We start from the raw sequence: 63,922 nt of genomic DNA on the forward strand, positions 1-63,922 counted from the left end.
CCAAATCTTTCTCACTCCAAAGACATGGCCTGTCAATGAATATATGTATGTTCGTGTATAACTGAAAAATTGTGCTGTACACTGGAATTTGACACAACTTTGGAAAATGACTATAATTCAATTAAAAAAATGCTTAAAAAAAAAAAAAAAAAGACATGGCCTGTCAAATACAATTTCTCTCCAATATCCCTGACCTGGATTTCTCCGCTCAAGTCTAAAGAATATGCTTTAACATTTACTTTCTCTCCTCCTCCATTCCAAGTGTCCTATGAGATAGAGCATTTCATCTCTAGTTCCGTGCTCGTACTTTACAGTCTCACATATTTCAAGTTTTTCTGTTTATAAATAAGAAACAGAGATGTAATACACAAAAAGATTTGAAAAGCCCTGCTGGCAAGTATCAGGACCACCATACACTTTAGCAGAAGATTTCTGACTCAGGCTGGGAAAGAAATCAGGATGTAAGATCAATTCTATTTTTAATTTCAACATTTGGAGTCAGTATTCGGCAAGATTTTCTAATTTTCAGGTTACTAATAGCATCATGATGATAATATCATCAGTGTCATTTTAATGTAAAAGAAAAAATAAACCAAGATTGCTCCCTGGAGGAGTTCTGGGCGGAAACAGGAAGGAGCGGGTGGGCAGCGGACACGGGTAGCCCTGTGTATGAATTAGGTTTGACCTACATTAGAGGAAAACTGCCCCCAAAATTTCCGGACCTATCAATTCTATGTGTTTGTCTTTAGAGGAGCTCGTTAACGGGCCTTTTAAGATATATATCTGGCCCAGAACTGAGCAAGAGGACCGGACTTAAACATCCCCCTGTGTATGGTAATAGGGACTCGAAGTTTTCAGGCGGCACCTCTCAGAGACTGGATGAGGACCCGGGACCTCAGAGCAGATGAGGGGGTTGGGGAAATGATCTTGGTGGAGGAAGGGTACCTGACCAAACCGGAGGCAGCAAGGCCTAAGGAAACATCAACCCACAAACGCTCTGCTGTGGTCCCTGTCCACGCATCCGTGTTCCCCAGTTTTCAGCAGCTTTGCTGTTCTGTGCTTTGGAGAACGAGAGGGACGAGGCTGCAGGTAACACTGTATGGATGGAGAGAGACGTTCCAGAGGCAAAGCCACAGACAGGGGTTGAGCGTTCACACGGAGCAGGGATTGGGGGCCACTCGTTCCCTCAGAGCAGGCATCACGTACCCCATTCTCCAGCGCCCCACCCCGGGCACCCTCAGGAACCTCACGAAAGGCACCAATCTTCCCACACAACAGTTCACGCAGATGTTACAGGAAAGTTGCTCCAGCAAAGTCAGAGGCTGAAAACATTAAGACTATAATAAAAGTGGGAGGCTGTGAAAAATACTGTATCATGGTTTATTTTTTAATTGAGGACTAAAGCTATAATTATCTTTAAGATTATAATGCCTACGATGAAAAACATTTGTTACTTTTTAAAAAAGAGAGACCAGTATTCATTTTCACGACTAGGAGTTACAGCTGGATGCCTCCAGAATACCACTGTGAAAAGCTAGAAACTGATCAATCAGGAAAGACAGGGTCTGAGCACCATGCAAGTTTCTGGGGTGAGGTGGCAGAAGAAGTGATACATATAGGATGCAATTCAGGGCAGTACATTATCTATATTTTACAGAATTTATTTTTATAGTGTTGACTACCATCATTATTAGCCTTGTCTCCTCCAAGGCCTGTGCTGTTTCTTTTCTGGTATTCATCCTTCCTCTTTTCTCCATTGCCAACTTCTCCCTTTTCTAAATAAGATACAATGACATTTTAGAAAGAAGCTGGTTTTGGAAACATTGTTTTTCCTGACTTGGGACTCAGTTAGCCTGGGGTTCAGACCTTGGGTTCACCACCTCCACATTGAATGACTTCTGGACAACTTTTTCCTCCTACTGAGAAAAGGGAACAGATGTGCCCAACTTCATGCGGCTGTTGTGAAACTTAGGAACAGGCTTCTGGCACAATGCTTGTTATATAAAATTGTGACAATATGTCTTTACCTTCAGTAAACCGTGGCGGTGGTAACAGCAGTTTTGTTATTTCCTTTTCTTTCATTCACTCCTCCAAAAACCCTTCCCTTTATACTTAGCTTCCCTGCAAGAACCACCCACCTCTCCTCCTGTTTTCACCAAGGCCCCAAACTGCAAGTATATTAATGCCCTCTCTCTCTCCAACTCTCAGATCCTAAGCAAGATCCCAAAGCATCTGGCTTGGGCTGTTGGAACCCAGATCCATGTTCCTCCTGCCACCTTCTTGGTGAATGTTGCTGCCCCACCCCTCTGAGCCCAAAGGTCCCCAACTCCTCCTGTAACACAGCCAAAACAGATGACCAATTTCAGAACTGCCCCTTCATCCCAATATTGAACAGGGAAAATATTTTTTTTAATGGAGATACTGGGGATTGAACCCAGGACCTCATGCATGGTAAGCATGCACTCTACCACTGAGCTATACCCTCCCCCGCTGGAAAAAAAATTTTTAAATTATTTCCAAATAAATTTTGAAGCTTGCCCACAGAATTCTCTATGGGCAACATTCATTCATGTGCCTTGGGCTGAATCATATTGTCAGTGAATTTAAGGCCATGTAGATCTCCTAAACCACATAGGTAGAGAGCTAAATAGCCATCTTACAACATGGAAGAAAGGCCTACTGTACGATTGAGTACCTAGGGCAGGTCAGTCAAATTATTAGAGGCTCTAATTATCACCCCCACAGCTGTTAAATTCTTTACCTGCAGCAGCGTAGAGCTCCAGGGGTGAGAAATTCTTTCCTGCCTTAGAAAATGCCCAGGGGAAAAAAAACCCAAAGGATTACCTTCTAATACGAACCTAAGAGATCAAATCTACACTGTACATGAAGACAAGACAGGCAGAGGGATGGGCACCAGCTAATACAGCAAATAACTAATGGTACGGTCAAAAGTCTAGTGCCGATTTCATTTAGAAATTACTTCCTGCTGTGAGACGGGTTCACACACTTGAGGGCTGTAGCTGTGAAGAGCAGCAAACAGTGAAAAGAAGAAAAAAAAAAAAAAGAGTAAAAAGAAATCAAGGACAGCCAGACCCTACAGTATTTTTCACTCATTCATGCTTAATTGAGCTGTAAAGAGGGGAAGCTAAGTTATCAATCAGACACATGGAGAAACATGATGAATGGAAGTGAGGAGACGGAACAGGAGGAAGTAAGATCCTGCAGAAGGGTTTCTGATTCAGAGAGAGAGACGTCTCCTTTGATGATTAGCATTACCTTTTAGGGAAGAAAGATTAAGGTGGACTCCGTAGAAAAGGAGCTTTCCCCACCTTTTCTGTGAATGACCCACCTTATCAAGCACTCCCCCCTCTCCTACCAAATTCATTGTTTGAAATTTCCATTAGCATCCATCTCATAGGAAGTATCAGCAACTTAACTAAGTCAAGAGACTGTAAGAATATGAAGATGAACATATGTATATATATGTATGGCTGAGACATTACGCTGTACACAAGAAACTGACACACTGTAACTGACCATTCTTCAATTAAAAAAAAAAAAAAAGAAAGACAGAAATTATAGAGTGTCGACAGCTCCCCCAGCTACCCAGAGAGCATCCATTCTCAACGAACATCACCTGTAGCCCCTTCAGAGGTGAAATCAGTTTTTAGTGGCAAGGGTCTGGCTTCTTTATCCTTTTGTTTTCTGTGCCCACTTTTTATGCCTGCACTAGACATTTAAAAGATGACTGATGTGTGAATCACCAAACTTGAAGGCAACTATTCGAAAGGTGTTGAAAGCCAAGTCTCTGAGCTCAAATCCCTAGACTTCTGAAATGTCATGGAAGGATTTCTCAAGAAACTTCAGCCTAGAGCTAAAGCATTAAAGGGGAAGGAGAAGAGGGGAAGGAGAAAGGAGAAGAGAATGGGGGAAAACCTGGACACACATTCATAAGGGTAAAAATTAGAGGGACATGGGGTTACATGATTCCAAGTGTGTATTAAGTAGTGAATGATTTTTAAACTCTGCAAAGGCTCCAGTAAGAGCCAAAGCCCCACCAACATTTGACAAATGACCTTTACTTTCTTTCCTACTGTGTTTGTATTTCCACGGGGAGTTCATTTTTTCTATCCTATGAGCATCTACAATATCTGGGTAGAAACCACAGAATAATATTGCAAAAGATTAAATATGAAATTGACACCCTAGAGGACTCTCTGTTGAGGAAGGTGACAATATCATACACTGTGGCAGCAGACTGTCCTTGGAGTCTACCTACCAGCACAATAGACGCAAAGGGACATCCCCACACCATTTGCCAAAGTCATCTGAGTCTGGGGAACACAAGTCAGGTCGTGCCAGTTTAACATCTGGATTTATAGTTAGGGTTATAGTTAGGTCATTTCTTCTAACTTTGCTGATTTTAGCAGGGGGAGGGGTCATTATATCTATTGATTTGCCACGTAATTAAATTCATCATAATGATCTAAGGTGTCCTCCATAATCATGTTCCAGGGCTTCAAATACATAAATGATGATAATTAACAGAAGCAACTGCATGTTCTTACTTCCATCTCTCAAAACTGAATGGAATGTAACAGAGTTCGTAATGCCAGATACAAGGTGCGACAGAGGCTTGTCTGGTGGCCCTTCTCTGTTAGGGACACTGACGGAAAAGCTGCAGCACACAGACCGGGGCACACGAGAGAGCTGGGACAGTTCACAGCGTGGACCTGGAAGCCACAGGGCTCGCGTCTGCCTTGTGCTCACTGTATGGACTTGGGGAAATTGCCAAATCTTTTCAAAGTTCAGTTTCTTTATTGACCAAAGTTAAGGAATGACATTTACCTTGTTTGGGTTTGGGAAATCATCAAATCATACATCTGAAAGTCGTGTGTCACCTGGGACGTGGTCTATGCTCGGTATTAGTCGTTATTACTGCTCAGTACTCATCATGGTCGTCATCGTCATCATCAGACTGTATCCAGGCTTCTGGCAAGAAACAGAGGGGCAATTTAAAAAGGGTCCACTAAAAAGACTTCTTACAAAGGCAGTAGGCCAGGTGTAGGGAAATCGTGAGGGGATAGTGCAGTGTCTCAGGGGTTGGAATGGCTACCCTTTTACACCTAAGCCTTAATGAAGCCTCAAGGAACCCCCAGAAGGAAGGCTGTGGGGAGGGACTGTCTCACGGGAGCTGCAGTTGCCCCCAGGGGCGGAGCTGGGGAATAAACACCCGGCCCCACTCTCCTCCTGCCCTCCAGCCCCCTGCCAGTGCATTTCATTGGCCAACACAAGGGATGATCAGAGGATGAAAAAGCCCTTCCACAGAGTCTATGTGATTCAGCCTCCCGGGGCTCAGTCCAGGACAGAGAAGGGTGGCAGAGCAAATTGAAGGTATGAGCACAAATTCAGTGTCTGTGAGGCTACAGTGTTACATGACCAAGTCATTTCCTGAGTGTCTAAGACAGGATCTAGCACTAGGCAGCTGCTCAAGAAATATTTTTAAATGGTTAAATAAATCACCCTGTGATATACATACCCTACCTTTTCCAGAATACATATGGCAGGCAAATCATTTGTCATTTATCCCATAGTTTCAAGTTAAGTTTAAGCTTGAGTCTGAAAATAAGGTCCATTCCAGAGGGTACCATAGGTCTGGAAGTAGGATAAGTGGAATTAGGAACCAAAGTATTGGGGTCCAGGGCTGTGCAGAGAGGTGGATGATGACTCCTCCAAACCACACACACACACACACACACACACACACACGCACGCTTGGCTGACAGTGTGAACAATGCCTGGGTTGTGTTTTCAGCCTCTCAAGCCATAACATGCGTGAATGAAGAGTCATCATGGTTGCGACATCTGAGCAAGCGACGGAAAATGCAAGCCCACTCAGCTCACATTTTCCTCTGCTAGAACAAGAAGAGGGGAATTTGCTGCTGACTTCGGAGTCAGTGTTGACAGATGATTTCACATGAAAAACAACACCCTTGTAACGCCATAGCTCGCGCTGGGGGTGATGGAGAGAAAACCTCACTCAGGAAGATAAGCAAGCAGGGCTCAGTGGGCTGCTCCGCACAGCCGGGGACCAGTCAGAAGCAGAGCCCTACACGAATGCTTACTTTGCAAAGTGTTTGAATCCTACGTGTACATGAATCCAAGATTTAAAATGTTTTAAAGTTGTTATGGAGAGTAAAACTTTGGGAAGCGGGAGGAGGTGGAGACGAATATGAACACAACAACTGATCTTCTAAGTGGACCACACTTCCTGGTAACATTTGTCACCCAGACCCTTGCAACTCAGGGGTGGAAAACTGTCCCTGTCACTCTAACCACTTCCTCACATCACCAGAACCATTCCCAAAGTCTTAAACTACAGTAAGAACTCTTTCTAAACTTTAGGGGGAGAAAAATTGGAAAAAAATACATAATTTTAGATCTTATTATAAATCAACTACCACAGTGTTCATCAATGTAATCTCTGCAAGCAAACAACTATTACAGGAGAAATCGTATCTTTGAATATCCCCAATCTCCATGCTTTAAAGATAAAATATAATACGACACATGCAAAAGAATGACACTGGATCATTAACTTACACCATACACAAAAATTAACTCAAAATGGATTAAAAGTTGGAACATAAGACCTGAAACCATAAAATTCATAGACGGAAACACAGGCAGCACCCTCTTTGACAAAGGTCTGGATGATTTGGGGGATTTGACACCAAAAGCCAAGACAACAAAAGCAAAAATACACAGGGGGCTCCATCAAAATAAAAAGCTTCTTCATGGCAAAGGAAATAATAAACAAAATGAAAAGACAATCTACCAAATGGAAAAAAATATTTTCAAGTCATATATCTGATAAGAGGTTAATATCCAAAATATATAAAGAACTCATACAACTTAATAGCAAAAACAAGCAAATAAATCAATTAAATATGGGCAGAATTGGGTTATGAATAGGTTTTTTTTTTCCCAAGGAAGAACAGATGGCCAACAGGCACCTGAAAAGTTTCTCAGCATCACTAACCATCAGGCAAATGCAAATCAAAACCACGATAGGATATCACCTCCCACCTGCTACAATGACTATTATCACAAAGACAAGAAATAACATATGTTGGTGAGGATGTGGGGAAAAAGCAAACCCTGTGCACTGTAGGTGGGAATGCAAATTGCTGCAGCCACTGTGGAAAACAGAATGGAGGCTCCTCAGAAAATTAAAAATAGACTTACTGTATGATCCAGCAAACCCACTTCTGGATATTTATCCATAGGAAATGAAAACACTAACTCAAGATGTTAGATGCATGTATGTTTATTGTAGCATTATTGACAATAGCTAAAACATGGAAGCAACCTAAGTGTCCACCAATGGAAGAATGGATAAAGAATATGTGAGCTACACACACACACACACACACACACACACACACACACACACACACACACACAGAGGAATATTATTCAGTCATAAAAAAGACAGAAATCTTGACATTTGTGACAACATGGATGGACCTTGAGGGCATAATGCTAAGTGAAATAAGTCAGACAGAGAAAAACAAAACAAACACTGCATGATCTCACTTATATGTGGAATCTAAAAAAAGAAAAAAAATAAAATATAAACCAAGCAAACAAACAGACAAAAACTGAACTCATAGATTCAGAGAACAGATTGCCAGACCAGTGAGTGGTGGTCTAGGGGTGGGGGTTAAGGGAGTGGGAAAAATGCACAAAGGGGGTCAAAATGTAAAAATGTCTGGTTATAAAATAAATTAGCCCTGGGGATGAAATGTGCAGCATGGTGACTATAGTTAGTAATACTGTATTGTATATTTGGAAGTTGCTAAGAGAGAAAAATCTTTAAAGTTCTCATCACAAGAAAAAACAAATCTGTAACTGGGTGTGGTGACATATGCTTGCTAGAATTATTGTGGTGATCGTTTCGCAATATAGGCAAATATTAAATCATTATGTTGTACATCTGAAACTGATATAATGTTATATGTCACTTTTATCTCAATTTTAAAAGATTAAAAATAACCAACATTAAGAGGTACAAACTACCATGTATAAAATAAATAAGTTACAAAGATATATTGTACAGCACAGGGGAAACAGCCAATATATTATAATAGCTTTAAATGGAGTATAATCTACAAAAATATTGAATCACTATGTCATATACCTGAAACTAATATCATATTGCCTATCAATTGTGCTTCAACTAAAAAAGGAAGTAAAAAGATTGTCAATATTGTGATTACAGCGCAAAACTTATCTGATGTGGATTTTAAAGGCTCTCTCTTGCTGTAGTCATTTTTAACCAGGTCCAACACTACCGCCCAGACCTCACGTGACTGCACGCTCTGAGAGGAGAGGGGCAAAACGAACCCTTTCACTACCTGAAACATTTCAGTATTTCAATTTCCCATTACTGGTCATATTCACATTCGTCTAAACTGCTTCCTCAGAAAATTCCTAAAGGAAAAAAATAAAGATTTTGCACTAATATTTCAGTAAAGCACAAGAATTTATTTTTTAAGTACACTTTCAATTTTAGAACAGCTTTAGATTCACAGAAAAGTTGCAGACAGCACAAAGGGTCCCCTTAGATCCTGTGCCCAGTTTCTCTGTTGTTAAGCTCTTTGAAACAATAAATTTATCATAACTAATGAACACATATTGATATATTATTACTAACTAAGGCGGTGCTTTATTTGGATTTTAATACATTTTTTAAAAGACTTACTGTGTTACAACTCTGGGGGAAAAATATTTCACACTAATATATATGGATTTTGACCTCAACTGTTCATTTTATCTGACGCACTTCACTGCTAACTCAGGCGATCTCAGAGACGGTGGACCAGGGGACAGAACACCTGTCCGGAGAAATGTGTTCGTGGAGAAATGTGTTCGTGAAGAAATGTTTTAGCCTTAACTTTGTTCTGCCTTAGAAAAATCATTCAGACTTTCTTTGAGCCTGAATTCTAGTTCTTACAAAATGAAGAAATTGAACTGGCTGACCTCTTAAAGCCCTTCGGCCTGAAAATCTGTTTCTGGGACACCTGAAAACATTGTAATGTTTCCTTGGCAAAGATTCAGAATTTAGGGCTGGAGGTTGTAACTCTGGCTTTGTCACCAATTTTTAAACTAGTTTTTTTAATTTCTCAATTTCTAAATTTGCCCCAAGGCTAATAGTACCAACAGGCATATTAAGAAGCATCAGGTACATAAAGGTCTTCACTTACAAAATGTAGCTAAAATTTATAAAAATTTACAAAGTCAGGAAATCAGCTGATAGCACAGAACACCAGAAACTCTAATTCAGTGTTGACTTGAATGTTGTCCCAGTCTCTTAGGGTCCTCTCCTGAAGGTTTTTCCTGCCACTTCATTTCTTGTCATAACTAACTCAGAAAGACCTAATTTTCTTTTTCTTTAAAATAGAAAAGTAGACTGTAAATTCTGGTAAACAGTCTAGTTAAAATTATTCAGCAGTGATGAAACAGCGTTAAAATATCACACCAGAATTTTACTTACAATATAAAAGCCAGCTTTTTAATGCCTGAATATGACATACAAAATATTGTCCAAACAAATATTGTCTTACTGATTCAAGAGTGAAGAACTATTATAAAGATAAGGCACATTCAGCAATTACAAGATTTTTTTCAAAAAGCGACCAGGTTACATTCCCAAACTAGAAAACTCAAAGGCAAAAAGAGGAGAAATAACATGTTCACTTATTTGAAGAAAAGATATATTCTGTTGTGGTAAAAACAATCAAATGAGCGTATTTATGGAAATAAGGGTTACAGAGGAAGAACATAATTTCACAGTCCAAGAAAAAGGAGTTTATGATAGTTGAAAGGAAAATCCCCAGCTCTTTCAAGGCCTTAAGAGGAATTACACATTTGCAATGTTCTAAGTGGCATTCACCGGCTCTGGAAATGAAAACACTTTTTCTTTAAGTGAGGTCTTGAAGCAGGCCCCTCCTCAAAAAACAGCAACAACAAAAATAGAGAGAGAGAGAGCTGATCCTTGAACAACACAGACAACACAAGTTTGAACTGCACAAGTCCTCTTATATACGGATTTTTTTCAATATATTCCTAAATACTACACAATCTGTGGTTGACTGAATCCGCAGGGCGAAGGTTGGCGCCCCAACTCCTGTTGTTCAAAGGTTAATTGTATATGTATATATGTAACCTTTGCTTGTGAAAACACTCAAACATATTCCTAATTTCATAGCACAGCCAAATCAGGGTGTACGACTTACTGTAGCCCCAACCGCAAAGGCAAATTCAATAAACAACACACAAATAACATTTTTAAGAGTCCAGGAATAACTACATGAAATGTTGAGAATGGGAGGGTTGAATTTTTAGTGGATTCATAGATATTTATTGTATTTTTCATGAATTAAAAACCAACATAAAATAATACTAAATCCTAACAAAATAATATTCATAAAAAAGGAAATTTTAGACAGTATCATTTACAAATATTATTACAAATCCTAAATAAAGTGCTATATTCTACATTCAAGAAAGCTTTATCTTAGGACTATAAAGATGGATGATTGTTGAGTAATCCACATAATTCAATAGAGAAAAAATTACTTCAATAATATGCCACAAAAGCATTTGATAAAGTTTGACATTCATCACTAATAAAAAGTTTTTTTTACATAATAACTCCCAACAAAACTGATTTATATACATATATAACATGTCTCAGAGGTTTAATTTTAAGATTGCAGAATTAAATTAGCATACTTATTTCGCTCCTTCCCGAAAGGTTTTTTGTTTTTGTTTTATTTTTTACATAAAACACTAAGATGGTGTCTAAGCCTGTGATCCTTGGAAAACAGAGTCCAAGGCAAAGCTTACTAGCACAGTAATGAGGGAGCTAATCCTTAAGTCACAAGAGAAGGAAGCAGAGAAGGTGGAAATAAATACAAGGTGGGGAGTGGCCAGACTGGTCACAGCTTCACAAGAAAGCACAACCATTTGCATCATCACATAGGACTTATTCAGAGAGGCCTGATGGTATCGTGGTTCTAGGAACAGCTCCTCTTTCCCATCTTATGTCTCTCACTGGGTCCAAGTCAGCCATGTAGAGCATTAATGTTCCCTTCCCCACCCACCCACATTTCTAGGCTATATTGCCCAGCCCTGCTAAAACAGCAGCTGACGAAGCAAGATCCTACACCCTACAGCTTTATGTCTCCTCTGAATTGGGGGGGGGGGGGACAAAATCATCTGTGGCTCAGTGGCAGCAGAGACAACAGTGATTGTGCCAAAGCCTGACCTTCATCCCAGAGCAGGCTTGGACAGTTGGCAGTGTTAGGAGACAAAGAGGCAGCAGCAGCCACCAGGGCTCCCCCTTGAGCAAATGGATGAAGCCCAGTGGGTAGGTGGAGACGAACAAATCTGAGGAGTTGCATACATTGGTACAATAGGAAGAATAAAAAAGACCAAAAGTAAGCTAGAATCTGGAAACCAAATAGATTAATGGTATCTCACTTAGCAGACTAAAGATAGCCAAACCCTAAATGGGCAGTGTGGAAAGCTGAAAAAACAAACCACTGGGACAAATTGATACCCTGGGACACCTAGGAGAGATGTAGCCAATGCTTGCCTCCTTTCCAGTATGATTTTCCTGGCCACCCCATCACCATCCTTGCTGTCATCAAGGGAGAAATCTTCTGAGAAACTATTTTATTTACAACACAGAATTCTCTAAAAGCCCAAGAACAAACATCACCCTTTCCTCTTGGAACGGAGCTGAAAGTTAATGATAGGACAGGGGGAGCAGCAAGGAGGACTGAGTGAAAATTCTTTGAAAAGCAATTAAATTCTCAAATCCCATCTTCCACTCCAAGCTGCTGGGTGACTGTCCTATCCCCTTCTTAGAAGAAATCTTGAGACTAAATCACTGAAGAGGGTAAAATAAAAGGTTTCTCAACTGGGGAGTACCATACTAAAAATAGAGAACTAAATTAAGTTAAGCTTATTGAATGCCAAATGCTGACACTGCTGGCCCCTACCCCAGTCCTAACATGGTTTTCAAAAGGCTTTCAGCCAGTCCTCTACCTCCCAAGCAGGAGATTAAAAGATTCCTCCCTGGCAAACCTGACCAGCCCAAGATAACATCCAAGTTCCTCTACAATGGCCTGACTGCCCTAATAGTGAAGTTCAAAGTCAATAAACCCCATCCATATGCTCAGAGGTTCCAGTTTTCTAATCTCTCACTCTTAACCATGAATAGACCAGTAACGATTATGAATATCTGACTTCTAACGTTGAATATAAAAACGAAGAGAAGAGAAAAATAACAACTTGGAAAATGGAGACTAAGTGTTTTTTTTTTTTAATCTTCAAAAAATCTAATAAATAAACCTGATTACCTATCAGGGAGGGTACAGCTTAGTGGTAGAGCGTGTGCTTAGCATGCATAAGATCCTGGGTTCAATCCCCAGTGCCTCCATTAAAATAAAAAATAATAAAAATTTTTTAAAAATCTATCATTATTACCCCCAGAGAGATAAATGCTTTTGCATCCATAATGAATGAACAGGGTAATCTTTTTAAAAAAAGAAAATTCAGAAGGAAAAGAAATAGAGAAATTAGAGGAGAGAAAAATAGCAATAAAATAATTAAAGAAAATTTCCCAGATGAGAAGTACATGAGTTTACAAATTAAATGAATTAAATGTCTAACAGAGTGGGCAAAATAGATCCACACTAAGGTACAGTATGGTAACATTTCCAAACACTGAGGACAAAAATTTTTTAAAGAAGCCAAAAAGAAAAAAAAAAAAAAAAAGACCACCTAGAAGGAATAAGGAATTAAAATTGCTTTGAATTCTTAACAACAACACTGATACCATACAGCAGAAATTTAGAATAAAGCTTCCAAAATTCTGAAGAAAAATAATTTTAGCCCCTACTTCTATACCCAGCCGAACTATCAACCTAATGGCAGCACGGAATGAAGAATATTCTCAGATGCAAAAATTCAAAGCATTTAATTTCTCATAAACTTTTTCAGAAAGGTCTTTGAAATTGTGTTCTATTAAAATTAGCAAAGAATAGAAATAACATGGGGGACAGATAACAGAAGAACCCACACTGGAAAGGCAAGGGAAAGCTCTAGAATGATGGTTGTGTACCAAGGACAGCAAACAACCAGGGCACATGAGAGGAGGCTGGAAAATACATAGCAAGGGAAGGGCACACATGTGGAGCTACTGTTACTGCCTGACTGAAAAAAACAAAAATAAAAAGAAAGTCGACAGCACCCACAATGACAACTACATGACTGAGACCAATGATAAAAAATAAAGAAATATGCCCTAAAAAAAGGATTACATGGAAATCTCGTCCTTTTCTTTTAACTGACATCTTGGTAAATGCCTTAGCCTCTCTATACACTGTAATTTAGAAGAAAGGACAGATCTGCTTCAATAAGAATTCTACTATATTTATATACATATTTATAAATGTCTGGTATCTCCCTGAGACAATAAGAAAACAGCTGTCTGTCTCTAACAATGGCTGCCTCTAAAAGGAGAACGAGATGGAGGAAGAAAAGAAGTATGAAAAAGAGTTACTTTTCACTATTTACCCTTTTGTTTTTCTGCACCTTGGGCATGTGTTAACTTTTCAAACAATGTTATAAGAAAAGTCCTTTACATATGTGTGTATACTTCAAACCAAGAGCCAGCATCATTCTTAAATAAGCATTTAGTATCAAGTGAAAAAAAAGTCTATCATCATTATTATTTAACATTTTTTACTAAGTATTAACCATTAAGAGGGAAGGGGGGAAGGGTGTAGCTCAGTGATGGAGTGTATGCTTAGCATGCACGAGGTCCTAGGTTCAATCCCCAGTAACTCCATTTAATAAATAAATAAACAAACAAACCTCATTACCTTCCCCCTCAAAAAAAGTAAAACAAAAAATAACATAAAAGATAAGAGGAATAAATTATCATTATTTGCAGTTGACATGACTCTAAATTCAAAAAAACCAAAAGAGGAACTTGAAATTTATGAGATAATTTAGTAAGAGAAATGTGCTAATTATAAAATTAATAAATTCTTAACTTTATTAATAAATGTGTTTATTTATCTACTTATTTTATATAATTCATTAACATATTCTTCTTTAAAAAGCGTTAAAACAAAACAAGAACATACCAGATAAAAATGTTTTCCGCCCTATTCCATTGACCCTCCCATAATCTTATAACCTAGATTCTAGTAAAACCCCCATTTTATAGCTAAGGATTTAAGTATAAATAATAAAACAATGAAAACATTAGACAAAAACATGACTGAATTGGTTTTCATCCTTTGAGTAGAATCAGCACATCACAAATTTCAGAAGCCATAAAGAAAAAGAGTGATAAATTTTACTGCCTAAAAATTAAAATTTCCCATGTAAAATACTATAAACATAATCAAAGTATAAATAAAAAACTAGGGAAAATATTTGTGACATTTATGACAAAGGATTAATAATTGTATCCTTTCTATAAAACAGCCTTTCTGAGTCAAAAAACAGACAGTAAACAATCTAGTAGAAAAACAGGCAAATAAGTTGGCCAGATAGTTCACTGAAGAAGAAACAAAAGGATCAACAAACACGCAACAAAAAATGTCCAACCGCAGTCACAACTACAGGATACAAATTAAATTAATGACTTGCTGCTTTTTATCCAACAGGTGGGCAAAGATGGAACATCTGATGATATCCAATGTTGGCAATAGTTTGGCAAAACCGACATTCTCTGTACACTACTGGTTAGATACAAATTGGTACAATGTTTTGGAGGGTGGTTTGGCAATATAAATAAAAACATTACTCACAGTCATTCTATGACCCAGCAATCCTACTTCTAGGAATTTACCTGAAGGCAACTATTGCACAAAGGTTTAAAAATGTACGTGCAGAGATGTTCATAGAGAAACTGGAAGAACAAAAACCCAAAATGGCATGAATGTTACTGGTTAAATACAGCGTGCTACACCCATAGAATAAAATATTTTATACTTTTTAGGATTTTAAGTAGATCTGTATATTGACGACTATGCAAAGATGTCCAAGTTGTATATTAACTGAATAAAACAAGTTACAGAACAATGTATGTGTAGTGCTGTCCATAGTGAGTGAATACATATGTAGCTATATAAATAACTATACAAACATACATTTATATATACTTCTATGTGCACAAAAAATTTCTGGAAGAGCACACCAAAAATATTAAGAATGACTAATACTGAAATAAGGAATTAGGAATCAAACGGGGGAAAGCAAGAGATTTATTTTTCGTTTCTCGCCCCTCTGTGCCTCTTGACTTTTCTACTGCTTATCTTTTGTGCACCTGATGTTAAACCTATGGAGAAAAGAGGAGGATTTTACATTTTTTGCAGAATCTAACTTTGCAGCAAAAGAACAACTGTATGTCCTTTGTATTCAAAATCATCATCATTTTCAGATACGTCTCAGCTTGAAGATAAATAATACTAAAAATTCCATTGAATAGGTTAACTTATTTAAGGGTGTAGTTTGCCACTAAATCATCTTGACATTCATTGAGATGCAAAAATTCCACAGGAACCATTTTAGGCTAATTTTTGAGAGAAGTAATGATAATGCCTGTAGTCACTATTTTTTTCACAAACATTTAATTTTCATTTCTTAACCGTCTGGTACTCTGGGGTCAATGAAGCACTTGTCCAAATGTAGATACACAGAGACTTTGTGATTTAAAAACAAAAACAACAAAAGCATTCTTGGCCTCCAATACCAGTGCACCTTGCAGAGGTTGAATGTTTCCAAACCTGGGCAAAAAATACAAGTCTGTAGAAAATCAAAACTCTGATATTTATAGCTAACTATAACTCTGTCACCTACATATCTGATTGTGAGCTGGCCTTGAGATGAGTTAAGGCAGTGGGACCCAAGGCCATGATCAGAACATGTATGTAGTATGCTACATGCATGTGTCAATTACATAAGATTTAGAACAAAGAAAATAGAAGTATACATGTGCTAGAGATATTCTGTAAGCCTAATGAACAAAGAAACTCAGATTGTGCATGTGCTGGCAGAGAACAGATAAACAGCAGGACAGGTGCAGCATAGGCGTGCACCTCCCTGTGGCAATAAAGTGTTGTTAACCCCATGGTGTCTCCGGCTGAAGTCTGTCCGGCAGTATGGCAACTCCTCGTGCATTTTTTCATTTGGGCTGCTCACCTCCTAGAACCCCACATCAGCCTCCCTCGGCTGACAGTGATATGTAAGCATATGTTGTATTTGTATCCATCATGAAGAATGTCTCCTTTTCGGCACTCCACAAATTCAATCTCTAATTTTTCATTGTCCATCCCCAGTCAGGAGCCTCTCTGAGATTATTTATTTTCTGGAGGATTAAAGGACATTCTAAACTCCATCCCTGAGCCATGTCCAATCACTAGACATTATCTTACCTAGACAGTATGGTCCCAGTTACTTCCAGAGCAAGGTAGATGCAGAGATGCACCACAAGACACTCCTTCAAGGAAGGTCTTGTTACCCAGTTGCTGGGAGTACTTATTAGTGGAGACTGCCTCCAGCTGTCAACTGTTGGAAGGAGTGCCTCGGCTCCAGACCAGCTCAATATCACATTCTTTCAGGAGTATCCCACAACCAGTGACTGACTGAAGCAGGGAGATACAAGTCCTGGGCATCCTTGACCAAACATTCCAACTCTAGCGCTCCCCGCAGGGTGTGACCGAGGCTGATCGGCCTGCATCACAGTTGGATTTGTCCCTCTGCCCAATCCTCCTTCCATCCCCTCCTGCCCACAGATGTTGATCTTGAGAACACACCCAATAAATAGTCCCAACATGATACGCCATCTTTAGAGCCAGCTTCCTTGAGAACTCACACTGTTTCAGCAGGAATCAATTCGGCGTCATCCCCTTAGTTTTCATCAATCTGCAGCATATGAAAGGGTCAAGAACGCTCATCAACTTCTGGAAGTCACAGATGAACCCATGGCAGTTTTCTCAAGGCAAGGCAAAACAGAGGCAAGGCAGAGGACAAGCTCCGGCCAGAGCGTTCCTCTAAAGAGACCTCGTACACATCACGGTTCAGGCAAATGGTCCGCATAAGGGGCCAAGAATAGAAAGATACGTAATAAGTGATACACCATAGTGATGACAAATACGGAGCAGAAATCCATGGGGGATGTCAGCCCAAAGGCACTAGGGTCCACCAGGAGTTAGCAATCTGGAGCTGCGCTGCAGGCTCAGAGTGAAAAAGAGCAAAGACAAGGCGGAGCCCAGTCTTAGGATACATCTGGACTTGGGAGAGTAGCTAAGGTACCAAAACAGGAACTCAGAAAGAAGGGGCAAGGCAGAAAGCCAGTTATAATGCTGAGATGGGGTTCAGACAGACCAATTCAGGTACTGAGTGAGGCCACCACACAGAAGCTGGGGCCTCAGAAGCTCCTTGCTCAGCACCAGGCACCACATCTTTGGTTGGAAACACAGAAGCATGATTCAACACCTGTCCGGCAGAGATGTTGTTAGGAGTAAAGTTCAGTGCCTGGACCATGGCAAACACTGAAAAAACACTGGTAGTTATCAGAGTGTGGTTTCAGATTATCCAGGTGTTCTCATTCTAAAACCCTTATTGCTCTATGAAGAGGGGCCCCTTTCTCAGTATCAATAAAAAAAAAAAAAACAAGCCTACAATTGAGCTCAATAGACCTGGCCCTCAGGACGGGCACAGGTGGAGGCAGCAGTTGAAAGGCAGGTGCTCACGATTTCTCTCTTGATACATAAGAGAGACTATTAGCTCTTATTTGGTATTGAGATACCATTGCCTTGTTACGTTTCCCTCTTTACTCAGTTGCCGGGAAACTTAAAACCAAGCCTAATATGCAAGAGACTGTCCCTTCTTCCCACCTAACTTCTTATTCTTCCTCTACCACCTTTTTAAGTATAGTCCACTTACAATGTTGTGTTAGTTTCTGGTGTACAGCACTGTGATTTAGTTATACATATATGTATATTTCTTTTCCTATTCTTTTTCATTATAAGCTCTCATAGTTCCCTGTGCTACACAGTAGGACCTTGTTTATCTATCTTATATATAGTAGTTAGTATCTGCAAATCCTAAACTCCCAGTTTATCCCTTCCCACCCCTTTAAGCTCTGGTAACCATAAGGTTGTTTCCTATGTCTGTAGTCTGTTTCTGTTTTGTAAATAAGCTAGTTTGTCTTTTGTTTTAGATTCCACTTAAAAGTGATTTCATATAGTATTTTTCTTTCTTTTTCTGGCTTACTTCACTTAGTATGACAATCTCCACATCCATTCATGTTGCTTCATATGGCATTATTTCATTCTTTTTTATGACTGAGTAATATTCATATGTGTGTGTGTGTGTGTGTGTGTGTGTGTGTGTGTGTATACACACATCTCCACAAGTACTTTATTCAATCATTTGTCGAACATTTAGGTTGTTTCCATGTCTTGGCCATTTTTTACTACCATTTTAATTGCTTGACTTTTATTCCTTTATCATTCTTTTAATTGTGACTTATGTCAAATCCTTTTGAAAAATAGAAATAGGAAGATAAATGAGTAAATCCAAATAAAATTTTACTTGTAGAGAAAAGTGTATCTCTTTCATGGAGAAATCTCCCATTTTAGGACATCGTTGTTAAAGATTTTTATAACATGTTTTCCATAACTATAGTCATAAGCTAGCTTTTAAAATTCATTCTTCATTCATTTATTCATGTATGCATTCAAAAAATATTATTGACCTATCAAAATTCCAATGATTTTTTGGAAGAAATGTAAAAGTCCACTCTAAAATTCATATGGAATCTCAAGGGGACCCCAAATAGCCAAAACAATTTTGAAAAAGAACAAAGTTAGAGGTCTCACAGTTCCTGATTTTAAAACTTACTGCAAAAATATAGTAATCAAAACAGTATGGTACTGGCCTGCAACTAAATCTATAGACCAATGGAATAGAATAGAGAGCTCAAAAATTAACCCTCATATATACAGTCAAGTGATTTTTGACAAGGGTACAGAGACTGTTCAATGGGGAAATACAGTCTTTTCAACAAATTGTACTGGGAAAACTGGATTTCCACATGGAAGAGAGAGGGAACCAAGACAGAGTGTCTTGTGCACATTTTGTTTTACAGAACTAGCTGTGACCTGAATATATTCAATAATTCATTAAAAAAAAAAACTTACTGACCAACTACTTTCAGTTAGACACTCTTGCATGGAAACTACATTTACTGTGAGAAAAATAACCAAGAGCCAGATCTACCCTGTCGACCAGAGGGTTCACTCCTTGTGCAGCTCTGGAAACAAAATACATTCCAGAATCTAAGGCAAAGCCATTTCTTAGGGGACCTCCTGGAGGTAAAAGCAAGCTCCAAATAATTCTTTTGGCAACACTAGCCCCCTAGATTGTTAAGATTCAATGTATAAAACTGAATGCCCTTTAACTTACAAATTTTTCTTCCCCTAGGAACAGTCAACTTATTTACTTTAAAGTTCACCTTTTCCACAACAAACCAGTCAGCATTATAAACCAGTGTATCTTAAGCATGAATGTGCATCCGAGGCATCTAGGATTCTTAACAATTTGCTGATTCAGCGGGTCTGGGGCTGGACCTGTTCTGCTGTCCTAACGAGATCCCAGGTGAGGACGATGCTGCCGGTCCCTGGACCACACTTTGAGCAGCAAAGCATGCCAGTGATGCACAGCCCTCCCATCCCAGCAATCACAGCTCTGCACACATCTGCTCTTTGGTGCTGGTTTAAAATTGATTATACTTTGGAGGTAAAGGGGTATAGCTCAGTGGTAGAGTGCATGCTTAGCACGCATGAGGCCCTGGGCTCAATCCCCAGCATCTCCCCTGCCAAAGAAATAAACCCAGTTGCCTCCTCCCGTCACCAAAAAAAGGAAAAATCTTCGTGATGCTTTGCCCAACACTAAGAACAAAATTTTACAACTTTTGTCAAAGTAAAAATGTTTCCAGACAAAGAAGAAGAAAAAAAAAACCTTTTAAGTTTGGATGAAACTCTATTGCTAATTATAGGCTTTCATAAAGCAAGCCTTAAGGGTAGGATTCGTTTTTAAGTTCATCAACTGCTTTCACTCAAGGAAAATTAAGGGTTGCCCACAGTTGACAGGTATTTAATTACACCGTAACAGAAAGAGGGCTTGATTACAGTCCATTGTAATTAAATCTTTGCATATTCTTCAGCTTGCGAAAGGTCACATGAGGAAGATGAATTTTTAAGGGTTTTTTCTTTTTTTTTAATTTAATTAAGAAAATGGATCAAATTGTTGGAAACAAGCATATCAGCCCCATACAAAGATCAGTGGATAGGTATAAAAGGGGACTGCTTTTAACTCTCATAATTTATTACAGTGAAAACACTGCATAGTTTGCCTTTTTTTGTTTGCCCTGACTTATGAAATGAGCAAACATTATTAAATCTTAACAGATTGATCTACTCTTGTCAAAACCCACATTATGCAGCACAAGGCCTTCCCAGAAAGAGATGACTCTTTCCTGGAAAGTTATTAACAGTTTTAAGAAAATGGTATGCACTCCAAGACCGCATCAATACTTCTAGGATTCAAAGACTGCCTGTAATCCATACAGTTGTAGCCATTTTCTGAAGATAACTTTTTAAATCTTTGCATCAAGTGTTGCAGGGAGTGAAAACACATTCACAATTTTGCTCCCACAAGCTACACAAAGATCATTAACTATTGTGTTTAGTTTTTCCATATTGAGGGGCAAACCAGAAATTCAGAGGCTAATTCTCTATCATTATGTTGTACCTTTTCTTCCATTATTTCATAATATTTTGGTCAAGCTGTCATCAGAAGCGCCTTCCAATCCGACATAGGTTTAAATTCAGGCCTGGAGATGTAGCTGAGATCAAGGTATCAAGATTCCGCAAGTGGCATTAATCCAGTCTCGCTTTTTCCCCTGAAACAAATCAAGTTCCAGAAAAGCCCACAAGATATGTAGCAAATTCCTGTGTGACCACAGATCCCCTCACTAACTCTTCTTGTTAATTCTTGAAAACTCTGGATGGCCAGCCAGCCCAGATAGCACCCTGTGCTCCCCTGGCTGGCAAAAGATGACATAATTGTGTTAGTCTCTCAGTTCTTTCTGCGATTTTAATTGAAATGGTACTTTTGTTGAAAGCTGCCATTGCTTTTTGACTAGCCACGCAAATAATTATGTTGTCCAGGATATGAGAGGAAACAGGCCAACCCAAAAGGAAACCAGGCAGAGGCTCGGAGGAATCTGACCAGGATTCTGAACACAGTAACCTCTCCCTCTTTCCTCGCTGCCTTTCTCTCAGGTTTCTGTGAGAATCTGTCTTCCCAGGTTTATGAGAACCACAGAAAAAACACTCCAGGCAGCGGAAGTGACACAGTGAAAATAGAATGGAGCAAATTATCTTCGGTGGCCCGCAGAGCAAAAGGACCATGGTGTGTGACCCTGACGGGCCCATGAGGAGACCAAAATTTTCCCATGCACATCCCCTTAGGGCTCCCTCTTCTTCCACTGGCTCTGACATGCCAGGAGCCATGCCACAGCATCACAGTGTAACCGAGCAGGACCCTATGGGGCCTCCCCAGGGCAGACCTGTCTCCCTCATCCTCTGCTTTCGCTCCTCTCTGAAGTCCCCAGATAACAGTATCTGGTGCAGATTTCCTGGGTTGTTCTACAGATGCTAAAACCACCACCAAATGGAAGAAATTAACTACTTAATGACCCTGAGCATGTAGCCCCCAATGTATTGGTGCCTAAGGACTGATAACTTTAACCCCTGTGACATCACCCGTTACCTCTCCATCAGCCAGTCAGAATTGCACACGAGCTGATCACATATCCCAGGACTCCCCCTCCCTCACCTGGCCTTTAAAAATGCTTTGCTGAGACCCATCGCCGGCGAGTTCGGGTGTCTTGAGCACCAGCTGCCCTGAACTCCTTGCCTGGCGCCCTGCAATAAACGCTGCACTTTCCTCCTTCACAACCCGGGTCAGTAGATTGGCTTTACTGCATGCGGGCAAGTGGACCCAAGTTTGGTTCGGTACCAACGGCATCACCAAAGGGCAGGCTTCTGATGTACTTAGGGACACCCTAAGGGACACTTTCTTCCTGAAGGAAACTCAGCCGCTGACAGACTCTTCCCCAGGAGGCATGTAGCAGAGCAGCAGCCTCGCCCAGGGCCTCGGGGTGCAACTTGACTGGCAGCTCCCACCTTTCACACACACGGCCACTGGTCATTTCTCAAAAACCGTTGTTGTTTTAATGACTTCCGAATGAAAACTGGAAAGGACAGCCCCAAGCTCCATCTCCCCAACTTTCCAAACACCCTTGCTTCTTCACTTACGGCCTTTCTCTCTGTCGGTAGAGAAATTTCAGAAATATGTTCCACCTCTCTCTTAAAAGTCCATGTTTTCCAGATGACAACCAGGCTCTAGCTGTACACACCCTCTCTCTTCCAAGGACCTAATAAAAGTTATGATTCAACAGAGGATCTCCTCGTCTACCACTTAAAATTCCTCAGCTACATTAATTGTACTAATAAAAGCAATTGAGAGTTTTCTTATTTGCAAGGATCAGCCTAAAAGACAGAGACCACCCTCCCTAGTGGAAGAGAGGGATTTTTCCATTTAAAGGTTGTTTTCTTGAATAGTTTAACTAGGCATTAAACTCAGACCGTCCAGAGCCTTGGGCCTCTCAAGACTCCCTCCTTCCCTCCTGGCACAGGAAACTCGGACCTTGGCTCTCTCCCAAGCCTGTCAACACTGCTCCCAACAACCGCCAGAGAAACCATATGGTCTCTCCACACCCTCCCAATGGGGCCAAGCGTATTATCTCCCCAACCCACCCACAGCTAATGTATTTGCAATTCAATTATTGGGTAGAACAATTGAGTTCCACACTCTAATGTCAGGTGTGCCCAGGAAATGTCTTCTAATTCTAGTAGTGTTGTCAAAATAATCTACATACTCAGGTAAATAATAATTTATACACGTAGGTGTTACGCAGAGTTTTAAGGCTTTTGTGTTTCCTTATTGGCATTTTCACCTTCAAGGAGAAGGACAATTTGGAAGTATTTCTGGACGCTGCTATTTCAACACAGTATGGGAAGGTAACTTTCTAAGTGAAAGAGAAAAAATGTTACCTGGGCCAAATGTTGCCAGAGTTTTAAAAATCATAATAATTTTCATATTAAAAAAAAAAGAGTTCTGTATAATTTTTTAACCTTAAACACAACATTGCAGCTCAGATTCAGAAAGTAGTTTTCACAGGCACCAAACTCCATCTGAAAAATGGCCATGGACTATCCATCTACCCATCTAGTCACTTTTATTTTTATTAGAATGCATACTTAGTTGTGGTCCCTAATTTTGAAAAGAAGTATGTATCCCCAGTACTAAAAAGACAAAATTGGAGGTTCAAAATTACTTTTATGAGAGAATAATCACATGAAAGTCCAGATGTCTGACCAGACCACTGCTCTGGGATTTGACCTGAACTAGTATTTCCACCCCCTACTTCTCACCATCCATCCCACTCAACACCTCATAGACTGAGAAATCCTGTAAAAAAACGCCGTGGCCAAGGGACTTTTCTAAGATGCCGAGAGACCACAGACTGTATCTGGTTGGCCCGTCTCCTCCCCATACTCGCCTGGCTTCATTATGAAAAGATGCCAGAAATAGCATTCCTACAGGATTTCCAGTACGGAAGCCACAAGAACGCTCTTTCTCATGGTATGGCAATCGTGCAACAATATGGCGTCATCTGGAAAATTACAGTCTTGGAGACAAATATTTTTTCCCCTCTCCAATGATTTAAAATAGACAGGGTGTCGCCCAAAAATTATGCTTTCCTTTCTCCAAGATGGAGGACTCTTCTTGGAAGGCTTCCCCTGGGGGCAGCAACCCTTGCTGCTGGAACCCCTGAAAGACAAACTCGCACACGAAACTCCTTGGACAGCCCTCCAAAGATTTTGGAAACTACTCAAAGCATGTCTGATGAAAAGGAAGGTATTTTAGGGTATACTACCAAGTAAAAATTTCGTTCTTTGATTTGCCATGAAAGCAGCTCGCAGTTAAAGTGAATGTTCCATAGAACTGAAATTTGCATATTATGAAAAGTATCAACATTATTACGGCGGTTATTGTTTTGGGTTACATTTATTTTGGATACACTCTGCACAGAAAAGAAGATTAGTACTCCAAGAACTAGTCATCAATTTAGGAGACTTTGTATAGAGGGCCTTTTTAAGGACTCAGAACAGAAGAAAAAGTTCTCAGAAATATAAGTAGTGAGTTCCTTAAAGGTGTGTCTGCCAGATTCATAGCTGTATTCCGGTATCTAGCCAGGTTGGACTCATGATAGAAACTCAGTACACATTTGGGGAAAGAAGAAAGAGGAGACAGTGGAGCAGATGGAAGGGCAAAGGAAGAATAAAGGGTGCCAGGTGGTGCTCAACATCCTGGTAAGTGAAGCTTCTTTATTAATTAGAAAAGACTCTCAGTCACTTGCCTTCACTTGAAGAAACCCTGGCATTCTCCTTTCTGAAATGGGGGCTGTTTTTCACTGTGATGGCAAATAAGGCTGCAGACCCTTGGTTAACCCACCATCGGTTCAGGCCATTTCTACTTCTTCTTGCAGGACAGAAGCCCACAATTATTTGCAGTTGCGTAAAGACTACATACATATGCCTCCTCCTGGCTCTCAGGTTCCAGATTCCTCTCTAATCTTGACTGTGTTTTTCTGGGTTAGACAAAACTGCCAAAAAAAAAAGGAATAAGGAACACCAAGCAGGGGTTTTCTGTTTTGTTTTTCGGAAAGAGAGCTTCTTATTTCTAAACGAATGAGGGTTTCATGAGAAGGGTCTTATCTCTAATGTTTAGCCTCTTTGTTACCAATTGCTTCCTGTATTTCTTGGAACTCTCTAATCTCTAACCCCAGATGTTGAGGATTTTTGGAGCTCCCACAAACAGAAACACAGAAGCCAAGCTGATTGGAACAAGTGCAACACCAGCATTACCCACAAGCAGAGACAAGTGATCACATAGATAAACCACTGGAGCCCAGTGCCTCTGAAATGTGGCCGCCCCCCACCTCCCCGCACGCGCACACCATCCACAAAAGCCACTGGGCTTCAGAGGGCTCCCTGTGTGGAAACCGCCTCCTTGTCTTCAGAGTCAATTCCCCCATTGGCAGTTTCCCCCAATCCCCGCCATCTGAAATCTCAGGGGGGTGATTCCATGGACAGCTCCGGAAAGGCACCACCTCCAACTTTCACCTTGACCTCAACCCTTGAGGGGAAAAAGGAAGTTGTTTAATAACTGAGAACCAAGACACTCAAGTAACCTAAAACATATTTGCTGGCAAAAATCTGCCTTCTACAAAGCGGCCGAAGGATGATAACAGGGTGTGGAGAGATGGAATCAGCAGTTAAGTGGATATCCGCCTGTCACTTAACCTTCATTACATAGCATTAGACACCAGCGTCTGGCCAGCTTGGCACTCAGTCTTCCCACATCACCCCACTGGCAAGATGCCTCCCCAGGTCCACAGCCTCCAGCCACAACACTTTGGCCTGAGGTTACAAACTGTAAAGGGGGTGGACAGTACTTGGATGAGATCAGGGGTCAATTTGGACTGGATTCAGGCCCCGGGTCAACAAGATTTTGCCCAACGAATCCATCCACTCCCCTCTCCTCTTCTTTCTTTCCCTTTCTGGTCTTTGTATTTTGAGCAGCCGCCCCCACCTCAGATCCAGATGCACTTCTGTTTTTCCTAAATTCTTCTCACCCTTACCGGACCCCAAAGTCTTCCTTCCTCTGTCTTTCCAATGTTTCCTCTTTTGCTGCACTTATATTTCTTGAAAACCAACATGAATTGGCTGCAAGCAAAATAAACAGATGCAACTAAGAGAATCATAAATCACCAAGTTGGAGAGCGAGATTCTTCCCAGTACAGGAAACCGTCTCTCGGTTGGTTTCAGAGAAGGAGATAGAGGAACAGAGCTTTGGTTCCCCTTAAATGTCCTGTTCCCCTAACGAGACCTCTGGGATCAAATAGGAAGTACGCTAGACAGATTGGATATTCAGACAAGCTCATATAGAGTGAATTAAAGCCCTCTTCCCTGGATGCACCTTACGTCATAAATATGGAAAACAAATACAAGCCTTATCTTTTCTGAAACTCCGTGTGTTTGGCTCCGTAACAGTCACACGCCAGAGCTCACTAAAGCCATCTTTCAGCCAAAGTGCATTGTGAATCTAACTTGCCTCACCGAGCTGGAGCCGCCTGCGCCACACCCCCACCACACACACACATACACAAGCATGGGCACACACAGACGAACACACGGACACACCGTCCCAGTTCCACAGCACCAACCACAGAAAGTGGCGCTTGCATCCACCCAGCTGTGCAAGCCACACCCAATCAGTCATCCCCTTCTGCTGAGTGTACCTGCCAAACAGTTCTCATTTCTCTAGCCCCCCCATGCTGTCATCGTCTTTGGGTCATCCAGGGGTGGTCAAACTCTTTCTACCAAGGGCCAGATAGTAAACATTTGAGACTTTGTGAGCCAGACTGTCTGCCACAGCTACTCAATTCCACTGTTGTTGTGCAAACGAAGCCACAGAAATACACAAGCAGATGGGCGGGTGGGGCCCACAGGCTGGAGCTGGCTGACGGCTGGTGTGGGCTACGAGCATCTCTCCTCCAAATTACCACAGCAGCCCTTCTAACTGGTCTCCTGTGTCCTGTTTGGCTCTTCTCTAACTCATTCTCTACCCTGCAGTCAAAGATCTTTCAAAAACATAAATATGAATGAGTCACTCTACTGTTGAAAAACTCTGCAATAGCTTCCTAGCTCCTTTCAGATAAAAGTGAACATCTTTGACCACCACCCAGTTAGCACTTGAGGATGAGGCCCCTTGACCTCTCCACACTCTGTGCTCCAGTCCTTCTGAACATCTGTCCACACATACATCTAGCTGCTCTGGCCTCTGGGCCCTCAAACAGGCTGTTTCCTCTCTGAGTGGAACAATTCTGTCCCCTGAAGCCCATCCTCCATGTCCTGTGTCCTTTAGATCACCACTCAAAAGCCATCCCCTCATGGACGTTCTCTGCCCACCACCCTAGACCACTCAGGGACTCCAGCTAAGTGCTCTCCCAGTACCTCGACCTTGCATCGTGCTTTGCCACTAGGCCTTGTTTAATTGTCTGTCGGCTGCTAGACTGTAAGTTCTGGGACCATGTCTGTCTTCGATGCTCCCATGTGCTCAGCATCTAGGGTAGTACCTGGATGGATGGATATGATGCGTGCAAAAGAATGTTATGTCGAATGAGTGAATAAACGAATGAATGAGAATCCAAAGCAGGATCGTAGAATGTTCCAAATTGTTCTGTAATACTATATGTACTTGATTACCCATAAGGACTGTAAAAGTACACTGTTCAACAGGCATCAAAAAAAATGAATAAATGCTCCTCAATAAAGGTGAATAATTTAGTTGTTAAACATATTGGAGTTCATTATATAATCCAATTAATTGGTTAAATATTCATAAAATTATTATTAAGCACTTTAATGTGTATAGAGGTACAACTGTACGAACCTTACTTCCTATACATCACATTCCTGCTGACCACTGTCCCATACGTCAGCAATGAGACACGGAGACACTACCACCTCACTAGAATCATGATGTTAACGATTTTTGACTCCTTCCCATTCACACAGGCAAAATAATGTCACTCTGAGTCTTTTTAACAGCCTCAAGTGTAAGGGGTGCAAATTTTCCAGGGTACTGGAAACCACTCGTGTAAGTAAAATTTGATAAGAAAGGAAAGGAGATCTCTTACTGAATGGCTCTCGGCACTCCAGAGCTGAGTAATTCTTAACTTGGTTTGCTCAGCAAGGATTCTTATCAGCAGTTCTAGGGAGAACTAGGCCAATTGCCTTTTTAAACAGACTCTCAGTGACTCCAGTATGAAGCCCCAGTTAAACACTAGTTGAGTGGCGACCTCTTGAGGGCAGCAGCCGTGTCCAGGCCATTGCTTGATCCCACCTTGGCCCAGAGCCTGACACGCAGCAGGTGCTCTGGGCAGATTCGCTGATCTAAATTGTAACAACTGTTATCTGGGATGGCGGTGATTAGTGGAAACTTTCACATTTATACACCTTTGCATTATTTTTTGAAATGAGCTTGTATGTTTCTTTTCTAACCAGAAAAAAAATAAGTAGATCATCATTCAAACTTATTTAAATATATATGGAAATAGACTAGGGTAAAATATGTATTTTTGAGGCAGAGAATTAGATTCAAAAAAGTACTGGTGAATAGGATAATTTGAAATTAATAAGCTGTTATGTAGAAGAATAAAACACTATGAAATATAAAAATTTCTCATAACAGCAACCATGAAACAACGCATTCCTGGACCCTGCTTTCAAGGCATCATCAGTCTCGTTAAGTTAGATCAAGTGGCATTTAGGTCTACACCTGGTGTAGCCAGTATCTTGAGTAGAGTTCCTACTTAGTTATTTAGAAGAAAAGCTTTATATAAAAAAAAAAAAAAAAAGAACAAAACAAAATAAAATAAAAATGGAAGTCTTTCCGCTCTAGGACAATGATTGAATAGTTTACCTTCCGGCTGTTAATACTGCCACTCCTTCCAGATAACCCAGGATTACACCTTCCACCCGTCCACACTGGTGGGAGAATAGAAATCACTTCTTCTGGAAGCTTGATTGTATGCCTCCAAAATCACTTGCGTGCTCTGAGATGTTCTTTTTATTTTATTTTATTTGTTTTCATTTTTTAACTTTGGGGGTGTAATTAGGTTTATTTATTTTTATTTATTAATGGAGGTACTGGGGGTTGAACCCAGGACCTTGTGCATGCTAAGCATGCGCTCTACCACTGAGCTATACCCTCCCCCACGAGACGTTCTTATTCCAATGAGATGAGCCACCTTCCAAACGTATTCTTTTATTTTCCTTGTTCTTTCGATCCTGCCCACTGGTTTCACTTTCCCATAATTCTTAGTTAATTGATTTTCCAATCTGTTTTTCCTAGAAACAAATTTAAGAAGCGTTCACACCAAGTTAGGGTATTTAATAGCTCTCTCCCGGGCCACACCCCAAACCACATACACACACACACACACAAAAAAAACCATAAAAAGCTGCTGCCATTACCGTCTCACCAGTCAAGCTATTTCTCAACTTTGCCACTTATTCTCTGCTTTGGACTTTCATCCCAGCCTCATCTCGCTGGTTTTCATCTCATTATTAGTGTGTGCATAGATTTTCCCCTGACTTTCCAGGCCCTTCAAACGGACAACTCATTTGGAAAGTCAGCCTTGGCTTTGTCTCCTGTCTAAGATGCTGCAACTTGGATTAACCCCTTTGACTCCCTACATACAACCTATGGTCAAGAAGTATTCCTGGCTCAGCCAGAATCTTCCGTAGGGACCCAACCTGGACCACAGAGACCTTGATTCCCTCTTGTCTAGGAGGAGCGATGAGATCGTTTGGAAAAATTAATCACCTAAAATGTTACTAAATTATTGCACCTGGGTTCAAATTTATCCTCATAAACCATGTTTTGTCACTGAATCACTGCTGTCACTACACTCAGGATTTTAATTTGATGAAAGGGTACTTACAATTAAAAAAAAATTTTAAGTGAACACAGAACAAGAAAGAGAATTTGATGCTCCCCCAAACCCATCTTGCTCCAGGTCTACTTTGGAGATTAGACTTTGATCAGGGTTAGGCCTGTGTGTCTGATCTTTTAAGAAACATCGAATGGCCTTGGGAAACAACACAGAGATTGAGGGTTTTTTTCACCCACTGGGAGGACCCATTCATCATTCAGATCATTTTGTGATCCAACATGTAAGTCGTTAGTACTTGCTGAGTGTCTGTGTTGTGTGAGTTATAGTCCCAGTTGGCTCTGTTTTCACCTCTGATGGACACAGTATATTAAGCCGATTCCTCGGGGATGTAATCTATGGGCTACGGAGAGGACAGGAGAGGCACAAAGACAGAGCTTCAATGTGCCCTTGAAAAATGACGGCAAGTGAGAAGGCCCTGGAGGGTAGGAACCCAACCCCTCATGAGATGTCTTGGTCTAAACCGCCTTTGCTGGTTGCTCTGCCACAACCCTTTCCATCCGTCTGAGCTGGAGGTGGTCTTGGATTCTGCCCTCCAAGAAGCCGTAGGGCAAATAAAACAGAATGGTTACCAGCACTTGAATGTTCAACACATAACCCCTCTTTAAGAAGTAGAAGTTCAAAATCCGGGACCTTCCAGCTGGGCTGTGTACAGCTGTTGTACCCTGAGTCCGTGCCATCCCTTTGAAACAAAAAACAAAGCAGCGGTAATAAAAATAAAATTTGTGCTTTAAAAAAAAAAAAAGAAATGTTGGTCCCTTCCCACTCATGTTTATGTATAAACCAAGCACCAGCAAAACAAACTGGTGGTTCAACTGGCATTTTAGTTATGAGCCATTGCATTAACCAAACAAGCTATGGGACACCCACAGGCATCTCTTATTTTTATGATGTCCAGGTAGGTGTCCAGGTACCCTACTGCTCCCGGAGAGGCCTGCAATCTTCACAGACATCGATCTTAACAACTGCCCAGAGACATTGATCTTAACAACAACCATAAGAAGGTTTAGAAACTTTAGAAGGAGCAACCCTTTCTAAGCTCAGACATCAAAACCGTCGGGACGAGAAATAAAAACTCTAAAGCCTGACTTCATGGCTGGGTTGGTGCTATTTCAAGTGACTGCTTCCCGCTCTGGTCACTCACCCCTGTTCCTTGTCACCTCCCCAAAGACCCCTCTTCTTGCTCACAGGAGATACGTACGGGTCGATGCCTTTAGAAAACCCCATTCTTTCTGAAGCTGCACCGGCCTTTGCCAACTACTGAAGGAGGGGATTTCCTAATGGACTTAGGAAAATGCAGCTCAAGCTGATGAAACCATCTTCTACTTATTATTAGGCCCAGGGTGTTGGAGACAAAGTATGACAACCTACACTGTCCGCAGCTGGCTTTTGAAAAAAAACAGCTTCTTGAAATTAAATACAGTGTCTGCAGGGGCCTGACCAGAGGCATTCTGGGAAGGCACCTGTACCCAGGCCGAAACCAGGGACGACGAAAGGGGGAGTCCCCCAGGGGTGGTGAATCTGTGGTTTTGACTGGCGTAACCAGTCCCATTTGGGTTAAGAAGTCAATGGAAAAATGATCCTTCCTCAGTTACTTTTATTTTGTTTTTGTTAAAATTTCTTTTGGAAAAATTAAACATCTGGACCTCTTTATGGAAAGAGTTGTTATGGTCACTGGGGGGAAAAAATTATATATATATATATTTTTTTTTTTTTTCATGGAGTTTGAATCGATTTGGTCAGGGAAGGCCTGGAGGTATATAGAAAGCCCCAACACAGGGGGGCTGCTTCTCCAGCCTTCATTTACACACTTGGGGGGAAGGTATAGCTCAGTGGTAGAGTGCAGTGCTTAGCATGCACAAGGTCCTGGGTTCAATCCCAGGTCCCTCCATTAAAAAAAAAAAAAAAAGAAGAAGAAACACTTGGAAAGTAGACTTTCTGCTGAATGCATTCTGGGGCACTGGACTAACAAAGCGTTCGGGCCACAGTCACGAGAGGCAGCAGCGTTTGACAGTTGTCTCTAGCAGGAAGGCCAGCCTATACCCAGCAAAGGGGGAGCTCTCCTCCCCTCGGCAGGGAAATTCCTCTGGGGTTTGAAGTTGGATGTTTGTATTGCTAAGTTGCTGGTGTAATATTTCCTCTTCCTGGAGCTGATGTTTCATATTTGAGGGGGGAGAGGAAAACAATGCATTTGTGCTGTTTTTCAATCAACGTCTTTCCTCGGTGGAGCACGTCTTTTAAGGGAGACACTTTGGGGAAGAATGCTCTACCCTCTCACCCTCATTATTTTTTGAAAATAAGTTGTGGAAGGAAGTGGTTTTTCATGCTCTGCTTTCTTCCTGAGCATGGGGCTTAGGGAAAAGGAGACGCTTTTAAAACCCTCCAAATTGGTATTTTCTTGAACTTGGGCCGATGTTCTGGATTCTGATCAGAGCTGAAGTTCCCACCCCTCTTCTGCAGGCTGCTTCTGGAGCCCATTTTGAGAGCAGAAGTCTTCATCCTTCAACCCCGAGACAGAGAGAAGGTAAAATCCAGTGAGACAGGAAAGCATTCACACCTGTGCCTTCTCCGCCCTCTGCCTCAGTGAGTGCCCCGCACACAGCAAACACTCAATAACACTTAACCCATCTTGATAATGTTGAATCTTCTAATCCAAGAGCACAAGATAGCTTCCCATTTCTTTGTATCATCTTCAGTTTCCTTCATTAATTTTTTATAGTTCTCAGAGTAAAGGTCACCTCCTCGGTTTAGTTTATTTCTAGGTATTTTGTTGTTTTTGATGTAATGGAAATGTTCGTGCCAGTTATAAAATCTGGTTTTTGAAGTGGAAAACAGAAAGTGAATGAAGGGCTGCAAACGGCAAAATACCGTTCTTTCTTCTTACGGGTGAGTTGTATTCCATCACGTATATATGCAGCATCTTCATTATCTATTCAACTATTGATGCGCACTTAGGATGCTTCCATATCTTGGCAATTATAAATAATGTTGCTGTTAGTAGCAGGGTGTATGTATCTTTTTGAATTAATTCTTATTTTGTGGTTGGCTTTATTCCTTTGATAACTATGCAAGTTAAAAAAGCTGAAGCTCTTAACATTCTTAAAAACAATGAACAGTACATATTCATAAATTTTTTAAAATATGGGCAGTATATTGTGTATATGTATTTACATGCAATACATTGTATATGTGCAGTCAAATTGTAACAGTGCTACCTAATATAAATGAAAAATGAAAAAAAAACTTAACCGAAAGCTCACTCTGGGTAATCAAATGCACCTTCCACATGGAATCTCATCATTGTTTGTTTCCTTTTTTTAAAAAGAGTCTCTGAAACAGAAATGACTAGAGCTCCATGAACCCATGCTTTTCCCTCTTAAAAGTTGCCCAGCAATCAGTTTGAGATCATGCAGATTGCTAAATGGACTAATACTGTGCTTGACCAAAAGTTCTTACTTGCCTATGATCCTGCTACTCAATTGCTTTAGCTTTTCAGTTTGTAAATGTGTCCTATTAAAATGCAAACGTCTTGGGGGAAAATAACACCGTATTAATAATAGTCATAATCACCCCTGTCAGCCAAGACCGCTTGAAAGGCGACTAAGAGCAAGTCACCATGGCCAGAAATGAGGTGCAGCGAAAACAGAAACGGGGCAGCAGGAAGAGGCCCAGGTGCCAGCAAGGAAGGGAGCAGAGAGAGAGCCCCTTGAAGGGGACCTAGAACGATTTCTCAAGCCCAGTTTCATAGAATTTACACTTCACGTGATTTACAGCTGTGCTAGAAGCCAGTCCTCCTCCCGCCCACAGGGGATCCACAAGGAACACTTTGAACTCTTGGAAGGAAAGGATTTAGTAAATACAAAATATGACTATCATTGCACCTGTTTCCTAGAATAGATAAGGGACTTTCTCTCCAGGTGTCTATTATCCCTTTGTGTCTTCAGGGTTGAGGAGGTTCATGTATACTTCCATGTCTGTTTCGGGAGAGGAGAGATAGGCAGAACTGAGGGACGACGGCGGAGGATAAGGCAGAAAATATGGGCAGCAGGTGAGAAAGAAGAAAAGCAGCTTACACATTTCAAATGGCTCATGCTCGGGAGACCAGGAAGAACGGAAAGCCTGTCTGACTCTGGATTCCCCCAGAAGCAGATCCTGAGACAGGGACTCGAATGCAAGTAGTTTATTTGGGAGGTGATCCCAAGAAGTAGCCGTGGGGACTGGGAAGAAGCCAGGGACGGGCCCAAAGTCAATAGTTCGTGTATAATCAGGCAGTTTACTAGTGTGGGCAGCGGAGGGTCAGCCCCGCTGGGTAACTCTGGGACATGGGCTGGAATATGCCTCCAAGTCATTCCATGGGAGGTGTGAGGAATCTGGGATGGTTCTGTTCCAGTGCTCATCCTTCAGGGCTGAGGGCTGCTCTCAGAGGCATGAACTCCCTGCTGCTTCTGACCTGCCCTGCCGTGGGCTGGGAGGCAGAGTCAGGGATGCTGGCAGGTGGTGTGAGCTGGAATAGTGAGTGCTGGGGAGATGGGGTGGGGGCAGGGGATGGCCAGGCATCCTGAGGCAACTAGGGTTGCCACGAAAGTCATGATGAGACCCTGTGGGTATGTACAAAGTCGTAACTAAGAAGTCGTTCTCATCAATTCAGGATCTTCAAATTCATTGAAAAGTTCCGACTTTTCTGTGCTCCTCGAGAACCTCCTCTACTTACCTGGCTTTAGCTAGCACTCCTACAATGGCTCCCACGCCTGCTCCTGCAGGCTGTACTTCGCTGCTAAATCCTCGCCCCAGGTTTCTTGCTGCTTAAGGGGCATCTCCACCTGGGGAAGAGGATCTCAAATTCAGTATGCCTTAAATTCTCTTCTCCCCAAGACCCATCTTTCTTTCCTGTCCTTCTAACTCAGTCCAAGGCACCACTATCCCTCTGTTCAATCAAGTTACAAACTTTGAAGTCATCTTCAATCTTCACTCTCTTGTTTTCTACCCAGTCACCAACCCCTGGACAGCCTTTCAAGTATCTTTGAATCCATCCTACTCTCTTCAGCTCCTCCACGACTGTGATTTTTCTGTATTGTCATCAGCTGTCACCTGAATTATTACAACATCCTCCTAACTGCTCCCCCCACCCCTGCCTTCGTTTTCTCCCTCCCTTCGGTCTAGCAGGAAGACAATTTTAAAACCCTCCTCTGATTACACTTATCTCTCTTTAAAATCTTCCAGTAAGCTTTCTTTGCCTTCAGGACAAAGTCCAAACTTTTTAATAATCCCACAAAGCTCCTGACAATCTGATTCTAATCTATCTCTCCAGCTCTGTCTTCTTTCTTCATGGTCCTCCAAGGCAAGGTTCTTAAATACACGCAACATAAACCAACTCTAGATGATTTAAGAAGCAAACTAATTGACTCAGAGAATATTGAGGCACTCGCTGAATCTCTGGATAGGCCAGAGAACCCAGATTAGAAGGCAGGCAGAAACAAAGGGAGCTTTTTTGTTTTTTTGCTGTTTTGTTTTGTTTTTTCTATTGTACAAATCAAACAGAATCCTTGTGGGCAGCCTGTCAGTCTCAGGCCTGGGGACCACAGGATCGTTAGCCATCCTGGGGAACGTTCTGGGGACCCTGTCCACAGTGGTAAGTACTTTTACTTGGCCTCTGCCATCCTGAGCTCCTCTCATTTCTCAATGAAACCCAGGAGCTCATTTTTTTTAATTTATTTTTATTTTTTGATTTACAATGTATTAGTTTCTGGTGTACAGCATAATGATTCGGTAATACATTTTTTTTCATATTATTTTTCATTAAAGATTACTACAAGCCATTGAATATAGCTCTCTGTGCTAGACAGTAGGACCTTGTTGTTTATCTATTGTGTACATAGTAGCTTGTATTTATTTATTTTTTAATGGAGATACTAGGGATTTAACCCAGGACCTCGTGCATGCTAAGCGTGTGCTCTACCACTGAGCTATACCCTGCCCCCACCCCAGGGAGCTCATTTTAAATGCAGAAGCTCCCATCAACATTCCTGGCCTACAGAAAACATTCACTAAAGCACCTTTCAGAGTAAATACAATGATGTATTTACTAAGATCTTGGCAAAGAAAGCACCTTCTATGCTGTCTTATAAGAGATCAGTTGTGTATGATAAACCCACTCCAGCTTTCCCTATCTTCCTAAATCTTAAGATTCATTCCACTATATTATTCCAAGGAATTTATGATATCTCCATTTTATCCAAAATAGGATATTGTCTAGTTCAAGTTTAAGTCACCCAAGTGAATAATTAATAAAAATTTACCCAGCTGTTCAAGATGGCCAGTTGAATTTTAACTCTCTGAGAGTTGCACCATCTCAAAAACTTTAAGCTGACTTAAAATTATACTTTTCTCTCCTTAGTTTAGCACCTTGAGAATCCATGCCCACACATATTCTACAGATTTTTGCAGAGATAATTTTTTAATCTTATTTTATTGGTGTGCAACATTCTTCTCCCAAGTGTGAGTTTATATCTGGCCGGGCTGGGATCTAACTTTGCTTCTGGGTCTAAGGAAAATGAGTGGCTGGTGAGGGGAACACAAGGACAAATGCTTTCTCCCCGCACGTCAATCCCTGACATGGAACAGTTATATGATCTCAAAGGGAGCAGCCTTATCCAAAAATGGAGAAGGAACGTCTTCGGGTGCTGTATTTTCTATTGTCACTGTAACACGCAAAACGTTAGTGGCTTAAACTAACACAGATGTATTACCTTATAGTTCTGGAGGATAGAAGACTGACGCAGGTCTCACTGAACTAAAACCAAGGGGTCGGCAGGGCTGCACTCTCTTCTGGTGGCTCTAGGGGAAAATTCATTTCCTTGTATTTTTCAGCTCTTAGAGGCTGCCTGCATCCCTTAGTTTGTGGTCCCCTTCCTGCATCTCCAACATCAGCAATGTTGCATCTCCCTTTGACCTTGCTTCCACGGCCACATCCCCCTCTGGCCACAGCTGGGAAAGGCTCTTCACTTTTAAAGTTTCCTGTGATTTGATTGGGCCTTCCTGGGTAGTCCAGGATAATCTCCCCATCTCGAGGTCCTTAACCTTAATCACACCTGCCAAATCTTTTTTGGCTCTGTACGTACGTAACGCATTCATACGTTCCAGAGATTAGGATATGGACCGCTTTGGAATTATTCTATCTATCACAACAAGCAAACAGAACTTGCTTGAGGCCTGAGTATTTAACGCACCCTGAATTTTCCTTTCTGTTCTCTGGATCCCATCCTTTCCCAACGTACATCTTTATTATTCAATAAAAGATATGGTAAAGTTGCACATCCAATTGATGTTGTAATTGGCAAGGCTCAAATTAAAGTCCATTTAGTCTGCAGCTGAAAGAGATGAGAAATTATTTTAGCACAATCATAGAAATCCCCTGAATTTTAGGCCTGAATTATTTGAGTACAATCATAGAAATTCCCTGAAACTCCCTGAATTAAAGCCAATAATTTAAGGTCTTGAACCTCACATTGTCTTTCTTGAGGCTGTTCAGAGATACTAGAAGTAGTGCTCTAACCCTATGGCTGTGGAATTTCTCACACCCTTCATCCTGGTCTACGACAGTGGCCTTCAGTGCTTGTTACAGACTACATAAACCATGACTTCGTTATTTCTTCATTGTATTTCATGAGCTACAGTTTGCCATCTCTTAAACATTGCTATGTTTTCACTGCAATTAGTCCAACAAGACCCAAATTCCCCTGCACTAATTTCCCTGACCCGTTGTGGCCACTCGTTGACGATTAGCCAGGGTGCTTCATTGTAAGCAACAGAAAGCAACTCTGATTTAAGTCAAAAATAAAATGTATTAAGGGATAAGAAGTTGCTCCCAGAATTGCTGGAGGGTCTTGAGAACCAACTCAGTTAACCTAACAGGAACCAAGAAAGCCAAGGCGGCCAGAGTCAGCCAAGGTGACCTGACAGGACCGGTCTGATCATGGAGACAGTGGTCCAGCAGCCACCACCAGCCCAGGCCACAGGATGCTGCCACTGACATTCTTACCACTATAATTCTGCCCAGAATGAACCCCTTCCTTCCTCGTTTTCTGCTTCACTAGATCAAGATCCCAAGTCCGGAGGAGAGGCATCTGATTGGCCAAAACTAGGTGACATTCCTGTGTCCTGGTTTCCTGGAAGACTTGACAGGCAAGGAGCTGGCCTCTTTTGATCAGCGTAGTGAATTATTCGGACCTCTTGGAGTTCCCATCATATTGTGCTTTAATAGCATAGATGTTTGTCCTCCCCACTAGACTGACACTGAAGGACAGGTACCATGGCCTAACTTGGTGTCCCCAGAGGCTACCACACTACCTGCCATACAGCAGGCTCTCAATAAATAAAAGATTAAAAAGGTACATTTATTCCAGGGTTTTCTTATGACCTTAAAAAAAAAATCCAAACTGAACTTATCAGGGAAATGAGGAAGGATGGAGAGTGTGAATGATAATAGGGAGAAGTAAGTCTGTTGGATGGAGGTGAGGAGAAGGGAACGGGTGGGATACACGTGAGTGTGTGGGGGTGATAGGTGGGTGTGCTGCAGAGCTGGACAGAGGCAGAGGTGAATAGAAAAAGAGAAAGTAAGAAACTAAAATGAGCAAATTGAGCAGTAGACTCACCCACATGTATTAGCGCAGCTCTAAAAGCCCAAGTGACCTGGAAAAAAATTACCCCAAACCTAAAAGAAATGAGTACGTAGGTAATTAATAACAAGCCGTAGCACTGAAATACTTAGAGGGGCTACTAATCCCCAATATCCTCAAATTATTTTCCCTAAAACAATAGTTTCATCATGTAACTCCTGATTTAGAAACTTTCAAGGGCTCACCAGTGTCAGAGATTAAAATCCATATTCCTAAATGCAGTATTCAAGGCCCTACCGAATCAGTCTTCCAAAACGAAGTCAACTCTCTTCTCGAGAAATGCCTTCCTTGTTCCCACCTCTGTGATTTTTCTTAAGCTGTTTCCTTTCCCCATTCTGAAAAGAGCTTCCTTGCTTCTTCAACTATACAAATCTAATCAGATTCCAATTAAGACTTCTCTCTCCTTAAAAGGAACCCTTCTGCACTGTTGGTGGGAATGCCATTTGGTGCAGCCATTATGGAAAACAGTATGAAGATTCCTCAAACAACTAAAAACAGACTTACCATATGACCCAGCAATCCCACATCTAGGCATATTTCCAAAAGGAACTCTAATTTGAAAAGATACACACAGTCCAATGTTCATAGCAGCACTATATACAATAGGCAAGACATGGGAACAACCTAAATGTCCATCAACAGATGACTAGATAAAGAAGTTGTGGTATATTTATACAATGGAATACTGCTCAGCCATAAAAAGGAATAAAATAATGCCATTTGCAGCAACATGGATGGACCTGGAGATTGTCATTCTAAGTGAAGTAAGCCAGAAAGAGAAAGAAAAATACCATATGATATCACTTATATGTGGAATCTAAAAGAAAAAAGAGGACACTAATGAACCCATCTACAAAACAGAAACAGACAGACATAGTAAATAAACTTATGGTTACCAGGGGAAAGGGGATGGGAAGGAATAAATTGGGAGTTTGAGATTTGCAAATACTAACTACTCTATATAAAATAAAGAAACAAATGTCTTCTGTATAGCACAGGGAACTACATTCACTATCTTGTAGTAACCTGTAATGAAAAAGACTATGAAAATGAATATATGAATGTAGATGTGTGACTGAAACATTATGCTGTACTCCAGAAATTGACACAACATTGTAAAATGACTATACTTCAATTAAAAAAAAAAGACTTTTCTCTCCTTCCCCAACTCTTCTAACCCTCTATCATTTTAGAACTCAGGCAGTGATAATAGTACCACCCATTCAACCCTAAATCACATAAACCCTCCCCCAGCTCTGTAAAATTATTCAGCTTTGGGGTTATTCATGTTACCACCACATTAGGATGAGAAAATCAAATTGCTAGACCATGACTTCTTCATACTCTCATGTTTTGACAATGTTAAAAAAATTAGCTTAAATAAACAACAGTATTAATACAATTACTTTCATATACATGAAAAGGAGAGGAAAAAATTATCCACATGAGAAGATGATTTAAACTTATGTGCACACCTTTAGTAGGTACAGATCTCACAGTTTAGGGGATGATGGATTCTTCCAACCTGGGCTAAAATCCCAACTTTCCCGGAAGAACTTTCCCAGAAACCCCAGCAAACCTCTCTTCACATTACCTTTGTATTCGGACTTAAGGATGGGGTCAGTTAGAAGTGAGAGGTTAAGTGAAAAAAAAAAAAATTTAGGTCCTATTTGAAAAGAGAAAGAGAGGAATGGATGCTGGGTGAGACTAAGAATTCTGCAAACCCTCCCCACCCCAGCAGCATGACCTGATTCTTTTGAACACTCAAGTCTGAGTTCCCATGGAATAGATTACACATCCGAAAGACAGCCGTTCTTTCCATTCATAAGTAGCCTATGTCTTAAAACATGTTCTCGACATTTCATGAAATGCTCCCTAATTTTAAAAAATCAGAATTTCAAATAAAACATCCACTCTTCTTTTTAATTGAATTATAATGGACACGCAGTGTTTAGGTTCAGGTATACAACATGGTGATTTAATTATTTCTATACATTACAAAATGATCACCAAGATAAGAACAGGTAGCATCTGTCAGCAGTGAAGTTATCACAACATTATTGACTATTTTCCTGTGCTTTATACTACATCCACATGACTCCATTCTTCATTTTTAACCAACAAGCCTTGCAGTAATAAATAATAGCTCAGAACGGCCACTGCCCAGCCCTGGCATGCTCCTTTCTTTGATGTAATACTCCAGGGTTTGTTGGCATAATGCTTTACAAGTTTATATTATCAAATCTGATTCTGTAAAAAAAAAGTTTACTGATAAAGAAATTGATGCTGTGCTGTTGGGAGATTTGCCTAGCATCCTGTGGGTCCAAAGCAGAGTCCAGATCTTCCAATAGAAGATGAGGCAGTGTGGAAAGAAATGGGGTTTGGAGTCCTCTTGACCTGGGTTCAAATCCCAGGGTTGGACTTAAACTAGGTAATCTGCAGAAGTGACTTACCGCAAGAGCCTTGGTTTTCTCTGTGAAAGGAGGTCACTGTCCTGCGCACAGTGATGGAATGAGGATGGGAGAGAGTGTGTGAAAACTGCCTGGTGCTCGGTGGGCCCTGATTAAAAGACACGTTGTGTTTTTGTTTTTTTTTTTCCCCAGCCTTGTCTCTCTTCCCAAAGTGCAGCCCAGGACAGAGGATCCTGGAGGGTGGTCACCTGGAGAGGCCTTCAGAATAGGGCGAGACATCTCTTCGCCTGGTCAAAAAGCAAGACCGTACCAGCCTCTCCTCCGACAGTAACGAAATCGGAGGGAACTCTAGGTTTTGGCTTCCTAGGATGGTTTACTAGGGCCGTAGAAGGACTTCAAGATGATTCTCATAAAAGCTGTTTTCCTTGTGATTAAGTTGTGTTTGCCTGTTAACTATGTGGTAAACAAACCCTCAGCTCCCACCTCACGGATCGAGGGCAGCCGCGTGTTAATTGGGACTCGGAGGGTAGCGGCTTGGCAAGGCTGCCGGGGCCAGGAAGCCAAGAAGCCCAATTTGGTTATCAGTTCTGTTGACACGAGCTGAGCCGTGTGTGGTTGTGTGGCGGGTCCCGCAGGTCTAGCAGGGGTTTTCCCGGCTATGAAAGGCCTGTTTGAAACGCTTGGCCTGGAGTCAAACAAGGGCTTCAGATCAGGGTTCCCACTGCCGTCAGCCCATCGGGGAAGGGCGGACCGAACGTGTCTGGTCTCATACTTGGTTCAGGACTGAGCAGAGAGGGAAAAGCAGGCAATGACACGGGCTGCACCTGGGGCTTAATCGGCTCCTCTGAACACCCACCACAAACCCACACCAGACAGAAGAAGATCCCTTTTCCTGTGAGAGCCATGGGCAGCTGAAATCTTTCCCTCTGTGTCACTTATCAAGGCTGAACTCAGACACACTCAATCCCCGAAAAAAGGCTGCCAGGGAATCAAAGGGGTGGGAGAGGTTTGCTGGGAAATTCCCCTCAGACAGTGGATGCACCACTGGAGAAGACAGTGGGGAAGAAATTCGCAGTGTAACGTGCTACCCTCCCCCAGGGCCAATCACTGTCAAAGACAATTTATTCTAAGCATTTTGTAATTATTTCAGCCAATGGTGTGTGTGTGTGTGTGTGTGTGTGTGTTACAGAAAGAGGGGAGTGAGTGAGTGTGTGTGTTTAATCACTTGCAGTTAAGTCTGTGTTCACAAGAGCTTTTGAGTTCAGCAGAGTCCAACCGCCAAACCCACACCCAAACACTTTGTAGATAACAGAAGACCCATTGCCGCTTATGCCTGTCTGACTGTACACAGACAAGCTTTGTGGCAGTGCGGGGAGGACCCAGGAGAGCGACCACGGACGTGAGGGCTCTGCAGTGAGAGTCACAGCAAGTCATTCCACTGCATCTGAAGAAACGTTTTGAGAAACTTCCCCGAAAAACCATTCATTCTGCTCCTCAGTCAATGAACGTAATTAGGTGCCTCGTGGGTCCCGCTATTGAGTGAAGTGCTGTGAAACAGGATGAGCATTTATTAGTAAGATTTCTGGTCATTCTTATACTCCACGTTAAATGCTCACAAGACTGGAAGCAATTATGCCAGGATGTTAACTGTGGTTAATTCTGAGTGGTGGGGGTAGAAGTGGGTGGTATTTTCTCCTTGTATTTAAATTATTACAAATGAATAATTTAAATACTTACTGGAAGAATGAATGAATGAATGAATGAACCTGGTAGGTCTACCTGAAAACAGGCCTAGCTTCCTGATTTCAAACTGCTTCTGTTCCTAAAGAGACAGGACGGATGGCAGTGTTCCCAAGCAGCTGTTTCTCTGGGATTTTTGTGTTTGTTTCTTTGTTTTGTTTTGCCTTCTACTTTCTTTTCTTTCTTAGGGTACTTGGAGAATGAAAACCAAGAGGCAGTGTACACAGTGGGACAGCAGAGTTGGGGGAAAAGGTTGAAAAGTTGTGGACCAAAACGAAAGCCAGATGATAATCATTTAGTTTTAACAAGCGGCTTCCTCTGAGGAACATGGAAAGTTGCTGCCGGCTGCCATACTCGGGTGAGAAGGAGCACACCACAGAAGATGACAACCATCCAACGGAAGCTCCCTGAGGGCAGGGACCATTCGGCCCTGGATTTCCTGTCCCTCGAGTGTCTGGGCATAGAGCACACTCAAGAAATAAACAAGCTTTAAGTTATAAGTGAATCCATTTCTTTTGAAATCTGAAGAAAAGGGGAAAACAGCTTTCAAATTGTAATACTTAGAAAATGTGGATAGAAAACAGTTCTGGCTGTGAATTCTTTACAACGTTATCGAGGATATCAACGTGGGATTTCTAACCTCCAGAGATTAATAAGAAAAGAGATTCAAAAATACGTTAATGACAGTAGCAGTAAGATTCAAAAGTCCTACATACAAGCCAGAGAGACTTCTCTGTTCCCTTCCTTGCTCTTCTGTTGGTTTAAAACTGGTGCTGGGGATTCCTGGCTATTGGCCAAAGACTGGAGCAGCGGCTGGCAAATTACAAATCGCTCCTCCCCTCAGCCCGTACTTGGCAAATGGCTCCATGTTCAATCTGTACCTTAATGAACTTGATATAACTATTTCAACACTTAACAAGCCAGATAGAACCATGTCGGGCTTTACGATCTCTTTCGTCAGTAAAAATGTGGTCAGTTATAAGTAAATGTAAAACTATACAAGGCTGGCTTGTCAGGAATACGATTTAAAGATCTGAAAGAAGGGCACATCGTTTCCCGGACCACGGGCCACACAAAGACATTCAGCAGTGTCCCTCTTACTTAAAAGGTCTTGCCTGAGTGGTTCAAGTTTTGAGGGCCTTAGTCAATGGACAATGAGACCTGCTGCTATGTCTTTAATAAGTCCCCAGGACCACACTTTGAAAAGATGACTCAGAGAGAATATTTTGTCAGGCCAACTAGGCCATAAAAAAATTAAGGTGGTTTTAAGCAGTAAAGGTTTTTATTATCCTGCTCACTTCCTGTCATGAAGCATTGCATTAAATTGGACTTTAAAGGGATTAATGACCTGCTTGCTATATTTCACAAGAAATTCATTATTATAAAATTTCTAGACGCATTGATATTAACACTAGGGCTAGTTTAAAAAAAAATCAGAGGTGCTCAAAAAATATTCATGGAAGTGAATCAGACTTGTTAAACATAAAGGCACAATACTGTTGGGATGAAATTTCATTTGAATTCGTTTTTATCCCAGAGTTGCCAGACTTCATCTATCCTCATAGAATTGTTGGGGCTGCCATGAGGCGACCATCAGAAAAGCACACATACCGTGCTTAGAACTTCTTACAGCTCAGCAGGGTAAGGTACTTTGTTCTAGCTGGTTGAAACCCACAAGCATTACCCCCACTCACCCTTTTAAGCCAATTAGCTGACGAGATTGACGAAACCCCTTTTCAGCGCTATTGTCTTTTTCAAATCCAGCAATTTAAAAAAAAGTCACTTCTCTTGGTGATAATTGTGTGAGACTTAACAATTCACTAAGTCATCTCTCCAACAATCAACCAGTTTTGTGCTTTGCTGAATCCTGTCTACTGCTTCAGGCCACGTTATCTTCAGCAATTTCTGTCTTCTGAAATTCACAAGCAGTGGGAACCACTAACTGAAGTTACTTAAGTGCCTGCCTCATCCCTTCCTTCGATTCAATACTTGTCTCTCACATTCCCTTGCCTGTTCGGCATTCTCTTTGGGAAACTGAGGGTAAGACTGTGGATTCCTTGCACTAAGACAAATGATGTTTTACAGCAATTTGCTAACAGCCAAGTCTTTTGAAAACAACTGAACTCGTCAGCATCGCAATTCTCAGGCCCTAACTTTAGCAGCATCTCAAATGTGATATTTCTATCTGTATTGCAACTTCTCCGTGGCTGAAACATGTTCATCTGATGGGTGAAGTTCAGACCTGGTACCCGTATGTTCCTCCTTAAGTTCACTTTGTATTATTACACCTCCCTGCAGGAAGGATATTGACTAGTGCTTCCAGAAGAGGGCAATGTCCCTGAGTTTCACTTTACTAATAAATTTTCCAAACACCAAAAATTCACACCAACTTCAGATTATTTATCCAAAAGCACTCTCAGGCTGAAGTCTGAGCACTGATGACTTTAGGAAAACATTGGATTTGTACAGATTCCCCTTATAAATATTACTGTAATTTTCCTTTTCTCAAGAAATTCGAAACTATTCTATCTGTTTGACATAACTCTTCTCTGGGGCCTAAAGTTTCTGGGAAATGTCTTTGTGCTCTGCCAGGCTCTTGGCGTAATTATGCTGACAGCTCACAAACTTTTGAAACTGCTTTCCCCCTCGAGACTGAAATATTGATGTTATTTTAGATGGGTGCCTGGCTACAAAGATCACCATCTGATCTGCAAAGAAAAGGACTTGGGAAAACACACTGGATTGTCCCTCCTTCTCTCAAATGCTTGAGTTAAGCCGACTCCTGAAACCCCAGGTCATAAATTACTCTGTTGACTACCCTGAACATTTGAGATGTATGACCCTGAGTCCTCACAGGGACCCAGAGTAAAGAACTAAACTTTCTCCCCGCTGAAAACTGCATGATTATGTCAGGGGCTCTTCCTAGAAAGAATTCTCTTTGAACTTGAGTGCAAAATAAATAAATAAATAAATCACCGACTCCCTAGAAAGATTTTTTTAAGTCTGCTCCAAAGAATTCTAGCCCCAAACATCCTATGGAAAGCATTTCAAGAGAGTCGTACTTATTTCAGATGGGTTTTTGGTGGCAAGTGCACTGTGTCTCTCCTAAGCGTACAGCCTGTACCAGCCAGGCACAGGGCAATAAAAGTGACCTGCCAGTGGTACGGGCATCTCCCAAGGAGAATTTTGCCTGAAAGATCTCAAAAAAGCAAAGCCAGCTTCCATTAACCTCTCCAACCCTATAAAATTATCGCCTGGGTGGACATCTATTTATTTATTTGCTTTGTTTTGCCTGCCAACATCCCTTTGCCTTTCTTTTGGCTAAGAATTCTTTAAAAATGGGCATGTGATCCCAGTTTGGACAATCATATTTGCTCTGCTTGGAATCTGACTGAATGAAGTGACGAAAGAACAGGAGCGGTGAGGTGCAATCCTCTCAAAACAGCCCAGTGGACAGACTGCGCATTGGTTCCTGCTAGATGCTCAGAGCTTCCCTAGGCTCTGCCCCTTCTGAGACCTGGCCACCGGCTTGCCCTGGGATTCTGTGAGCTGAAGTTAACCAGACACGGTCTCTGTTGTTTGCTACCCAACGGCCCCAACCAAAACATCTGAATATAAAGGAACTCTATGAATCCTAAAAGCCCACTGGACGAGTATACCACAGACTGTTGGCCAGAAAATTAAAAACAAAGCCTTCTAAAAAAATCTATAAAAGGCATCCAGTTTTCAGTTGGAAGAGCCAAGATGGCTCCAGTCGCTCCAAAAAATCATCTCAAAACCAGGAAAATAGAAAACAAACCGTACTATGTATTTTTCATGGAAATCAAAAAATCTATAGCCCTGAATCAAATGGCAAAGGTGAACAGGAGAACTATAAATCATTTAGGTGCGAGGAGGAGGGCCAAACTCAATGCCTGAAAAGTAGGGGGAGTTGAGGGGAGATATGGTTTTGAGAAGCAAATGCTGGAAAATTCCAGAATTCAAGGCATGTGTTAGAGATGAGGCCAAGACACTAAAAAGAGAAGACATGTCTGAAAGTCTGTATAAGGAACACTTGGGCCCTGGGTCCTGCTCCCACCCTAGGCTGTCAGGTAACGCTGCCTCTCCAAACCCCCTGCCCCTCCACTGCAGACAAGGGGCTTTCTCTCCAGCAATGCTTCCCCTGGAGAAACTGAACCAGGGAGATGCCAGACACAAAGCACAGAGAAAGACCAGGGTGATGCTCTGCACAGTAAATAGATGATGCCTTCAGACCCTTCCCCTCCCCAAAGATGGGGGTGAGAGGAGCGGAAGTAAGAAAGTACCTGACAGCTTCAACTGTGCAGTGAAATGTGTTGATTCATAAGCTTGTTATGAAGCTATTGGAAGGTGTGGGAAGGTTTCATCATATGTTCTTAGAAAACTAAACAGTTGAAGAAATGAAGTGACTACAATATAGTGACTATATATTAATAAATATTACTAGTCACCATAATTCTATATAATAATATTACCTCCAGGTAGAAGAAAAAGTTGTACAAAAGGACAAATAACCATAGCAAACTACTTGGCTTGGCGGTATTAACATAGTCATAATAATGACAAGACTGAATATTGTATTTGAGCAGAAATTGAGGACAGTACTAGAAGTCAACAAACATATAAAATTCATAAATCAAAAGACTGAACTAAAAGGTTAATGCCAAAAAATACATTTATATAAAGATTCAAAATGATCACTTCTGGGGATCAGGACAGGAGTAGAGATGAAAAATGAGCAGCCACTATTTTCCATAACAAGGCATTCAACATCATTTGGTTTCTAAACTACCTGTTGATACAAATTTAAATGAACTTCTTCAATCCACAGGAATTAGTTGGAAGATTAATAGTGTCATAAAAACTAAGGAATTTTTATGAAATAGCAACTGTAAATTGTTAAATTACACCAATAACTACATAAACCTGACCATTAGTAATAGAGGCATAACCCACATCTCTCAGTTTCCTTGCTTGTAATATGATGATGATAAAAATTCTTTGAAAATGTTGTACTAACAGATAACTTTTTAAACTTTGAATACAAATTGTTTTGGGTAGTGGATTAGGCATGAAATACTTTAGGAGTCCAAAGCCCTTTAAAAAACTAAAACTAGCTTACCGTTATTTGTACTTACTTCACTTAAGGCTGGGCATTTTTTAATTTAAATTTTTTCATATAAAATGTCATAAATATATCACGCGTTCAGATACAACATTTACAAACTAAAATCATCTCCAGTAAAAATGTATTTATATAAATGTAAACATTAAATATAACATTGCCATCTTAAAGTACTTACAAATATTATTAATAAAAATAAATGTTCCAAAAACAAAGTCACTAACATGAAAGAAAAATACGGAGGGAATAGTCAAAGGTTAATAAGGAATATTATTTAATATTTTAAATGTTATCTTTAAAAAAAAGCAATGTGTCAGTTTTAAATAACACACACATTTTCACAAGAAATTTTCCAGCTGTTGACAAAAGCTTTTTCTGACTCTAACAGTCTTAAGGTCAGTGAGGAGATAATTATGAGCTAACTTCAGATATTTTCCTCAGGTTCTTATATCTTTAAATAATGTCATCTTTTTGTTAATAATTTTAAGGAGATCTTTTTAAACTTTTTTTTATTGCAAAAGCTGTCTTTTATTGATAGCAACCTATAGTTTTTGTTTCAAAGAATGTATTTATGACTTATTCCAATTCCTTTATTTTATCACGTTTAAAGTTCAATACTAACCTACGGTACAGCACAGGGAACTATATTCAATTTCTTGTAATAAGCTATAATGCAAAAGAACCTGAAAGTATAGACATTGAATCATTGTGCTGTACACCTGAAACTAACATTGTAAATCAACTACACTTCAATTAAAAAAATAAAACTTTAAAAAAAGATTTTACAAAAAGTTCAATACTATTGTGTTCACATTCCACTGGTTCGAAAAATCTTTGAGCAAAAATAAATATTCTTGTAATAGAAACTTGCAATAGCACAATCCAGTTGCTTATTGTATCTTGCACAGAGCAGATCTGTCTAGACTTGTAGACTGTGCATCAGATTGTCTTTTCATTTCAGTTGAAAAATTGAGTCATTGCTCTTGTTCTTTGAGACAAAATTGATTCAGGTTCCAGGTATTTTAAATAATAACATTACTATCCAAGTAAAATGTGATGATTTGGTAGTTAAAAATAGTACAGTATGCCAGACTACTGGAATACTGAAAACCAATAATCCCATCCCTTGCAGAAAGAGAATTCAAAGTGTTCTATACACTGATTTTCAGTTTATAGAAAAATGTTACACTGTTCATCTTCATCCATAACACAATAATTTTTCAACTGCTAAGTTACATCAGTTTGTATCAGATAGAAATATCCAATTTAATCAGAAATTCTCAGGCTAAATATACATTTTGGAGAAAGAAATATATAGTTATTACCTGATGATAATGACTTAGGGAAAGCAGTAATTCAAAATTCCTGTACCCATAGTGGGAGTGTAGAGGTGCAGTTTTGCCGGCAATCACTCCATATTAATTCACCGGCACATCATTAAAAGCCTTCATCCGAGAGGGTCTGAGATCTACTTCCTGGAAATCGCCAAGTATGTGTTATGGTTACAGAGCAGAAAGAGATTAGCTTAAAAACTAGTGATGGTTTCTAGTCTCTTTTCTTAGTTTCTCTAAATGCTCTGTTCCTCAATTTCCTACATGTGCAATAGCGGGGAGCTTGTCTACCTTTAAGTCATGCTGAAGGTTAAAATACATGAAGCTCTTTGAGTAGGCTGGCAGGAGAACCATCTGAGTGGACAAGTCCCTAGTGGATTTTAGGGGTCGTTGTAGAAGTCTGCTTCCAGACAACCTATGTTAGTTGACTGCCACAAGAATCAAATCCATCATTAGACATTCACTTCGGGAGTTAAGCCCTGCCCTCTGCATTCAACCTCTGAAGCCCCTGGGAAAAAAGGCACTTTCAATCACTGTCATGGGGGTGTGGACTTGTGTTTCAGGTGCTGGCAGGACAAAGACGGAGCACAGAACTGCATTCCACGAGAGAAAAACAATGCAGAGAGCAAGGATAAAGAGACCAAAGACCATCTCTCCTGGCTCCCAGGCTTTTCCCTGGGCCCAACTTTAACTTTCTTAGTTCGAGGCTGCTCTCTGCGTTAATTCTCCATCCTATGTCTTCCGGGTTGCTTTCCAATTACATTTGGAAGAGTCAACTGCCTACTCCTAACTTTGAACTGATGAAACCCTGAAGTTAATGGTTGCTTCACAGATCACAACAGGAAAGACAAACCACTGTGAGTACAGAAAGTGACAACGCTGAGTAGGAGGAGAAAGGGCTACAGAATGAATGAACGCGTAGAGCAAGGAATTAATGGCTCGATGCTACACGCCTGAAGTTTGGGAGGTTAAAAGTACTCCTCCAGGATGTGCCCAAGCTTCCAGTCGGTTTCAGCTTTTAGATATTTAGGCTTTGGCACACAACAGTTGGACTTCTCTTTGAAGAGGTATGGAAAGTGAGAACTATCTCCTTTTAACCCTCTCCAGTTTAAACACCCAATCCAGCCTAATAAGTTATACTACCACACAGAGTTCACATCTGTAGATAATTCTTAAAGACAAAAAGGAGCCTTTTTGAATTGGTCCTGATCTCCATAAGCTCAAAGGGTGGTAAAAAAAAATCATAAATACATTTATTTTTGAAAAGGTAATTCTGCACAACAGACAAACCCGTAAGGAACAACATCTCCATCTGTGGCGTGTTCTATGCGACGTGCATACATCTCTCTGGGGATCGTCCCGGTGGCTGTTCATCACACACACACACACAGTCACATCACTTGAGTGTGAAATGCTCAGATATGTCTCAGTGAGACCAGTCTGGCCTCTGCAGATTTCATTCCATGTCATCATTTCCAATGCTAGAAATAATCACCGGAACATTTTGCTAGAATCTTCCCAAGGGGATACATGAATAAGAGGGGTGGGAGGGAGAAGATGGCAGGGGGAAGTATCAGTAAAGGCCTTCAACCCCAGGGGGGCTGCTCAGGAGGAACTCAGAGGAACTTACAGACCCCCTGGTGATGTGGAGGAATCTTATCTAAAGCTGGTCAAATTCAGAGTCAACGAGTTATCCTTATTTCACTTCTCTGGGAGGAAAAAAAAAGAAACCCAAACGCAGACTACTAGGCAAGGGTTCAGTTTATCTGGTTCAATTCTGTCATCAGCTGCCAGGAGAGTTTCTCTAGACCCTGAGGGGGTGTGGGAACACTGAAGTACACAGATTTTCTTTCAGAATGAAGACATCAGAGTGACAGGAAGACGACCCGGGGCCCCAGAGGTGCAATGTGGCGTGTGTATCCTAAGCTGGGTAAATGACACGTGAGCTTCTTGCCCCCAGACCCAGCAGCACGCAGAACCCAGACACACGAGCCCCACTCAGTGAAGGGAAACCAGATTCCACCCGATCTGATCTTCTCTGGTCCTTTTTCTCTTCTTTCTTTTTCTTTCTTTCTTTCTTCCTTTCCTTCTTTCTTCCTTTCCTTTATTTCTTGTTGTTGTTGTTGTTGTTATTAGCCAGGTTTATTACTTTAAGAATCATCAAAACCAAATGAAAACTAGGTGGTCATGAGCTATTTCAACCCCTCGCTCTGAGTTCTCAAACTGGTGTCTTTTTGACAGCTCGCAGGGCTGTTGCATTTCACCAACATCCCTCCTTCCAGACCCGAGCTCTGAATTTACACACCAGGCAGAAGTGTTTCTTCGCCTGGGGATTCTCAGGATGCCAGGCCCGGCCAAGTGGGAGTAGCTTTCCTCCTAGACCACAGTCTTGTGGCCCACCGTGGAGGCTGAAATAAAGCTGCTGTACTCGGCCTCCCAACCTCACCCAATGCCCACTAATAACATCTGCTTTATGGCCTCCGTGCCTGCAACCTGCTCCCTCCTGGCTCTCTCGCCCTCTCCGAGAGGAGGTACTCTGCTCTGCGGCAGGTCTGGTGGAAAGTTGACAGTCTCCAAGCCAAGAGCGAAAGCAGCCAGCCCTGGATAAATGACTTGAAGTGCTTTCTCGAGGGACCCTTTCCAGGTACAGGAGCCCTTCTTAACCAGATTTGGCCGGTGCTGGCAGACAGCCTCGTTCAGGAGCACATTAAAAATCAAAATACAGACACCGTTTGGAAAGCATAGAAAGCTTGACTCTAACATCTTATGTATTAAAACATTGTTACATAAAAATGACCGCAAAGCTCCAAATTCATACTTTCCTACCTTGTGAGACCAGTTGCCACCAGGAATAAGCCCGGGAAAGTGTGAGGCCGACTGCGGGGCCTTGGGAGGCTGGGGGATGAGGCTGGAGCCTCGTTCCAAGCCTCGGGGGCAGACCAGTGCCCTGGCCCTTGAGGGCAGCCCCGTCTGAAGCGAAGTGGGTGAGCTGGTGCCTTCATCTCCCCACACGACTCAAGGGGCCAGCGCCCAGCCCGAGCCACGGTGGAACCGACGGTCTCTTCCGAGGCCCCGTTTCATCTGCCTCATAAAGCCCCAGACAGATTGGCACTGCTCACAGTTTTTAATGAATCGCCGGCTCCAGGCTGGAGCCAAAGGGGCATTACAGACGCAGAATGAACTTCTTTCATACCCTCGGAGATGGTGATACAGGAGGCCAGGCCTCCGGAATAACTTTCTGCCGTGGAACCCAATACCTGTCAGGTAATTCATTTCGTTTTTTTCCTCATCAAGTCTTAGTGGCATCCAGAATGGATGACTTTCGTCTTTGTTTTGAAGCGGACCTGAAGCAGGGCCCTGAACAGTTGAGATGACCAGCCCGCGCTAACTGGGGCTGGAACGCGAATCTCTTAAGGACCCCCAACCACGCGAGAATGTTTATGGAAAGCTGACGACAGGCCCAGCGCTGCTCGGCTTTACGTGCACTGCCTCACTCAGATCCAGCAACATCCCATGGGAAGCCTACCATTTCCCCCTTTTATAGATGAAGGGCCCCCAAGTACGGAGAACGTGAGGTCTTACAGTTAGTCCCATTCTGTCCCTACTTGGTCAACATAATACCTTTGACGTGGTTCAAAGATGAATGAATAAGGCATGATGTGGATGGTTGGACACTGGGAAGATAAAGTATTTTGAGGTCACTAGACACTTGTTTAAATCCAGATTCTAATACTTCGCCATTTCTTCATTTGTAAAATGGGGCCATCTGTAGACTCAGGGTCTCTGTGCTGGACAGAACAGTCAAGTACAATCCAAACAGGGCCACCTAGAATTGTATGATTTGATGTTCTTGTCAAGACTTCAGCAATTCCAAATTGTTCATAAATTCTGTTTGCCGTTTTTCCTCCAGAGAGAGCGCGGTACTGAGGTGAAGGGAAGACGCACTTCGATTATTCTTAGTTTTGAGTCATAATTCGTCCACGTACTGGCTGTGGGACCTTAAGCAAGTTACAGTCTCCTGAGTTTTTCTATCCCAGTCTGGGATGGGAAATAAATACATTGATCTGGAATTACTGTCCTAAAGGTTTTGTTACTTGGAAGGGGAGTACCATAACTAAAACCTAAAATGTGAGAACAGCTTTGGAACCAAGCAGTGGGTGGAAACTGGAAAAGCTGTAAGGAGTTTGAGAAGAAGGTTAGTGAAAAATTTAAGTGCCGTGAATACACAGGCCATATAATTTTGGACTTTGAGGAAAATGCTAGTGACGTCTAAAAGGAAATTGAAGAAAATCTTATTGGAGACTAGACGAAAGGAGATTCTTGTTATGAAGTGGCAGAAAGTTTAGCAACACGGCCACCTGCCACTGGAGACGAAAGCACAACATGTACGCAATGAACTGAGTGAGCCTCTGCTATTCCCCACCAGAGTATTAAAGTGATACCGGGTTTCTTCCTGACATTTACAGGAGGTAAGCCTGTCATATGAAAGCCTTAAATTGAACTTGCCAGGAAACCATTAAAACCACTAAAAAAAACAATGGTCTTGAACATTCTCAGCCCTTCCCAATGGCAAACAATGATAAATTTTACAAAGGGCTTTCAAACAAAGATCAAATACAGGACACTTTCAGGAAAACATTGTGCCTCCGAGTACTATTCATTTAAATGGAGGCCCCATAAAGATTTTAAGAGCTTGACTCGCAATCAAACAACAGAACTTTTAAGATGTTTAGGGACATTGTCCCTCAGCAGAAGCTTCGGCCCTTTAGGAGGACCTCTCTCGAAGAGATCTATGGGCTTTTATCGAATGGAATAAACCCTGGTAGGATTCTCAGGAGGCCCACAAAATTTTTTAAAGAATTATTTCAGCTTTGACTGAAAATTACAGAGAAGAGGAGAAAATGAAAAGAGGCCATTAGACGTCAAAAATTCTACTGAAAAGACGGTTAAGAAAAATACTCAGTTGCAAACACATGCTCATTTTCATGAAAGAAGGATGACTCAGAGGGCAGAAATAGGAGTGCAGAAGGCAGAGGAAGTGTGATGGGGCATAACCCCTCATCAGGAGTGTGCCTGAATCCTAATCCAGGAACGTCCGCATCTGCCCGGCTGAATTCCGGAACAGTTCAGGGTCCCTGCGTGCCTCCCACTTTCCCCACTTTTGAGCAGAAATACAGACGGTGGTTATTCTGTGCCTTTCTAAACATTGCCTGTTGAGTGCATGGGGCAGAAAACTTGTCTCTTCACCCCCAGGTCTATACAGAGAGAGGAATCATATTTAAGGAACTATGTAAATAGGAAACCACACCTGCCAAGCCTCTTCTGTACCTGGACCCGATTTAGATGACAATATTCTAGACCGCAAGCTGATGCTCTAATGCGATGAGATGGGGGACCTGGAGAGAGAAGTGGATGTGCTTTGCCTGTGGAAGAGAGACGAACCATTCAGCCCTAGAAACTGGACTGTGGTAGCCAGCTTCCAAGATGGCGCCTATCATTCACGCCCTTCTCTACTGTACCAGAATTGGTCTGAGTGATTAATAGAATCTGGCAGACATGGTGTTATTTCACTTCTGAGATTAGGTTATAAAGGACACTGTGGCCTCTGACTTGTTCTCTCTCTCTCGCATCCCTCACCCTGGGGAAAGCCAACTGCTATGCTGTGAGCAGCTCTATGGAGAGGCCTGTGCAGTAAAAACAAAAAAAATTTTTTTAAACAGAAAACAAAAACTGAAGCCTCCAGCCAACAGCCATGTGAATGAGCTTGGAGGTGGATTCTCCGGCCCCGTCAAGTTTTCAGACAACTGGAGCCCCAGCCAACATCGTGATGGAAACATCACACTGAGCCAGAATCACCCAGCTCCTGGATTCCTGAAGCTCAGAAAGTGTGTGAATAACAAATGTTTGTTGTTTTAAGCTGCTCAGTTTGGGAGAGACTTGTTATGCAGCTATAGATAACAGATACAGAGAGATAATACAGAAAAGTTTCTTTAAAGTGTCACATTAATGTGGTGAAAAACAACAAATGTCTGTGTGGTAAAAAAGATTTGCTACCTAAAGACATATTTTACTAGAAGACATGGAATATAATAATTAAGATCCATTTGCTACATGTCACTCTATGTGTGTAAAGGACATGAACGTACAGAAATGCTTTCTAGAGTCAAGGTGTCATCTCTGGAGAAAGGAGCACAGATCTATACCTCATTAGTCTTTAGATTGGTTAAAAAAAAATCGTTTGCTTTTACCAATGGGCCAAGAATGTCTTCTGAATAAATGCATTCTCTCTCTCTCTCCCCCGCCCCCATATATATGGTGCCAGAATAGCTCTATAATTGGAAAAAATGCTAGTGTTTATTATTCTGTATGCTCCCCACCTGGGGGTAAGAGGGAGATTGGATTTTAATCCACTCAAAAGGGCTCAAGAAGACAGGCGTGGATGAAAGCAGGGGCCGGGCATTCTAATGACCACAGCACAAACTCTGGATCCCCACCCTTGGGAAAGGATTTTCAAACCCAATGTGACAGACAGTCAGGGTGGAGCCTGGGAGAGGAGAGACAGGGGGCTGGAAGAGCCTGAAAGAGTAAATGCTGTTATAACCAAAGTTTCCATCCTATTGGGGATAACTGAGGCATCTCCCTACCGCCTGACTGGGACAAAACAAGCTGTAACGGCCTGTAACTAAATAAAGCAACAGGAAAGGGAAGACATTCTTGTCAGCAATTCCCAGTTTCAGCGGGATGTTTTGACTACAGAGTGAGTAGCACTCGTCACTGAAAACTGACAAGAACAAATCTTCTACGCGTCAAAATACATCTCCTGGGGTTCGTTTCTTTCGGAAACCTCCATCTCCCGCCTCCTCCTGACCCCAGTAGAACCTGGGATCCTGGGCCCAAGTTTTGTTTTTGATCCTCTCCGTGGAGCCATTTAGATGTCTTTCTTTTTTCATTCCTCCCTTTCTCTCTTTTTAATGTGCGTTTAGTGCCAGTGAGAGAAGCCAGATGGAAACTAAAGCTCTCTGTTTATGACTGAACAGGTACACCACAAACAGCAGTGTAAATGTTCCACCCCGCTGCCTCCCACACACCCAGACTGCCCCAAACGCCACCTGGAAGGACCAGTTTCTCGTAGAGGGATGATGGTTCCGTGTCTATGCTTTTCGAGCCTGGTAATATTTGCTTAAGAACAACATTTGAATAGAGGCCCCTCAGAAAACTCACATTTCCATATTTACTGGGGGGTTTTTGTTTATTACCGATGAGGTTAAGAAACCATTCCATATACTTGCTAAGTGAAAATAAGCAGGCTACAGAAGAGCATGGCCAGTCACCATCATCGTAGTAACACTGTTAGCATTTCCTATACATCGGGACCTGTGCTGGGCACGTCAGGTCCGTAGAGGTGAGTGGATGTGACATGCGCTCATAATGCCCATTTTACAGATGAGAGACTGAGGTGCGAAAAGGTGAAGTAACCCATCCAACTGCAGATGACCACCTCTGGGGAGGAGGGTAGACGTGCGATAGAAGGTATCTTGGACTCTTTTATACTGTTAGGAATTATTTACCATTTTTATGATTTGATGCATTTTTAGTGAGAAGAAAATAATTTCTTTCTTTTTTTTTTTTAAAAAGGCATTGGCTTAATCGTGGTGAGTGACCCAGGAACTCCAGAGCCAGTTTATTGGGCTCCCCAGCACACAAGCTCTTCATCACTCTGCTTTGACTCTACTGTTAGGAAAAAAAGAATCTATAGACCTACAGGTGCCTGGTTTTGACCTCTACAGTCATTACCTGTCAGCCCCACGGGGAGCAGCAGGACAGAGTGACCACATAAGCTATCATCCCAAAGAAACACTTTTGAGAGTAAAAGGAAGTGCTAATTGGACGGCATCTGTCCTGGGTGGACTCGTGTGTATGACCTGATTGGGAGCAATGGTTTTCATTATGCTGTGCAGACATCAAATGTTCTGTCTTGAGCAGGGATCGTTTCAATAAGGAGAGAGGCAGTGCAGTGCACCCTTTTTTTTAAACAAAGACGCTTTTAGTTCTGACTCCTGTGGATATACATTTTTTTCATCCAAATCATAAATTAAAACTCGCATAATTAGCCTTGTGAGACCCAGATCCCAGGACCCGGTCAAGTCAAGCCTGGACTCCTGACTTGCAGAAACCAGGAGACAGTAACTGTGTGATCTTTTACGCTGCTAAACTTGTGGCAATATTGCTCACGCAGCATTAGAAAACTGATACATCCTCCCACCAGTGGTGTATTAGAATTTGAGATACTCTCCACGAAACCCCTTGTATTGTCAGTTTGGCCGTGTGGGTGGGTGTGGGTTGTGATTTTAATTTTAATTTTCTAGATGACTAATAATGCTGAGCACTTTTTCATATGCTTATTGGTCATCTGAATATACTCTTTTATGAAGTGCCTTCATAAGTATCAAGTATTTTTCCCATTAAAATAGAAACGAGTTGTCCATCTTTTGATTGCTGAATGTAGGAATTCTTTATTTATACTGGGTATGAGGTTTTGTAGGATACATGGATTAAAAATCTCTTCTCCCAGCCTGGAACTTGCCTTTTCATTCTCTTAATTGTGTCTTTTAATGAAATAAAAGTGTTCTCCATTTTACTTTAAACAAACTCGCATAATTCAAATTATTCACCACCACAGTCAGAGAAGTGCTGATGGCCGTAAATGTGGCAATCATTGTGATTGAAATGCTCATGTTTAATCAAAGTGCTTGGAAACTACTCTGGAATTCATCCCTCCCCAGCAGCAGGGCAGCAACCCTGCGATCATGGCTTCTGCTGTGCAGGTGGCAAACCCAGAGCTCTGGGTCACCTCCCCAGAGGCTACCCTGCAAGTTAGTCAGCTTCTGCTCCACCTAGCACCAACTTCCGCCGCTCCCCTGAGCTGCAAGACAGTTTCCAGCCCTCCGTGGCTATTCATAATTTTCTCCAAAGAAATAAAAGCCAGCTTTGGAAGAACATATGTGTTACCTTGGCCACATCATGCACCAGTACACAAACACCATTTCCATCTAGCCAAGACTATCAGTAAATAATGTAATTTGACTCAAAACGGGGCATGAGCATTTCTCAGTAGGGGCAGCCTCGTCTGGACCAGTTCGGATGACTAAGGAAACTCAGGATGTGGAATCATGAATCAGAAAGCGACCTCCTTTCCTCTGACTCAATGCTGAGCTCATGAGCCCAGGTGGTGCTGGGGGTTCTGCGTTCCTGGAGGGGCTGAACTCCTCGCAAATACACAAAAACCAAGGAAAAACTTACGAGCTTTGCTACTGCTCCTTAAACCAGGCTCTAAGATGGCACTGTACTAACTGCTGTAAACGTATTGTTTAATCTCAACAATGTGTATTCCATATTATTGTCCCATTTTAAAGATGAAGAAACTGAGGCTCAGAGAGCTTGCCAATGCTCCCCAACCAAGCTTATGCCTTACCAGTGCTCTTTCTCGTATATTACCCTGCCTCACAATAAAGAGCAAGAAGCAAGAATTAAAATGGTGTGAAACATTCTGCGAGCCTCTTACGCGTGTTTCACTCTGATCGCTGTCACTGTCACTTAAGTTCTATCAGTAGTAATACAGCTTTTAAATACACATTTCATTTCTTCCATTCTATTCACAAACTTGGGAAAGTACTACTCAATTTTGAGTACATTTATGGTAATTAGAGTATTATCCGTTTTTCCCTCATATACCGAGAGGTCTAACATGTATTAGTAAATTCTTAAGAAGGAAATAAGCAGCGAACTTTGCCGGCAGGTGTATTAGCTCCAACCTCAAAGGCAATGCGTGAGTCGCCCACATTTCTTTGGGTCTGCTGGACCCTCTCCCCCGAAATGACAGCGCATAGCTAACCACACATGGCCCCTGTGGTTACAGAGGCTGGGGTCTGTCTGGCTGACCCCTCAGAAGCAGTTTGAAGCCTCTCAACGTGATTCCAAGCACAACGCTTGCAATTTAGATTTTTACCACTAGGTGGATGGTAGTGCTTTGTACACTTGTTAACAGTTCTGCTGAATAACTCCCCAGGAACTGATAAACATTTAAGTTTATAAAGTCAGTTATGCCAGCTTTAATCAAAGCTTATGAGCTCCACTAAAAAACAAGATTTTATCATTTAAAAGGGACGAGAGAACAATAAAGCCATGTGGTATAAAAAAAAATCTCATTGATAATACCAAACCCTACTTAATTATGTTGTTTTGTAAAAGTAACCTCTTTTCTTAAATAAGCGTAAGAACTAACTAATCTGATTTGGAACAAAGGGAAGCCTTTAAATTGCTAGAATTTGGTGCCTTTCTCACTAAAATTCAATTACTGCTGATTACTGCTGAATCTAACTTTGGTTTTACTTTTTGTATTTTTAAAAAGAAAACTTTAAATTTTTTTTCCATATATGGAGTCTCGGTTGTCAGAGGAGTCAGACTTCATACGTGACTGAGGTTAGAAGCTCCTACAGCCTCTCACGGCACAGCTAATCCGCATTGTGAGAACTCGGGGGAAGAACCTACCTCCCGGCCTCTCCTCGAGCTTCTGTGACTCTCATGTGGTGGAAGACTTAAACGAGGACGTGGGTGGCCTTTGGCTTGTCCCATTCCCTGGTGACCATCCCCCTGACTGCCCTTTACAATCAGGAATGATTTATTTCTCCAAGAAACTCCTTTCCATTCTAATTCCTGGACCTTTGAATCCTAGAATCAGCATAGAACTATAATAATGATAATAATAAATGTAATAGTTAAGGCTTCCACTGTGCTTAAAATAGGCCAGTCACTACATAAGCATTTTATACATATTTTAACTCATTTTAAGGTATGACACATCAAACATTAATTATCTAGAAGACATTCCTAAATAGCTTCATAGCTCCTTTTTAAATGTTTATGCCAAATGCCTATTGAATGATGCCAGTTTTAAACAGTTTATACGTTCATATAAATCTTACACATTGATATACGTAAATATGTGATCACATGTACACACCTCTTCTCCCCTCTTCCTGTCTCTTACTTTCCCAGGTGGTTTGTGGGCTCTGAAAGGTGATCTTCCCTTTTAGCCCAACCTGTCATTCCTCCACGAAAACCTTTCTGCTCGGGAGCCCTGTTCTCTGGCCAGCAGCACCTGCATTTACCACGCGCTTGTTAGCAAAGCAGAACCTCAATCCTTGTCCCAATGCAAATGAAAGCATAACATTAATGGCAGAAAGCAAGATGCATTTCCCTCAAAACTCTGACCCTGTGGACAAAATAGCACATGTTAGCAATTTACCTCTTTTCAGATGTCTACTCGAAATTATCCAAGTGTCTCCCCTTTTCAGATCCATTCGTAATTAAATGGAGCAGGCACCACGGCATTGCTTCTGTGAATGTCCCCCATGTGCACCCCAGGCTTGAATCTGAAAATGTGGACCGTGAGGGTGGGAGCTGCACAGAGTCACTTGGACTCTGTCTCATTGGCAAACTCAGCAAACTGCTTTAATATTTGAGAGAGTTCATTAAAACTGAGGAGCACGAAAGTGCATTCTTTAGATGCCAAGAAGCAATGAGTGGTTCTAGCAACCATAGAACTATGTGTTTGTGAAATTAAGACTCGGAGGAGGGGGTGATCTGCAAGGTTACAGCTGCGCCCACCCCAGCTCCTGCTACCCCACCTCCCGGGCTGCTGCAAGGTTGGGGCTGATCGTTTTAAATCTTAGGAGATGGGAAGGAATCATTGGGAATAAGAGGGTGAGAGAGAAGGGGTGAGGCAAAGGGAAAGTGCAGCTAGTTCCAGCCCCCTGTCCTTAGACTAGGATAGCAGCCTGGGCTGCTCAAATACCTCGTCAAGGGAACATCTCTCTGGAATTCCTGTTAACACTCCATCTAAAAGTTTTAAACGTATATAAGAATGTTAATGACAAGAATTAAATATATATTTTTGACATTCTCAAATCTTGTTAAAGAAAGGGGAAGAAATTAAGTGGATGAGAGACATCCACAACAGATACCTTTGCTTTCCTGACTTTGTGTGTGTGAGTGGTTGGATTTTAAACAATACGCTTGCATTGTTATTTATTATTTTAATTTGTGAAAATAACGTGGCTGTTTTGTTTTGTTGCATTCTTTTTTATTGAAGTATGGTCAGTTCACAATATTCAGCCAATTGGTAGCACCATTTCTTTTTCTGTTGTTGTGTTTATTTTGGGTGTACAGCATAATGATTAATTTATACATATGTTACTTTTCCCTATTCTTTTTCTTTTTTTCCCCAGTTTTATTATGTAGAATTATTACAGTTCGACTGCACATACACATTATATTGCATGTAAACACATATAAACAGTATACCGCACATTTTTTTAGTTTTCATATATGTACTAATTATTGTTTCTAAGGACAGATTAGATCTTTAGCTTTTTAAACTTACATAGTTATCAAAGGAATAAAGCCAACTACAAAATAAGAAACAACAGAACGCGGTGATCCAATCATAAAGGACAGTCAGGTGTGCTTACACATATGCAAGAAATCAAAATAAAAATTAGTTTATTTGTGGCCTTATTATTATTATTATTATTATTATTATTTTTAGATCCCTCATATAAATGATGTCACATGGCATTTTTCTTTCTCTTTCCGGCCCACTTCACTTTGAACGACAGTCTTCAGGTCCATCCATAGTGCTGCAAATGGCATTATTTTATTCTTTTTTATGGCTGAGTTCTTTAATATCTTTTTTACTAGTGGAGGTCCTGGGGATAGAAATCAGGCCCTCATGCATGCTAAGCATACGCTCTACCACTGAGCTATTATCTGCCCCTCTTAAAGAATGTTTTTTAGACCAAGTTCTCGAGGTCGATACCAAAGATGACTTTTGGAGGAGCAAACCGCCTTCCCAGCTAGGATCCTTGGTCTATTCTTCTTGGCCAGCTGACTCGCAGATCCATTTACCCTAAATTCCCCCCAAAATCGGGAGGTGTCCACACACAGTGGTTAATGCCACCTGGTCTTGGTGCCGCTGCCTTTTTACCAAACCACTGAGCACTAAGCAGAACCAGAGTTCTCACTAGAGATGGAACTGCCCTCTGCGGGGCATTTTGGAGACTGGTATGGTCTTTCAGTGGTTATATTTCCTGTACTTAATGCGCAGTATTCCCCGTGTGACATATTCTGCAATAAACAGAATGGTCCTATACAATGAGTTGTCCAGCAACTTTTGTGCAGCCCAAAGACATTTGTCGTTAAAAAATTCTGTTTATAACTTTCTTGCCTAGAACCTAAGTCCATTTTATATACAGGCATCAGCATAGTATGACTGTATGCTGAATTGTCCAGAAATATAACCATGTATAAATCAAGAGATGCTTGTCTTCCTTTTTTGAGTTCAAAATTTTGCCAGGAGTTATTTACTGTTGTGGAAATCCACGTCACCAACAGCACGGCCATGGCAGGTACGTGAGTCACTGGCATAGCACATCTTTATCAGTTTGCATTTGCAGCCGTCACGTATGCCATGATTCCAAGTAGGTACAGGTATCTGACGACTTCATTGTCTCTTTTAACATAGTTGTGCCCAAACGTGTACATATGGGTAAACATATTACTTATTTATGGATTTTTTTTATTACTCCTTCCTCTCACCATCAGGGCATCATACGGATTTGTAATGAAGTGTGCAGGGAGGCTATGTTGTTTATAAACTACATCGCAAAGTAGAGGAGGGAACATTTAATATATATAATACAATAAAAAGGAATAAATAGGGTTGAGGTCACTGGTATAAGCAATTTCCCTGGAACCTAAAATCCAAAAGAAGATCAAAAGACCAAACAAATAGAAACACTAGAATGAGGACCTGGAAATTAGGACGTGCTTCTGCTCTACAGACAGATGGCTCTTGACTTCTCAGATTTGCCTTCTCCTGCCTGCTTCTTGAATGTAGGTGTTGCCCCATTCTCTCACTCTGATCGTCTTCCGTGGAAAAATGTATCCACTCATAAAGCTTCAGTCACCATCTCTACACAGCTGATTCCAAATCTACACACCAGGTCTGACAGATCTGAGCATCTAACAGAGGCATCAGTTCTGGTTTTGGATGAGACACATCCATGTTGTGCTATACCCCAAATTCATGTAGCAAATCACATTCATCACCTTTTCCCCAAAACTTAGTCTCTGCCCTGGTGTTTCCACTATTGACTAACAATATCCTTATCCTCCAAGTCACCCAGAGTCACAACCTCAGATAAGAAACGTTAGAACCATCTGAACCATTTTTCAACCCCAACCAATCATCAGTTCCACCCAAATGTCTCTCTGAAACCTTTCTTGGCGGCGTGCTAGTAAAATGATATCAAAAAGATGAGACTTTTTAAAGCCCTAATTTGTAGTGTTTGCCAGTTTCTGTAGTATAAATATTCCCACTATGATCAACTTAAAACTACCAAAAGTTTAACATTTAGCTCACCAAATTCTTAAAAAATTAACAATTAGCTCTTGAAAGTTGGTACTCTTTTCTATTTCTACCGCTCTCCACACCCAGTTAAATCATTTGTTATTTATTTTCTGAACGATTTAAAAGCTTATAAGTTAGTCCACCTACCCCTCACTCCAATTACATGTGTGCATAAAATACTCTTATATTTCTTTGTTACGTGTAAAATAAATGTCAAGAACCTTAGCCTTGTGTGCAAAGTCTTCCAGAATATGGCCTTTCCCAGTTCCTTTCCACTACACCCCGAATCCACCCACCGCTACATCCTACACACTCACTCACACATACACACACACAGAGC

The 63,922-nt window shown here is 41.4% G+C and overlaps 1 long non-coding RNA gene and 1 other non-coding gene across 3 annotated transcripts; both read right to left on the minus strand.

Annotated features, from left to right (window-relative positions):
- Positions 1-2,413: 2,413 nt before the first annotated feature.
- Positions 2,414-2,485, minus strand: TRNAG-ACC. The gene has a single exon. It is a non-coding gene; the product is annotated as a tRNA-Gly (tRNA).
- A 2,348-nt stretch (positions 2,486-4,833) lies between these two features.
- Positions 4,834-60,627, minus strand: LOC106730912. Of its 2 annotated transcripts, XR_004317206.1 has the most exons (4): positions 60,418-60,627; positions 37,039-37,179; positions 34,524-34,632; positions 4,834-4,992 (listed from the first exon to the last, which is right to left on the minus strand). It is a non-coding gene; the product is annotated as an uncharacterized LOC106730912 (long non-coding RNA). The 2 variants fall into 2 exon arrangements; XR_001367355.2 differs by lacking the exon at positions 37,039-37,179.
- Positions 60,628-63,922: the final 3,295 nt, after the last annotated feature.

The sequence above is a fragment of the Camelus ferus genome, chromosome 34, assembly GCF_009834535.1.
Source record: "Camelus ferus isolate YT-003-E chromosome 34, BCGSAC_Cfer_1.0, whole genome shotgun sequence".
NCBI lineage: Eukaryota > Metazoa > Chordata > Mammalia > Artiodactyla > Camelidae > Camelus > Camelus ferus.